The sequence below is a fragment of the Perognathus longimembris genome, chromosome 11 (genome assembly GCF_023159225.1).
Source record: "Perognathus longimembris pacificus isolate PPM17 chromosome 11, ASM2315922v1, whole genome shotgun sequence".
NCBI classification, from domain to species: Eukaryota; Metazoa; Chordata; class Mammalia; order Rodentia; family Heteromyidae; genus Perognathus; species Perognathus longimembris.
In genome coordinates, this window is record NC_063171.1 from 58593655 (window position 1) to 58656813 (window position 63159).

The 63159-nt window shown below is 42.9% G+C and overlaps 1 protein-coding gene, 1 long non-coding RNA gene, 2 other non-coding genes and 1 pseudogene across 8 annotated transcripts; 3 read left to right on the top strand and 2 right to left on the bottom strand.

Moving 5' to 3' along the window:
- Positions 1-19530: 19530 nt before the first annotated feature.
- Mdm4 (MDM4 regulator of p53) lies at positions 19531-50758 on the bottom strand. Of its 5 annotated transcripts, none has more exons than XM_048357141.1 (11): positions 50632-50758; positions 44135-44243; positions 41282-41356; positions 38763-38896; positions 36970-37025; positions 30867-30934; positions 30024-30123; positions 28427-28587; positions 25268-25408; positions 23402-23482; positions 19531-21289 (listed from the first exon to the last, which is right to left on the bottom strand). In XM_048357141.1, exons 2-11 carry the CDS (start codon positions 44210-44212, stop codon positions 20714-20716), a joined length of 1470 nt encoding a protein of 489 aa, XP_048213098.1. In that variant the 5' UTR covers positions 44213-44243; positions 50632-50758; the 3' UTR covers positions 19531-20713. The 5 variants fall into 5 exon arrangements, 4 of the variants coding, with proteins under 4 accessions (XP_048213098.1, XP_048213099.1, XP_048213100.1 ...); XM_048357142.1 differs by lacking the exon at positions 50632-50758 and adding an exon at positions 44663-44913; XM_048357143.1 differs by lacking the exon at positions 23402-23482.
- LOC125360293 lies at positions 24049-24191 on the top strand (annotated as a pseudogene).
- LOC125359414 lies at positions 32035-33409 on the top strand. The gene is made up of 3 exons (XR_007212550.1): positions 32035-32415; positions 32648-33059; positions 33283-33409. It is a non-coding gene; the product is annotated as an uncharacterized LOC125359414 (long non-coding RNA).
- A 4371-nt stretch (positions 50759-55129) lies between the features above and the next one.
- Positions 55130-55202, top strand: Trnak-uuu. Its single transcript has one exon. It is a non-coding gene; the product is annotated as a tRNA-Lys (tRNA).
- A 480-nt stretch (positions 55203-55682) lies between these two features.
- On the bottom strand, positions 55683-55755 carry Trnak-uuu. The gene has a single exon. It is a non-coding gene; the product is annotated as a tRNA-Lys (tRNA).
- Positions 55756-63159: the final 7404 nt, after the last annotated feature.

Genomic DNA, 63159 nt, shown 5'->3' on the forward strand with positions numbered 1-63159 from the left:
AGAAATGTACTCACTGCCTTACATATGAAACTGTAACCCCTCTGTACTTTACTTTGACAATAAAGAAAAAAATACAGCTGGAAGTGGCGCTGTGGCTCAAGTGGTAGAGTGCTAGCCTTAAGCACAAACAGGCTCAGACACAGCACCCAGGTCCTGAGTTCTAGCCCCAAGACTGGCAGGGAAATAGAAAGGGAGGGGGGATGGAGGGAGGGAAGAAGGGAGGGAGGGAGGGAGGGAGGGAGGGAGGGACAAATAGTGTATGCTTTCTTATATGTGGAAGTTAGATCTGAAATATAACTAGACCTGATAACCTATATAACTCTAGGCATTCACACACAGCCAGCCAGACTAAAGGAGGATACCCTTGGGGGTGGATCCAAAGGTGTAACTTCTCTGAACATTTAAAACATTATTTATCCAAATGAATTCCAGGAAATGGAGACATGGGAGGTTTTTGTTATTGTTGTTGGTAATGGTTATGGTGGTATTTGTTTTTGCTTTTGGGGTCTTTTAGGGAGGCACAGAAAGGGATGGAAGAAGGGCGAACAAATGCAATTTTGCTATTCAGAATACACTACATGGAAAATGACCCATGTAACTTGGGGGCAGGGACAGGAAGAGGAAACTGGGGGAAAGCAAAGAAAGGGGTGACACTATCCAGAAAATAAGTGTACTCATTACCTGACATATGAAATGGTAACCCCTCTGTGCAGCACCTTAATAATAATAAAATTTTATTTTTTAAGAAAATATCCTTTTCTGGGTCTGGAAGAGAGTAAGAGAAGGGATGACACTGTACGAATGCAAATGTACTCATTATCTGCCTTATGTAACCGTAATCCTTCTGTACATCACTTTTATACTAACAATAAAGTAAATTTTTAAAAATACCCTTTTGGGGCTGGGAATGTGGCCTAGTGGTAGCATGCTCGCCTAGCATGCATGAAGCCCTGGGTTCGATTCCTCAGCACCACATAGACAGAAAAAGCTGGAAGTGGCGCTGTGGCTCATGAGGTAGAGTGCTCTCCTTGAGCAAAAGGAAGCCAGGGACAGTGCTCAGGCTCTGAGTTCAAGGCCCAGGACTGCCCCCCCCCAAAAAAAATGTACCCCTTCCTTTATGAAACAGAGGTTTATTCAATGCAATAGTAATTGCTGTTTCCAAAATGTTCCTATTTAATGAAAGAAAAGCTATCAATCCTATGTAAGTCTCAATATTCAAAACCATATGTTTCTGTTATTGTTGCGTTTTACCGCTTTTAATTAGACAAGCATCTGGAAGCATTCTACCGCCAAATCTAAAATTTGGCGTTTAGGTAAATTGGTTGAGGTATAATTCCTGAGCGCATCGGGCTTTACATTCTCCGTGGAAGACTTAGCTAGCCCGGCACACACACGCTCAGGTGGAATATAGAAGGCAAAGGAAATTATGAGCTATAAATAGACTCTATAGACGGTGCCAGGGGAAAGGGAAGGTAGAGAAAAAAAACCAGAAAAATCACCCTCCCTGGGACTGGCCCGTACATTCACTCTCTATGTTGAACCGCATGGCCCAGCGTAGGGTCTGAACGATTGTGTGCCCTCGTTCACGCTGAACTCAACCCTCAGTGCGAGAGGATGAAGAGGTAGGCCCTTAGCCCATGAGGGTTCTACTCTTCTGAATATGATTAGTGTCTTTATAAAAGAAGCTTGAAAGGTAAGGCTGGAAGTGAGGCTCAAGTGACAGAGTGTCTACCGAGCAAGCATAAAGCCCAGAGTTCAAAGCCCAGTAATACCAAAAAGCAGGAGCCTCCCTCCTCCACCTCCTCAGGAAGGTTGAGGGAGGCTGCTTGCTTCCTCTGTCACATGAAGACACACAGGAGGAGACATCTATGAGGAACGGGCACTCGGCACGTGGCTTGTGGGTTTCCCAGCCTCTAGAACACAACGAATGATACAATCTGTTGGAAATTTTGTTCTAGCAGAAGAGATTTTACCTATATGGCCCACTCTGTGAGTTCTCTCTGGAAGAGAGAACTGTTTCTGAGGCTTAGTAAAACCTGCCCTACAGGGGCCGGAGGACTCAAGTGGTAGAACACCTTGCCTTACAAACATGAGGTCCTGTGTTCAAACCCCAGTACTGGCGGGGGGCGGGGGGGGGGGAGATGTTCTTTAATAATAAACTCACCCTCTGTATAACTAATGTACGCTGATAATAATAATAAATAAACTGACCTACCCTACAGTAGCCACCAGGCCAAGAAAGACAAGCAACAGGGACCATCTCCCTTCCTGGGAGCCCACCCCAGGCACAGGGATGTAAACAAATCCAGGAACAAGAGAGAAGAAGGATTGCAGGAGACAAGAAGGATTACAAGGCTTCAGAAAAGACCGATTTAGTATCTGGTGAAATGGAGCTGTGATTTCTTAGTGCGTTAGGTAATAGCATTTGTGGCCTGGCTTTTCAACTTCTTCACACAGCCGTGTGGTTGACAAAGCCCTCTTGTCTCCTACACATTTGACTACCCTGCTGATAAAAGTCAGACCTGGTCCAAGACGAAGGCACTGTTCTCAATGGCACAATACTGCCGGATTACAGAGTGAGAAGTCCAGTAGGCCCGTCCGTGAGAGATCAGGGAGAACGGGGCACTGGGATTCAGATTTCATTGTAAAGGTGTCCAGGATCCCGTTAGGACCCTGAAGGGGAAAGTGGATTGAGTCCAGTGGAGAGCTGGGCACCAGCCTAAGTACCACCATCTTGCAGTTCCTGCTTCCTGCTGGCCTAATAAGAGGGAAGGCAAACGAGAAGGGAAATGGTTCCTGGAGGTGTTTAAAGAAGAGTGTATTTAAACTTAACTCATAGGGTAGCTGAACAGCTGGGTTGGAAAACCGGTTGTTTAGCTCTGGGGTTTGGGGCAGGAACTCACTGGTGAGAAAGAATAAAAGCAGCTTTGGAACAGGGACTCGAGTGACTTGTGAGCTGAGGAAAAATTGCCAGGAGGCGGTTAGTGCTACAGCCCTCCACAGAGCTCTAGAGTTTCAGTTTTTCTGGTTCTGCCTTCAAGGACTTACAGTGCTGGACTTCCAGAATCTATGCTCCCGGGACTGGAGGACTGGTGCAGGAATCTCTGCCTCAGAAGAGCCAAAGACCTCAAGGAGCCCCCAGTAGTCCTTGGGCCTGTCTCCTTGCCATTGGCCAGCTTAGATCAGGATGCTGGTGTGCACTGTGTGGACAGCCCCAAAGGGAACAGGGGTGTGGCTCACAGGTGGAGTGTGTGCTCAGTATCACAAGACCCTGGGCTCAATCCCCAACATCTCCTATCAAAAGAAACCAAATCCGAGCCAAAATCTGGGGGCTACTCAGGAGTCCGAGATCTGAGGATTAAGGTTCAAAGCTGGCCAAGGGAGATAAATCCGAGAGACTCATCTCCAGTTAACCAACAAAATGCTGGACGTGGAGATATGGCTCAAATAGTAGAGCATTAGCCTTGGGTGAAAAAGGCAAGCAATACCAGGCACCAGTAGCTTACACTGGTGACCCTAGCTACTCAGGAGGCTGAGATCTGAAGATCACAGTTTGAAGCCAGCCAGGCAGAGCAGTTCATGAAACTCTTAGATCCAATTAACTACCAAAAGAGCTGGAAGTGGAGCTGGCTCAAGTTGTAGATAGTCTTGAGCAAAAAAAAAAAAAAAAAAAAAAGAGGAAATACAGTATAGAGACAGTGCCTAGGCCCTGAGTTCAAGGCCCAGCACTGGAGCCAAAGAAAAAGGAAAAAGAAGAAAAAAGGAAGAAGGGAGAAGAAGGAGGAGGGGGGTAATGGGGGGAGGGGAGGGGGAGGGGGAGGGGAGGGGAGGAGGGAGATGAGGAGGAGGAAGAGAAGGAAAGAAGAGGAAAGAAAAGAAAAAGGCAAGCAAGGGTACTATACAAGGCCCTGAGTTCAAGCCCCCATATAGGCATACACACAGGTACAGGTGTGGGCACACACACGTGCACGCACACACACTCACAAAGAGACGAAACAAAATCATGTCTTCCTGCTACCCACCAGTACAGTGGGCACACACTCTGCAGCATGTTACATGGGACTGGCCCTCAGATGACCTGATAGCTCACAGGCAACCCAAATCCACCTGCATTTTATATGTAAGAAATATAGGCTACAAAAACTCCACACTGCCACCTGAAACACCGGGCCGGAGACGATGGTCACTGGAGCCTTGATATGAACATTGCTCTCAAGCTCACCCTAATCCTCAACAGCCCTTCTGTCCCCAGCTCAGATGACTCCCCTGTCGATGAGATCCTTCTAGATTCACAGGTGTGAGTGAAGGAGATCACACCTAGTTCCAAGTGTCCACTAGCGACCATGAACCAGGCTCTGGAAGGCAAGAGCCATGCTTTCCCTCCAGGGATTTTCTTCTACTGTCCATTTTATGGCCTTCATTATAGGAAAATACACATTTGTACTCAGTTACTGTGCCCAGTCACCTAAATCAGTGGTCCCAGGGCTGGGGATATGGCCTAGTAGCAAAGAGTGCTTGCCTCATATACATGAAGCCCTGGGTTCAATTCCCCAGCACCACATATACAGAAAACAGCCAGGAGTGGCGCTGTGGCTCAAGTGGCAGAGTGCTAGCCTTGAGCAAAAAGAAGCCCAGGGACAGTGCTCAGGCCCTGAGTCCAAGGCCCAGGACTGGCAAAAAATTAATTAATTAATTAACTAAATCAGTGGTCCTGAACCAGTGGTATGATCACTTCGGCCCCACCTCTTGGGGCTATATTTGTTAGTTTTTATTGATTTGAAGCCAGTGGCTCACACCTGTAATCCTAGCTACTGAGATCTGAGGATCACAGTTCAAAGCCAGTCCAGGTAGGAAACTCCATGAGACTCTTATTTCTAACCACCAGAAAACCAGAAGTGGCTCTGTGGCGCAAGTGGTAAAGTGCTAGCCTTGAGCTGAAGAGCTCAGGGACAGCACCCACACCCTGAGTTCAAGCCCCACAAGTGACAAAAAAAAAAAAAAAATGCCTGACCTAAAGCGTTTATGTTGGCTCACAGTTTCAGGAGGTTCTATCCATGGTGTCTTCGTGTCTCACAGTGATTTCATCATAGTGGTGGGAGCTGTGGAGGAAGGAGCCATTCAGTGTAGGAGATGGCTATTCCTTTAAGACCTGGGGCGGCTGGCCGCTGGCCCGTCCCACTTCCTTCCGGGTTCTGCCGGATTAGATGCCAAACTAGCCCTGCCTCTCGTCTGCAAGCATATGTCTTGTAATGGCGCCGGAGACCCCAGAGACCCCGGTCCTTGGGGGGCTGTGGTCTCCGCCCATAGAGGAAGTTCCATGACATCACCGTGATGGACATGATCATTAGCCTATCGCTAGCACCAGGCCAGTCCCTCCCCTTCACTCGTCATCATTGCTATAAGTCTGTTAGCCCCTCCCTTGAATAAACAGAACGCTCTTTGAAGCTTCTCCGAGGTGCCCACTCACCCCTGTCTTCCTTGGCAAGTATAGGGAGGGGGCAGGGTATTCTCGCAACCATGCGCTGACCGAGGCTGCCCGTAGACCTCGCTTCTGCTGTAATTCCTACTGTCCAGAGGATATGCGTGAGAGCGATGGGGACCACACGGAAGGGGCAGATAGGCCCAGGATCTCTACACGGACGGAGGTGTAGAGCTTAGCCCAGCAATTCAGCTCATGGCAGACAGGAAGCAGAGGAGGAGGAAGGGACAGAGATCAGTTATCATCCTTAAGTTCACCCCCACACTCACCTGCTTCCTCCAACGACGCCCTTCCTCCCGTTTCCTCTACCAGTCTAATTAGCACCACTTCTGGGGACATATCGCTCAACACATGAGCCTGTGGGGGGATATTTCATATTCAAACTATAATATTCTGCCTGTCCCTCAAGGCTCACGGTCATCTCATAATACAGAATGCACTTAGTCCATCTCCGTGAATCCCAATGCCCCACTTATTCCAACACTCATCAAAAGTCCAAGTTCTTGCACTCTCACTTGGACCATTTGTTCTATTTTAGAATTGGTGTATATCATGAAGCCTTACCCGACTAAGTTCTGTGTGTTCATTCATATTTTAATGTTTAAATAAAAAGACTATAGCCAGGTACCAGTGGCTTCATGCCTGTAATCCTAGCTACTCTGGAGGCTGAGACCTGAGGGTTGTAGTTTGAAGCCAGCCTGGGCAGGAAAGCCAATTAACTGCCAAAACAAGCGTTGGAACTGGAGCTGCAGTTCAGGTGGTAGAGCACTAGCCTGGAGCAAAAATCCTCAGGGCAGTCCCTAGCCCCAGAGTTCAAGCCCCAGGACTGACACAAAAACAAACAAACCAAAGACTCTATACTTAATCCTTTAACTTTCTGGCTAGCATTTGGTAAGTAGTGACTAACTGAATAAAACTCATGAATTCTTGTAAATAATAAATATAAGCACACAATGAACTCTTTTATTTTTTATTATGTGTACAGAGTAGTTACAGTTACAGTAAGTCAGGTAAGGAGTATATTTCTCTTTGGACAAAGTCACCCCTTCCCTCGCTCTCTCCCAGTTTTTCTCTCCTGTTATCAACCACAAGTTGTATGCTTTACTTTCAACATAGTGTCTCCTGAATATACAATAAATTCTTTAAAAAAAAAAAAAAGGTCAAGTTCAAAGTCTCCCCTGAGACTCAAGGCATATATATTCTTAGCTATATGATCCCCTACAAAATAAAGAACAAGTTACCTATTCCCACGATACAGTGACATGGAATAATAAACATTTCCATTCTAAAAGGAAGAAAAGGCGAATAGAAAGGAAGGATGGGACCAGAATTCAGCAGGGAAAAACACTAAGTCCTGAGGCTGCTTATCTGGCACTGGGTAGCATGATGTGAGCCCTGACAGCGTACGCAGCCCTTCCTCTACAAACTTGCCCTCTGCGGCCCTTGTGGCCTCTCCCTTGGGGAGTTCCCAACTCATTGCCTGTAGCTTTTCCCAGCAGGAGTGTCTGGTCCATGTTGGAGGCACCTCCACTGTGCCCCGAGGTCTCCAGTCACCTTGGACTTCACTCTCCCTGCCTGATACATCACCTTCTCAAGGCTGCAGTCTTGTCAGACATCTGCCCTCTCAGGCTATTCTTTGAAATCCATGACCCTGGAACGTTTTTGCATTGCACATCCCTGGAAAACCACTGTCAAATGGACACGACCAAGATCTGCTACCAGCATGAGGAGTGGCTGGGCCTCCTGAGACCCCAGCTACAGTGGCAGCCCTGTACGAGCACAGGCACTCTCTTCTCTAGGGGACGTCTCTCAAATGTAGCGTGGAGCTTGTAAGAATTAGCCCGGCCAATTCTTGAGTCGCTTTCAAGGCTTTCAATTATTCCCATTGTCCCAAACTAAACCACTTGGCTTCTTTTTAATAGTACCAATCTCTTCAGAAACCATGCCTTCATTTCCCATTTTATGCTAGGTTTTCTTTTTCTTTTTCTTTTTTGTGCCATTATTTAGTAGTTGAAGTCAGGGCTTTGTACTTTCCCTTGGCCTTTTCTCTGCCCTTCAAGCCACACCTCCATTTCCTACATTGGGTTTTCTGACCAAACCACATTATCTTTCTAGCCTGTCTACTCCTTGGTTCTATCCTTTTCTTTGTTTCTTGGTCCAAGACTGGAACTCAAACCCAGTACCTGATGCTTTTGCTCATTGGCTAGTGCTCTACCAAAGGGGCCGTGCTCCGACCCCCTTGGTTCTGATTCTCACTGTAAACTTGGGTAAAGGCAACTCGCAATAACCATGCCACAGCCTGATTGTTGGTCCACCTTGAAATGTCCTACACATTAGTCTGTCACCTTAAACCTGGTCTCCCACGAAGTCTCAGGACACAGACAAAATGTAGACAAGTTCTTTGCCACATAACACAAATGGCCCCTAGTCCAATTCCCAAAAGAGTTTGTGTTCCCTTGGGCACAGCCCTTTGTGTCTACATTTCTATCTGCATTTTGGTGGGATGATCCCTTTCCAGGCTCACCCCTGGGCTTTCTCTAGTCCACCCCTCCAAACGCCTTCACAAACCACTTCTGAAGGCTTACGAACAATGTGATCCAGTTTCGATGTGATCCAGTTTAGCCACAGCACGATGCCACTTCTCGGGTATCTATTTTCTGCATTAGTTACTTTTGTGTCATTGTGACAAAATACCAAACATAACTTAAAAGGAGGAAACATTCATTTGGGTTCATGATTTCAAAGGGTTCTGTGCCTGGGCAGCACATCATGGTGGCGGGGGGCATGTATCTGCCCATGCACATGAATTCGAGTGCCACTAAAATAATTCTAGTTCTTCACCTCCTGGTGCACAGGAAACAGAAGAAACTAGAAAGTAACTTCAAAGATCCAGGAATAACCCTCAAAGGCACACCCCCAGGGATATTTTCTGCAGGTAGGTCCCAACTCCCAAAGATCCCACCACCTGCCAAAGAAGCGCCAACAGCTGGAGACTAAGTGTTTGACATATGAGCCCACTGTGAAGAACAGTTCACATATTCAACCACGACAACTATTTTAGAAAATTTTTGATGTTGGGGCTGGGGATATAGCCTAGTGGCAAGAGTGCCTGCCTCGGATACACGAGGCCCTAGGTTCGATTCCCCAGCACCACATATACAGAAAACGGCCAGAAGCGGCGCTGTGGCTCAAGTGGCAGAGTGCTAGCCTTGAGCGGGAAGAAGCCAGGGACAGTGCTCAGGCCCTGAGTCCAAGGCCCAGGACTGGCCAAAAAAAAAAAAAAAAAAGAAAATTTTTGATGTTGTCATCATGACTAGGAAACATTGGCTTGGGGTCCAGAGATGATAAATATCTTGATATGTAAGGGGCGGTGCCATTTTTTTTGACGTGTGGAATTAAATCCCCCCTCTGTAGGACTAATGTAAGCTAATAAAAACAAATAAGGAAAAGTGGGTCCGGGTGGCTCACGCCTGTCTCATCCTAGCTACTCAGGAGGCTGAGATCTGAGGATCGTGGCTCGAAGCCAGGCCAGGCAGGAAGGTCCGTGAGACTCTCCCCTCCCATTACCTGCTCAGAAAAGGCCAGAAGTGGTGCTGTGGCTCAAGTGGTAAGAGTGCTAGCCTTGAGCACAAAGAGGCCCAGAGATAGTGCCCAGACCCTGAATTCAAGTCCCAGGACCGGCAATAAATAAATACATAAAAAGTTAAGAAATAAATTTTAAACATATTTTTAAAACCCACCACACCAGAATAACCAGCAAGATAACAATAAAAAGCTGGGCTGAAGGTGTGGCCCAAATGTTAGCGTACCAACTGAGTAAGCAAAGCCAAGAGAGTAAAAGGCTCTGGATTCAAATCCTTGTACCAGAAAAAAAAAAAAAAGGCCTCATTTCCCCTGGAGGAGAAATGCTGATATAAATGAAATGCTGACTAATTTTATCCTGTATCATTTATTTAACTGCTCAATGCCTATGTAAAATGCGAATAATGTATTTTATTGACATAACACCACATTTCTTTCACAGAGCTGTGAGGATTATACTAAAGCAAGACAGTTGACATTTGCAAAGCACACAATAAATGTTAGCAGTGGTGATTAATGTAGAAAATAGAACTGTAAGACAAAAATATGCCTGCCTATGGATCTGAATTCTAATTCTGCTAAAATAATGCTTACTATCTGCTTGCTATCTATGTGTCCCTGGTCATGTTGTTTCTCTTCCTTAAACAATGAGGGTTGATACCAGATTTCTGGAGTCCCGCTCATGCCAAATAGTCTGCAGTTCTGTGTTCCCAAGAAGAGGCACCGCATACCCTTTAGATTCTTTCAAGCTTTTCAGCAGAATGCTGAAAGCTGACCTGGGATTGTATCTCCTTCCCCACGAGATTAAAGAAGAAAAATGGCTGCAGAACCCATCGTACATACAGGACAGATATGCTGTTACATATTCCCCCTGAATTCTGTTTTGAGGGAGGCTGTGGCAGTTGGTGCCCTTGAGTTCTCCTCGTGGTCCCCCTTCCTCAGATGGAAAAAGTCTCTGCCCAGGATACAAGTCGTCAGGGGTTGAGACTCCCTAACAAGGTCTGTGGCTCTAAGTTTAGAGCCCTGTTCTAGAACAGTGGTTCTCACCACAAAGGAATTCAGGAAACAGCCTCGGAGGCTTAGACATAGATCCTGGCCCCTGCTGCCTGCTGGAAAGTAGGTTGGCCCTGATTGGGCCATGGACATCAAAGGTGAGAAACAGCAGTGCAGTTCATTTGAATAAACCAGGAAGAAAGGAACTGCAATGGGTTATTACTGAGCGAATAGTCTGTAACTAGGTTGCAGACAGCCTTAAGGAGATAGAGAACATATAGTAAAAATGCACAAAATTAAAAATGGAGATAGAACTCTTGGTGGCTGGTGTGGAGTTAGAGGATACCCTTTTCACCGAATATCTCACTGATGGGTTTAAAGAAATCGTACAGATAATCTCTCAAAACATCAGGAGTAAGAATATTTGAAGACTTAGAACTAAGGGGTTATTTTAGAGTCATGTATACTGTTTTAAAGGCAGAGGGACCTTCTTCAGGTTTTATGGATTACTGGCGCCCTCTGGTGGAAAATATCAGCCATATCCACTAGTTAGATGCCAGTTATTTAGTAGTTATGTGTTTGAGGAATTTGTAACCTGCCCCCTTCCCCTAGCTCCAACGGTGATAGAACAACAACAGGAAGAGGAACTATGAAGTGCTAAACCCTTGCATGCAGTGCTCATTTGTTCGGCACAGTTGTTTTACAGACCAGGAAGACAAGACATCGTGACCTAAGACATGGTCACTGAGCAAGCAGCTAACGAGCAAGCCTAATGCCGTGCCCCAAAATTTCCAGGAATACTGATCAGTGTGTCAAACACAGGCACACATACACATTCTCATGAATGCTCACACACCCAAACACACATGAAAAGAGGGGAAGGAGGAGAAACATGGCCCCATAACAACTCCTTTACCCAATCTGAGCCGAGTACTTCCCTAGGGTTTCAAGATTTCCACTTTACAGCACTGGAAGTTTAAATTCTCTTTACCACAATTTGAACACATGGTTTTATTCCCACTAGTGATTCTCACCAAGGTTAATGATGAGGGAGAAAAGCCTCAGACTGGGAGGTGAGAATGCTCAGATCAACCAGGCAATTTTGCTGTAGCATTCTAGCCTTTTTAAAAAAGTGACCAAGCCATTGCTCTTAAGGCTATGTAAACCTAAAAGATAATTTTTATATGTCATGCCATAAACTTAAAATGAGTGCTCACTCTCCCTTTTTCCCTTCCTGGAAGGTTTCTCTGTATGTGGAAATCTGTGAGTCCCTCAGGCCCGGCAGAGTAGTTTAAGCTTATAATCCTAGCTACTCAGGAGGCAGAGATGAGTGAGTGAATAGAAGAGAGGGATTGTAGTTCTTTAAGGTCAACCCAGGCAAAAAAGTTAGGGAGACCTCATCTCAAAAACAACAAACAAAGCTGAGTATAGTGGCAAGTACCTGTCATCCTACCCACCTCAGAGGCCTAAAGCAGGAGCACAGTCCAGGCTGGCCTGGAGCAAGTAAAGCAAGGCCTCACCTAAACAATACTTAAAGCTGCTGGGCGCCCGCGGCTTGTGCCTATAATCCCAGCTACTTGGGAGGCTGCGATCTGAGGGTCACGGTTTAAAGTCAGCCGGGGCAGGAAGGTCCATGAGACGCTTATCTCCGATTAAACATCAAAAAAAAAGCCAGAGTGGAGCTGTAGCTACAAAAGCTGTAGTAGAAAGCTAGATTTGAGCCAAAGAAGCTCCAAGACAGTCCCTAGGCCCTGAGTCCAAGCCCCAAGACCAGCACAAAAATAAATAACAATAACTAAAGCAAAAATGTCTGGGGTGTGGCTAAAGTGCAAGCACGAACCCTCGGTACTACCCTGATTTCTCTCAAATCTATGCTGGATGTCTTTTAACACACTAGGTTAAATCACTGACTGCAACGCTTGGTCACCTTGAACAATTAAAACATCTCTTCCACTTAAAGCACCTAGTGGATTAACAGATTTCAAGTCAGTGTCTAGGAAGCAACCAGCAAGCATTCTTCCCAGGCCCACTGCCATTACCTTTGGAGTGTCATCATCTCCAGCGCAGATTGATGCAGCCCCTGCTTGTTCCTGCCTCTGGCTCTACAGTACTCCGGCTGGCTGAGTATCAATGCAGCCAGATCCATCCTTCATTAGTGAAATGAAATGTCACTCTCCTTTAAAACCTGCTCCTGGAAGGATGAGATTCACTACTTACTAGTTTGCTCTACCACGTCAGCCCACTGCCCACTTCCCACCCCAGCCCTTCCTCTAGTCACACCTCCACAAAGCTGGCTCCAGCCCCGTGCAGCAAGTTTCTCAAACAAGCTGTTCTCTCACCTTCAGTTCAGCTGCTGCTTCCTTGGCCATTGTGGAAACCACCGTCTGGACCCACACAGTGAATCTTTTTTCCCCCTTTGGTCATGGGACTTGAACTCAGGGGCCTGGACACTGTCCCTGAACTTTTCTACTCATGGCTAGAGCTCTACCACTGTCAGCCACAGGTCAACTTCCAGTTTTTCTAGTGGCTAGTTGGAGATAAGAGTCTAGCAGAGCCAGGTGCTGATGGCTCACACCTATAATCCCAGCTACTCAGGAGGCTGAGATGTGAGGATCGCGGTTCAAAGCCAGCCCAGGCAGAAAATTCACCATGAGATTCTTATCTCCGATAAACCACCAGAAAACTGGAAGTGGAGCAGTGGCTCAAAATAGTAGAGCACTGCCTTGAACAAGAGCTCAGGGACAGGAGTCAGGCCCTGAGTTCAAGCCCCATAAATCACAGAATCTCATTAACTTTCCTGCCCAGGCTAGCTTTGAACCATGATCCTCAGATCTCAACCTCCTGAGTAGCTAGGATTACAGATGTGAGCTACTTATGCCTGGCTTAGCCCAAACTTTTTAGGGAAAAAAAGGTATTGCCTTTGTAAAAGCATATGTAGGGGGGCTGAGAATATGGCCTAGTGGTAAAGTGCTCATCTCGTATACATGAAGCCCTGGGTTCGATTCCTCAGCACCACACATATAGAAAAAGCCAGAACTAGGGCTGGGAATATGGCCTAGTGGCAAGAGTGCTTGCCTCGTATGCATGAAGCCCTGGGTTCGATTCCTCAGCACCACATATATAGAAAACGGCCAGAAGTGGCACTGTGGCTCAAGTGGTAGAGTGCTAGCCTTGAGCAAAAAGAAGCCGGGGACAGTGCTCAGGCCCTGAGTCCAAGGCCCAGGACTGGCCAAAAGAAAAAAAAAAAAAAGAAAGAAAAAGCCAGAAGTGGCACTGTGGCTCAAGTGGTAGAGTGCTAGCCTTGAGCAAAAAGCCAGGGACAGTGCTTAGGCCCTGAGTTCAAGCCCCAGGGCTGGCAAAAAAAGCAAAACCAAACAAAGCATATGTAGGCTGAGAAGGTGGCTTAATGGTAGAGTGCTTGCCTATCATGCATGAAGCCCTGGGTTCAATTCCTCAGTACTACATACAGAAAAAGCCAGAAGTGGCACTGTGGCTCAAATAGTAGAGTGCTAGCCTTGAGCAAAAGCAGCTCAGGGACAGTGCTCAGGCCAAGTTCAAGCCCCAGGACTCGCAATCAATCAGTCAATAAAAGCTGATGTACTAGCATGCTCTTTGTAAACTATTCTTTGATATCACTCCAAAGAGCAGAACCTGAGGGCCATGGACCACTAACTTCAAGGAATCTCCTAAAACTTAATGTAAAATGTTATGCTGAAGTTTCATCAATTTTTTTAAATGTCTGTATTGTTATGTATGTGATGTACAGGGGTCATAGTTAGGTTTCAAGAACTGAACTCCCAGAGACCCTAGCACATGTCTGAAAAACCCTCCATACACCATACTAACCCTAATTTAAACACCCAGTAAACTCAGTTTTTAAAAATACTCAGAAAATGTGAGGACAAGGAACATGAAAACAAAGCAGTAAGTAATATGGCAGAAAGCTGCTGGTGTTTTGGGTTTTGCCAGTCCTGGGGTTTGAACTCAGGGCCTGAACACTGCCCCTGGCTTCCTTTTGCTCAAGGTTAGCACTCTACCTCTTGAGCCACAGCGCCACTTCCGGCTTTTTTCTGCTTATGTGGTGCTGAGGAATTGAACCCAGGGCTTCATGCATGCTAGGCAAGCACTCTACCATTAAGCCACATTCCCAGCCCCTGCTGTTGACTTTAAGTGCAATAAAATGAGACCAAAAATAGAGAAAATGAGATTTAGTATTTATGTATATAATATTACGTATATAATGGTAATTATGTAGTTCCCCAATAATGACAACATACAATAAAAATGAAAAACATTTAATGCACAAAAACAGTAAAATCAAAAGGCATCAGAAGCATTACATAGTGCAAACAGCAAAAGGATACAGAGCTATTAACTTACTGGTGCTTATAATAAAACTAGGCAAGATCTGTGAAAATGTCTCCCTCTGTCCTCATTTCCTAAGCTGGCCTCTACTCAATTTCTTAAATTGCCTTTTGTCCTCATTTGCTACTCCCATTGCCTGTGACTACCTGATTAGAAATATTTGGAAAATTGCATGTTTTCTGATTACTGGCAATGTATTTCAACACGATCTCTGGAAGTATACGTACACAAAGATCACAGCAAGGCAGTCTGCCATCCAAATCTACACACACTCCTCTGAGAACATCTGGAGACAGAGCTCTTTTAATCAAGTGCCTAAGGACAAGGAAAGGACTGGGGCTAGAAGTGTGGTAAAGGGCTACAGTAAGCAACACAGATGCTGCTAGGCAGGCATAGAGAGAGAATGAATGTAAGCTCAGCTTCCAAGACATGAGGGATTACGGACATATACCCCAGAGCTCGATCTACCAAGGTCAGAATAGCTTCTTATCGTCCTCAAGGCAACCCTAAGTTTTTAAAGGTTGTTCTCCATTCTTAATCCCATAACAAACTATGAGGTAGAAAGGGTGAGTACATATGCTCATTTTACAGATGAGAAAAACTGATCCTTAAGAACTACAAGGCTTGGGACTCAAGCAAATGGGATACTCTCTATCCAAGAGGCACTAATTAGTGCATAGCATAAACAAAACAGTCTGTTCAGACATGGGTTGCAACTTCTGTGTCAAGCGCTTGGGAGACCAGGGAACATTTCACTTCCTATTGGTTTAAAAGGGGGGCAGGGAGGAAAAAAGATCAGAAAAGACATCATGATCATTAAAAACAAAGTTAAAAATGAGTCCAAAACTACAGAGAAAACAAATACCCTTTGGATAAAAGGAAGGCTGACTTCAATTTTTAGTGCTTAGACAAAAGGAAAGCTCATCACCCTGTCAATCACACAAAGCCCTTGATTTAAGCTGAACGGCAGCTCTGACATTATAGCTTTCCTTCCACCACCTCACTCAAGCTGAAGCATAAACATTCCTCAGGAAGAGGGGTCTTACCTAAAAGCACTATAGTTACAACCATCCCTAGGGGCAACACATAAGGTCCCTGGTATAAAAACCGCATCAGAAATAGTAACTTTGAACTAAGTCATAAGAAGAAACAGTAAAGTGTAAATGTATGATGGCATCCAAGTACTTCTTGTGTGTGTGTGTGTATAAAACTTTAGATAAGAAATTAAATGCTCTGAACTCATCATGACTGTCCATTTTCAATAAAGCATTTATAAAATTATAGCAACCACACTGAGAAAGGGATTGCTCCAACAGCACTTCCTGGCCCTTTTATCTTTGGCCTCTCCGCCTTTAGGAAATGGGGAGTTCTACTAGTGGTGCTGTGCTCCCAGAGCACACGAGGACCCTCCATGAAGGGAGTCAACCTGCAAGGGACGCAGCATCATGGACTTCAGATATGCTACCAAGAAGCACCTGCCACGTCCTGCAGATGTACCTTTGTAACACTGCAGTCATTCAAATGGGTACCACAGGAGGCTCCAGAGAGTTTATTAGCATCATTTAACCCACTAGCCAATAGTGGTATTACTTGGGATTGCACGTTCATTACATAAAAAGAGCTTGGGCTTACAGGACATACTCCCACAGGAGAAAAATGGTTGGTGGCTTCCACAGAAGCAGCAGATAGCACTGGCAGACAAGTAAAGGAACACTCTAGTTAACAGAGAGAATATCTCAAAACCACACACACACACACAAAAAAAAAAAAAAAAAAAAAAAAAAAACCGCACCTCCCCAACGAGGTCTAGGAAGCCACTTGAACTACTTGCTATGTGAGCTACATTTCCAGCTTAGCCTCGAGGCCTAATCCCCTCCTGTGCGAACCTGCACCTCACCTAGTCACAAATCTGAGAAATTCCAACAAAGTAACCTCACTACTCTCTATGGCAGTGTGCAAAACTTCCAGACATCTGTAAACACCGTACATTTTACTTTTGGCACAGGGGAGGGCTTGCAATGCCTTTATCTTCGAAGCACAGGCTCTAAACACAGTAAGTTTCATCTTTTAGCAAAGGTAACCTCAGTCTTGACAGTGTGTGCGCACACGCACACTCATGAAAGAGAGGAACCATCAAACTCAATTCTTCTCTAGGATACAGGTCCGAATAATTTAAATATATAATGGGCTAAGTTGAAAACAGATTCACAGTATCTACAGCCATGTACTTTCACATAACTGGGGGGAAGCGAGAGATTAAATTGCTGGTTAGGAAGTTTCCTTTTAAAAGTAAACCAAGAAGGTAATCTTAATTACAATAGTACAGTAGAGCTCAAGAACAACAAATTTTCATTAATGATTTTCAAACCAGCCAATATTGCACTGAATTGACACAAATAATTAAGACCATAAATTTTTTCAAGTCACATAGTGTAACATACATCTAAACATACACAAATTGTAACTAAAACTCACTCTTGTTAAGCTTGGCAGTAAAGACTGGCAGTTTAGAGGCTGACCTAGCTAGAACCCTATCCACTGTTCCAGCCTACAATTGGAAACCTATGCTATCCCTAGATTGGACTGTGGAGATGACCAGACCAGTACAAAAGCTTGGTCTAAATTTAGAGTCTGATGTAAGTACATTTTAAATACAAAAGCATGTCAATTGCTGTTGAGTACACTGGAAAGGAAACGAGTTAACAATGAGACAGGAAGTATTTTTGCTGTGATCTAAAAATATTTTTCCTAAGGATTAATCATCTCTGCTCTGAATTTTTGTTTAAGAAATCATTTGTAAAAATATTAATCTCAATGACAACTAAAATAAGAAACTCAGTGCCAATATGGTAAGATTTCAGTCTATGGCACAGTGTGGCAGAAAACATTGAACTCCAATGACACCTGCTTGAAAAGATCCTCTCATCCAAGTTTTGTTGTTGGGTGTTTTTTTTTTAAAGCACAGCTTATTGATATTTAGGGTTTCCTTACAATGTTCAAATGAAAACATTTGAAAACTGAAATGAAGAGGAGACAAACCAAACAGCATGCTGAAAAGCAAGGTAAACTGACAGTCTCCAGAAAATCAGAGCTTATGTTTCTGTAATTAAAACAAACCAATGAATGGTGGTGGTGATCTTATACTAGTAAGCTCTGAAGACTTCACAAACTGTGCCTCATTTTAGGGACAGTAAAAGACAATCTGTACTCTGGAGGCAATAAAAAAAAAAAAATTTGAAATAAACCAGGTAAGCATGGGTTCAACTCAAAAACACATTCACAGCACTACAAAACAAAAACCAAAAACAAATCTTCTAGTCTTCTAGAAAAAGTACTTAGTGCTAAGGAGGGCAGTGAATGAGCCAGAAGAGGAGGAAGGCTGAGTAGCCCCTCAGGCTAAGGATGAACCAAAATTAGCATTTCGTATCTACAAAACATAAATAAAATGTTTAATTCTTAAGTTTTCTGGGGTTTTTTGTTTAAAAAAAAAAAGCTTATAAGGGATCAATGAACAGAATACAATTGCAGATTTCCAATCCAGTTTATAACTTAAAAAAAAAACCATTTGACTGGCAAAAGAAAAGAGAAAGCTATTAAAGTATTAAGATAAAGAGTGGTGGAGGAAATTAACTTTAGGAAGTTTCAGAGCACTCACCATATTCTAGCAACACATTTTCCTCCAGTGGCTAGTATTGCTTCCTGGGAAAACAGTGCATCCTTCGGGATGCTTTGCTCTCCAGAAAGCAGCAACAATGGGGAAAATGGTTTGGTTCCAATGTACACCTTACTTATTCTCACAAAGCAAGAGGTAATATGCGGATTGGCCAAGACTGGCAACACCGAACCCCCTCTTGAGATAAAGTGTTCAGTTTGTTTCCTCTGAAGTCTCTCATTTTGGCTGTAAATCCACTTATATGATTTTAGCCATTCCAAATTCCACATGCACCACCTTTAAAGTAGTTAACAAATTATGACAAGGCTAACAAGTATTTCTCGAAGATTAGCCAGCAGACTCCCTCTAATTTGAGGTCTACCACATGTCATTTCACTTCTTGTACAAAGGGACTGAATATGTGAGTGCATTATAGTTTTTTAAAAAATGAGTAATTTAAAGAAAACTTTGTTTCTGGAAAATAACTATGGTAATGGAAAGTATTCTGTTGCCTACTTTAGTACCTACAAAAACAGGAAAGAAAAAAAAATCTTTCCTTTTAGAACAAGGATTCTGAATGCGTACTCTATACAACACTTGAATAGGAACTTGTGTTCAGGGGATTGGAGCCCTTTGAACCAAAAACCTAGGTGATTCTTATGACCACCCTGCTAAATTCAAAAGCCCTAGGGCCTTGGTCTGCAAAATTATACATTCACATCCCTGATAACACTTGAACATTTTCCTCAGTATATCCCTGGGGCTGTGCCAAGATGTTCCCATGAGTTTAGCAGATCGGGATAGCTATAAAGAAATCCACGTTAAAAAAAAAAAAAAAGAAAAGAAGAAAAGAAATCCATCTGAGCTGGGAATACGGCTTAGCGGTAGAGTGCTTGCCTTGCATGCCTGAAGTCCTGGGTTCGACTCCTCAGCACCACATAAACAGAAAAGGCCAGAAGTGGCACTGTAGCTCAAGTGGTAGAGTGCTAGCCTTGAGCAAAAAGAAGCCAAGAACAGTGCCCAGGCCCTGAGTTCAAGCCCCAGGACTGGCAAAAAAAAAAAAGCTATGCCAGAGGGGTATTGCTGTTATTTATTCTTCATCTATTAAGCTGAACTAAAACAAGTAATGTTTTCTGACTTAAGTTTAGTCTGATTTGGCTGAACTGTTTGTAAATGAGAACAGGCTTTGCCAGCTTATACAACAGGACTTTTTCTAAAATCAGCTAAATCTACAGCCCCAAGGCTTTAATAAAATTTTTTTAAACTTCTGCAACATAAAATATATCGAATGGTTTATCCTTTGTAAGTACTTAAATTTTAAAAACTTAGATATCAAAGGCCAGGCACCATAGTTCATGCCTGTAATCCTAGCTACTCAGAAGGCTCTGAAGATCATGGTTCAAGGCCAGCCCAAGCAGGAAAAGTCTGTGAGACTATTATCTCCAATTAATGACTAAAAGTCCAGGAGTAGAGCTGTGGCTCAAGTGGTAGACCACTAGACTTGAGCTGGTGCCCTAGCCATGAGTTCAAACCCCAGGACCAGCCTCCTTCCCCCTCCCCAAAAAAATTAGATGTCAAATTAAAAATGTGCAAATGGAAAGCTAATCCAGGGTGAGAGCCAAGTTACGGTTGAAGGATGGCCTAAAAGGAATAAAGTGAACACTTTGGGTTGACAGAAACATTCTGTAACTTGTTTGGAGTGCTTAGTCCTCAAAGGAAACACTCCACCACATGTTAAGTCTATCTACAGTTTTTAAATGTGCAAAAGATTACAGACAATTGTCTCAAAAACATTTTATCAGTATGTTAGCAAAAATGTTTGTAAACTATTGTACTTAGGCATGTGAAGGAAATCCTTGTATTTCAAGACTTGTTTTTAGTAGATGGTTATCCATACCTGTAATCCCAGCTACTTGGGAGGCTGAAGCAAGAAAATCAAGAGTTTGAGGCCCATTTAAGAAACATAGTAAGGCTGTAACAATAAAAGGGTGTGACAATGGCAAAGCATGTGTTGGAGGCCTTGGGTTTGATCTCTAGCATAACAAAAACACACAAAGAAATAATAATAATAAAAATAAATAAATAAACCTGTGTTCCAGTTTTTCTGAACCAGGTGGTCTCATTTCAACAGTGATCAGGTAAGGAGGTTTTCTCTGTTAGCCTAGCATTTTTTAAATAACTGTCTTGGATCCTGACAACAGAAGAATGTAAAGTAGGATAGAGAACAATTAACTAAACAAAGGGTTAGTTTCAAACAACTTGGTAAGTGAATAAATGAATGCATTTTGGTTTCTACTGATATCTGTTTCCTTCCAAATCATTATCTCTGGAGGGACAATGAAATGCCTTACATATTATACCGTGTTCATATAGTCCCCAAATTGACCATCTAGTTATAAAATATTCTTAAATTTTGTGTAAGATTAGAAGCAAAAATGACCCAAAACAGAGATGTTTACATGAGCAAATGAACACATACAGTGGGCCACACTGAGTAGAGAGGCCCAATATTGATTGATTTACTTTTCTTTGGAGACAGTCTCACTGTCCTAGACCCTGTAATTCTCCTGCCTCTGCCTTGCAAGAATACTGATGTTTTGCTGAATGACTTAATCCTCTCTACTTTTCTACAACTGATTCAGCTATGCTATAAAAACCTTAATAACCAACTGTATCTCTTTCTTGCAAGTAGGGCACAAAGCCCCAGTCTTCTTTAGTCTTCTGGCACACTGAAAACAAGTGGTAAGATGGCTTGTCTTCCCATGGATAATGTTCCCATCTCGTGGTCTTTTCTCACATAGGCTACAAGGCTTCAAGATATTCTGGCAATCCTCCATGCTTTCTGTATCTGTTCTGTGCTCTGAAAGGTTATCTGATAGTTTTCCCAGGCTTGAAATAGTCTCTTGGCTTTCAGAACTGTGAGCCAAATCCAAGAATTCCACTGAGTTACAGGGGTTAAAAAGTTTGGAATTTTCTTCTTTTACATAGACATCTTTAGGTCTAACAACTGGAGCTGAAATGGTTCTTCGACAATCAGGGACATCAATTCCTTCATTTTCCTTCTTTTCAGGTATGGCAGAGATATCAGATGTGGAGAAAGAATGAGTTAATAACTTAGAACAGTCTGAATACCAATCCTTCCTCAAGGCCCAGCAACGAAAACAGTATCTCTTGCTTGGAGAGTTAAATTTCTTACACTCAGTACACTGCCACTCATCCTACAAAGAGGCAAATACAGCCAATTAATATCCATTTTATGGTAAGCTAACAAAGAGACGGTAGGCTATCACTTCACCAAGCTAGTGATGGCCTAGATATTTCAGGCGGGAAATGAACAAATCCTGCAGCCACGTGGAAGAAAGTCTTTAGGAGTTTCACACTTGCTTTCTTTTCTAAGCATAATTATTCCTTTGCCCAGAAACAGACAAAACAAATAAAAAACAGGTAGTATGCTCTCTCCTAATAATTAATACTTTAAAAACTTAGCAAAGAGGAAGCTAAAACTAAAATGAGACTTTAGAATTATTTAGTTTTACTCGTGCTTTCTCACTACTTCTGGGACCATGTGTAGCTAATTGCATGACTAAATCACACCCTCAAAAAGCCAATGTCTTTGTCTTTGAATGCCAAATCATTTCCCCCTACTTTTCTATAGTCAGTGAATTTCAAATCTGTGCTTGATTTTAAGGTAGCTAAGACTTAGATCACGTCATGCGTGCTTAATGTGCCTTTGGTTAGATCAATGATTTGACACATGCAGACTTGATTTCTTTCAGGATGAAGGCCAAACACTTCAAGTTTAGAAGTCAACTCAATTGCCTACACTGAAAGAAAGGCAGGGATATATGGTCATTTGTTAAACTATGTTTTCCAGTGAGCCACAAAACAAAAGTTAAAAGTATAACAGTACACAACTATTCAACTGGCATCAGTTTTTTCTTTTCTAACGAAACATAAAATAACAAAGCTTACTAACCTCCATAGCATCCTTATTTGATGAAATACAACCTATTGGCACAACAGCTGTTCTGTACCCAAATAGCCCTAGATGTCTGATTAAGATGGGAACGTGTATCTCAGCTATTTACATTATGGTTAAGAATACTTACTGGGGGGCTGGGGATATGGCCTAGTGGCAAGAGTGCTTGCCTTGTGTACATGAGGCCCTGGGTTCGATTCCCCAGCACCACATATACAGAAAACGGCCAGAAGTGGCGCTGTGGCTCAAGTGGCAGAGTGCTAGCCTTGAGCAAAAAGAAGCCAGGGACAGTGCTCAGCCCCTGAGTCCAAGGCCCAGGACTGGCAAAAAAAAAAAAAAAAAAAAAAAAAAGAATACTTACTGGACCAGTATGTTCCATTTTATTACTTAGCTATAAACAGGCAGGTAGGTCATTTGCAATAAATTATCAAAAAATAATTGGTCAACAGCAGTACAGAGTGGGGGGGAATTAACACCAGAGAAACAAAAAATGCCTCTCTACCAAACCAGCAAAATGAAAACTCCTTCCTACCTACTCCCTATCACTTTTCTCCCAGTTACCTAAATGAAAGTAAGCATAAAGAAAACTAGAAGGAAATAGCATAAGAATTTTGAAGGGCTGGGAATGTTGCTTACTGGCAGGGTGCTTGCCTAGCATGCATGAAGCCCTGGGTTCAATTCCTTAGTACCACATAAACAGAAAAGCTGGAAGTGCAATGTGGCTCAAGTGGTAGAGTGCTAGCCCTGAGCAAAAGAAGTTCAGGGACAGTGCCCAGGCCATAAGTTCAAGTCCCAGGACTGTCAAAAAAAAAAAAAAAAAGATTTTGAGCTAGACTTAAAATGCCAATGGTAACATATTCACACCCATTACCTGACAGCTTACTAACTAATCTCTAATAGTCCTCCATGAATATTAATCTGCGTGGAAACTAAACTTTTTGATTTGGTTCTTAAGAAAATATTGGAAGAAATCCTTTTTGTAACTGACAGAGTGTTTCAGACCCTAGTTCTATCTATCCCTGGGATACAGAGGTGCTTAGTGGGGAAAAGCAGGGTCACTTTGAGTAACTCTATCTCTACTGTGTTATGACCAAAAAGTTTGGTGGCAGGGACACAGGCATTTTTGGGTCATCCTTCTCCAAGTAAGGAAAGAACAGATCAAATTATCCCTTTGCCTTCCAAAATTCCAATAAAAACCTCTAACAAGATACGAATGATCCAACACCTCTTAGCAACTAGGAAAAGTGGATAGAAATGGGGAAGACACCATTCTTCAACACAAAGAGGCTGCTGGGACTACATCACCTAAACATGTGGCCAATACAAAAGAGTTTTAGCTGGATAGTCATACCTCAGAGGTAACTTCTATATCAGTATCACTACTTAAGGACTTGGAGTCCTCAAAGTCATCATTTTTTACCACTTCAATCACCTGTGAAGGCAAAGACATCTCATTAGTATGGTTTACCTGTTTTAGATGAAGGACAGAATAGCTTCAATTTAAAACTCAGAGGGGCACCAATGGCTCACAACTGTAATCCTAGCTACTCAGAAGGTTAACATCTGAGGATCACAGTTCGAAGCCAGCCCCGACAGGAAACTCCGTGAGACTCTCATCTCCAATTAACCACCAGAAATCCAGAAGTGGCACTGTGGCTCAAGTGGTAGAGCACTAGCCTTGAGATGAACAGCTCAGGGACAGTACCCAGGCCAGCACAAAAAAATTAAAACTCACTTCCTGCCTCCATTGCTAGCACTTAAAAAGAACAGGACAAGGCCTCTGGGTGCTTACCACAGGCTATGACTGTATAGAAAGAGGAGGCCGGGCTGGGAATGTTGCTTAGTGGTAGAGTGCTTGCCTAGCATGCATGAAGCCTTGGGTTTGATTCCTCAGTACCATATAAATAGAAAAGGCCAGAAATGGTGCTGTGGCCCAAGTGGTAGAGTGATAGCCTTGAGTAAAAGAAGCTCAGAGACAGTGCCTAAGCCCTGAGTTCAAGCCCTAGGAATAGCAAAAAAGAAAGAAAGAAAAAAAAGGAAAAGAAAAGATAAAACAAAGAGGAGGCAGGGTAAACCTGGCCCTTATTACACCTCAGCCCAGGCCCTGTCCCTGGTCTGAATTGTGAATAGGGGAGACATAAGCTGGGGAGAAAAAGAAAAAAAAAAGAGAGAGAGAGAGCACACAAATGGAAGACACATACTTGGCTGACATTTTAGTAGCACAAATGATTTGAAAGCACCCATGGTTACCGACATTCCACATTCACAAGAAAGAAGTGTCCCCTTTTTTTTTTTTGTTTTTGTGCCAGTACTGGAGGTTTGAACTCAAGGCCTTGTGTTATTGCTTGGCTTTGCTACTCAAAGCTGATATGGTACCACTTGAGCCACAAATCCACTTTTGGCTTTTTGGTAGTTAATTGGAAATAAGGTTTCCTGAACTTTCCTGCTGGGTTAGCTTTGAACCTCAATCCTCAGATCTCAGCCTTCTGAGTAGCTAGGATTCCAGGCATAAGCAACTAGCAACTGGTTGAAAAGTGTACAAATTTAAAACTTTAAATAGTGAATAATATCAAAACAGACTATGAGCTGTTAAACAGAAATGTTTTTATCATGGGAATCTAGATAGATGTGAATGATGAAAACTAGGCATTTATTTAGAGTTTTACTTTTCACATTCAAAAGAGAAAAATTAAGTTATACTCTGGTAGCCTTACAAAAAGCTGTCCACACATGAGAAAATTTAAATTTAAAAAAGGGAGTATGTTCTAAATATTTTTTGGGGGGTGGGGGCAGTCCTGGGGCTTGAACTCTGATCTGGACACTGTCCCTGAGCTCCTTTTGCTCAAGGTTAGCCACTTGTTGCTTTTTCTGAGTAGTTTACTGTTATCTCCAAGTAGATAAAATAAGAGATAAAACTCTCACAGACTTTCCTGCTCAGGTGGGCTTCGAACTTCAATCCTCAGATCTCAGCCTCTTGAGTAGCTAGGATTATAGGTGTGAGCCATTGGTGCCTGGCCTGATCTCCAATTAATCACCAAAAAGTCTCAAGTGGAGTTGTGCCTCAGTGGTAAAAGTGCCAGCCTTGAGTTCAAATCCCAAGACCAGCACACACACACAAAAAAGAGGAAAATTATGTGAGCAATTTATTGTTTAAAGAGATACAGAAACCTAAGAATATTATACCATAAACACATAAACAGAAGTTTTCTAAACATACCTTTTTGTCATTCACTTTCCCTACTTCTGGTTCCGAATCAGCAGCTCCAACTTTTATTCCAACACCTAATTGCTCTGATACAGACTCATTTAAAAACCACAAATCATCTGTAGTGTCTGAAACAATGGCAGTACCTATATCCTAACAGAGAAAAACAAACATGAGCTCCTATAGTTGATGGCTCCTCACCAATATTCAGCAAACACAACCAAACTCAAAATTTAAACTGCTGACACTCCATCTCCAAAGAACATCTCCTCTTTCCTCAACAGATACGTAAGTATTCATTCAGCAGGTCTTTTCTTGGCAAGTGCTATAGTTAATCCGGTATTTAATTAAGAGTACCTGGCAAAGAATTTCCAAAAGAAAATGAGGTATAATTTCCAAGACACATACTGATGAGTTTAAAAGGAAAGGACTCACAGTGGCTTAACTAGAATGCATCCTCATTATTCCTCTCCACAGGTAAGAATTTAGAAAATACTACATTATTCTCGCTTTAAATGATCAATGATTGTTTACTGAAGAAATATTGATGGTAAGGGAACCTTTCATCCTGACACATCTGAACAGTTTTGCTATGACATTCAGGTGGACCACAAATTCATAATCTTCCTCAACTTTCCACATATTTGCACCCACACATGAAACCACATTTGAACTGTTGAACAAATTTAAATGTATGGAAACTCACTTTTTTCATTCATCTATGGGTAAACACACAATAAATACATATAAAAAATATAATCATTAAGCCACCAGTGTCCAGCAAAATTGTTTTAAGGGGGAAGAATGAAGGAGATAAGACGGGGGATGTGTTTGGAGTTCACAGTATAAATACAGATGCTCTAACAACCCTTCTGCCTAAAAATAACTTTGAAAGTATAGAATGATGTACAAAATGACAAGTGAAATGAAGAATATAAATTAAGATAAAGAAGTAGGAGATTCAGGAGGATGCTACGTTAGTTAGGTTTTGCAGGGCCATTCCTTGTAGAAGTCCAGCTACAAATGTGAATGGACCTCACTGGAGCAATATAGCATGACATCCTGGTAGCTAAGGATAACCTCTCTAAAGAAACTGCATTTGAGTCAAGTCTGAAATCAGGAAGAGGAAATAAAAGGATTTGAGAAAACAAATTTGTTCTTTCCCAGAAAGTGAAAGAATAAATTTAAGTTGCCTGAGAGAGAAAAGAATTTTGGGTCACAAGTGTGGTGTCTGAAATGCAAGCATTAAATAACAAAGAATGATAGGAGGAGAGGCAAACCATGGCAAAAGGAGTCTAAATTTTATTCCACTCTTTTTTTTGTTTTGTTTTTGCCAGTCCTGGGGCTTGAACTCAGGGCCTGCGCACTGTCCCTGGCTTCTTTTTGCTCAAGGCTAACACTCTGCCATTTGAGCCACAGGGCCACTTCTGGCCTTTTCTATATATGTGGTGCTAAGGAATCAAACCAGGGATTCATGTATACAGGCAAGCACTTTTTGCCACTATGCCATATTCCCAGCCCTCCACTCGCTTTTTTAAAGTCACTGAAGAATTGTAAACATGCAGTGATATAATATCCATTTAAAAATTACTGATGGTAAAAAAAAATTTTTTTTTAAATAGAAATACTAGTGGTAACCCAAACCTTTTGCCTTGACTGTCCAAACATTTTTGCTTTTGCTTTTGAGTCATTTGCACTAAGTAGCTCAGGAAGGCCAGGAATAAAGAGCTCAGCTCTTTTATAACCTGATATGGTTTGTGACAAAGCAAGATCTCCATGATGTTTGACTAAAATACTGGGTAATTTATGAGAAAGAAAAAGCTAGGGATAGAATGTTTAGTAAAGCCAAGTTTTATTTTGTTTTGTTAAATCAAGACTTTATATTAAAGGGGTATGGCTCAAGTGGTAGAACACTCTCCAGGAAGTGCCAGGCTCTAAGTTCAAACCTCAGTACCTCCATAAGAAACACACACTCACTCACACACACACACACTCTCACACACACACACACTCAATGTCAGGAACTCCGGGCTGGGAATGTGGCTTAGTGGTAGAATGCTCTCCTTGCATGCACAAAGCCCTGGATTCAATTCCTCAGCACCACATAAACAGAAAAGGCCAGAAGTAGCACTATGGCTTAGGAGGTAGAGTGCTAGCCTTGAGCAAAAAGATAGTGCTCAGGCCCTGAGTTCAAGCCCCAGGACCGGCAAAAATAATAATGATAAAAAAATGTCAGGAACTCTAAAAAAGTAGATGTTAAGCAAGGAGTTCAATATGGAAGTTAGGCATCAAGGAGCAGAGACATAGACCTCGGTATCATATATACAGAGTAAGCCAAAACAGTCAATAAGAATTCTTAAGGGCTGGGGATATAGCCTAGTGGCAAGAGTGGCTGCCTTGGATACAGGAGGCCCTAGGTTCGATTCCCCAGCACCACATATGCAGAAAACGGCCAGAAGCGGCGCTGTGGCTCAAGTGGCAGAGTGCTAGCCTTGAGCAAAAAGAAGCCAGGGACAGTGCTCAGGCCCTGAGTCCAAGGCCCAGGACTGGCCAAAAAAAAAAAAAAAAGAATTCTTAAAGAATATAACATGATCAAGAATACAAAGAATTTTACTTTTTTTTTTGGCCAGTCGTGGGGCTAGAACTCAAGGCCTAAGCACTGTCCCTGGCTTCTTTTTGCTCAAGGCTAGCACTCTGCCACTTGGGCCAAAGTGCCACTTCTGGCCTTTTCTATATATGGTGCTGAGGAATTGAACCTAAGGCTTCAAGTATACCAGGCAAGCACTCTTGCCACTAGGCCATATTCCCAGCCCCAGAATTTTACTCTTCAAAACAAAGTGAGGGGCTGGGGATATGGCCTAGTGGTAGAGTGCTTGCCTCGTATACATGAGGCCCTGGGTTTAATTCCCCAGCACCACATATACAGAAAATGGCCAGAAGTGGCACTGTGGCTCAAGTGGCAGAGTGCTAGCCTTGAGCAAAAAGAAGCCAGGGACAGTGCTCAGGCCCTGAGTCCAAGGCCCAGGACTGGCAAAAAAAAAAAAAGAATGCCAGCTGAGTAAGTAAGTGAAGCAAATACAAGGCCCTGAGTTCAAATCACAATGCAGAGGGTTGAGGGAGAGAGGTAGAAGAGAATGGAGGATGTCGTTCCCATTCAAATGTGAAGTTTACCTGGTTTGTCTGTAAATCAGTTGATCCATTACTTCTAGGCGTACAGTTGTTTCTCAAATTTCCTAAAAACCACCAAGGCAGGCCAGCTACATCCCATTCCTCAAAATCAAGTTCCAGCCTAGATGTTTCATCTTGAGTTAAATTTCCTATCAAATCTTCATCTACAGAAGTCAAAGGAAAATAATAATATATGCTTAACACTTAAGACCCAATGCTTACTCTTATCCGGAGTTATGTAACTCTAACCAGTCTGTTCATCACCTTTATAATAGCAATATAATTTTTTTAATTGAACTCTGAGGGCTGGGAATATGGCATAGTGGTAGAATGCTTGCCTTTTATACGTGAAGCCCTGGATTCGATTCCTCAGTACCACATACACAGAAAAAGCCAGAAGTGGTGCTGTGGCGCAAGTGGTAGAGTGCTAGCCTTGAGCAAAAAGAAGCCAGGGACAGTGCTCAGGCCTTGAGTTCAAACTCCAGGACTGGCAAAAAAAAAAAACAAAACAAAAGAAGAACTCTAGGTCTGGGCACTGTCCCTGAGCTCTTCAGTTCAAGTCTACCACTTGAGCCACAGCTCCACTTCCCATTTTCTGGTGGTTAACTGGAGCTAACAGTCTCTTGGACTTTCCTGCCTGGGCTGGCTTTGAAACATGATCCTCAGATCTCAGCCTCCTGAGTAGCTAGAATTACAGGTATTAGCCACCAGTGCCCAGTTTGTTCGTATGCTTTTAAGCATCATATTGAGTAGAAAATAAAGACTTGCATTTTAATTTTAAAATTATACCTTTAATATTATATAGACTAAAAAGTTCTAAAGCACATAAGTAGTCCAAAATTCATTTTATGTTCAAATGCTTTTGTAAAAAACAATATACCATAATAAATTGATTCAAATTTAATTTAAACATTTAGAGGGCTGGGGATATGGCCTAGTGGCAAGAGCGCTTGCCTCATATACTTGAAGCCCTGGGTTCGATTCCCCAGTACCACATATACAGAAAATGGCCAGAAGTGGCGCTGTGACTCAAGTGGCAGAGTGCTAGCCTGGAGCAAAAACAAGCCAGGGACAGTGCTCAGGCCCTGAGTCCAAGGCCCAGGACTACCCAAAAAAAAAACAAAAAAAAAACATTTAGAACAACTTCAACAACTTAACCATACCTAACTAGCTGGCAAAGATCTGGTGACTACTGGGCTTTCTACTACTAGGCTTGACTACAAGTACATATATTTAATCATGTTTGCAAACTTCAAAATCTATAAAATTAGTCTTTACTTCAAAAGGTCAAGACAAAACATTCCAACCAGCCAGGTACTAGTTGCTCATTCCTATAATCTTAGCTTATTCAGGAGGCTGAGATCTGAGGATCTAATTCAAAGCATGAGCAACGAAGTCCATGGGACTCTTAATTCCAATTAGAACTAGTTTTGAGCAAAAAAGACAAAGCACCCAGGCCCTGAGTTCAAGACCTAGTACTAGCAAGAAAGAAAGCCTAATTAAATCAAATGTATACAGGGCAGAAGGGGGGGGAGAGACAGAGCACTTAAGAAAACGAGGATAAGAAAACAAAGTCTCCACAGCCTTAATCCAAAATTACCTCCTCTAGAATTTCTGCATTTATGCTGTGAGATAGGTATCGTGGAAATATCACCTTCTTCAGTTCGTTTCCTGGAACTGGGCTTTCCCTCTGCACTTTGCTGAAAGAAGGGAGAGAGGTGTCTATCAGTGCAGTAGAAATGACTGAGACCAGGGGATGTAGCAGTTCCATTCTGGCTCACCAGTTAGTGTGCAACACAATGGGTTATGCACTTGAGAGAGAACTCTGGATTTCACAACCAGTCATCAAGTAAAGCTAACATAACACGTCTTCTCAATCTCTATGAAGAGAACAAACTAAGAAAATCCCATACATGGGGAAAAATAGAATGCACAAAGGCCCAAATATACTTTTTTAAAACAGATTACCTATATAAAACCACTTGCCTACTACAAAATAGCACAATCCAGAAAACATGTGAAACTCTCACCACAGATTATTTTCCCATGTCCGTGAGGGAACTTTATAAAATTGCCTGACATAAACTTAACTACAACAGCCTAGTAAAATCTAATAAAGTAGTTTTCCTAGACATTTATGTAAATACACAATCTGAAATACACACACACACACATCCACACAGGCAAACACAAACCAAAGAAAGTGCAACTGGAAGAACTGAAGATCAGAAGTGCTACATCCCGAAGAAAGGTTCAGAGACTGGAACTCTGTTATGAGCAGAACAGAGAAGGTTCACTCTGTCCCTGGTCTGTGAACTCCCAAGAATCCTTTCTCGTTAAATTCTTACTGTACTGAGGGAAAGGCCTTGGGAGTTCAAGATCCATAGGTACAGAGAAGGGGCCACTCTGTACAACAAAAGAAGTCACCATGTGGTGATTTTACCTTCAGTTGGTCTTGACTTGGAATATCCATACTGTGATCCTGTGCGAGAGCCAGAGTCTGAGCAGCATCTGGATAGCAAGTAAAACAAAAGGAAAACCTTCCCTGGTAATAACCATTCTTTCCACACAAACAGGACCACAGCAAACAACCCTGAAGCCAGGTTTGGTCCCTGCAGACATACTTCTATATGTTAGCTAGAAAAGGCTCTCGTGTGCAAGAAGGTAAAAACCAAAACTAATTTAAAAAAAAAACAGAGACCAAGACAGGCCATGTTCAAAACAATTCCAAATTATAACCTGGAAAAAAAGTGCAATGACAAAAAAATGTTCTTCATAGCAAGCTTTCAATTTTTTAATGCAAAAAGCGACTCCAAGCAGAACCAAATTTACTCAACTTACAACAACAAAAAATATTGGGCCTTTTAAATTTAATTTGTATTTTTAAGTGTTAAGATTTAAGATATAAAAACCTGGAATTTTTCCCATTTGTTTCATGAACAGTAATAGTTCCTTAAGTAACCTGCATTCTATGTGTCCCACCATCTGAATGTAGATTGGAATTTTTTTTCACAAGCCTCATTTTTTCCACATACTATAAATACTTTTTAAGAAGGAAGAAGAACCAGATAAAGTTTTTCTCAAAGCCAATGAAAAGCACAGAAAAATATAACCTAGCTTACAGAAATTCTTAAGATATTATATTAGCTGAAAAGACAAATATTTTCAAGCACTTGGAAATTTTTCAGCAGAACAAAAGATAAAAACTCAGCTTCAGAAAAGAACGAGGCTGCAAAGAATTTAGGAACTTGAACAGTTCTTTGCATGAAGCTATGTGTAAAACACACTTCAATAAATCTGTTTTGGATCAGGTCCATCAGCTACTACCAGTTCCAGAGTTAAGACATTTAGAGGAAATACCATCACCATCTAAAATGGATTATCAGAAAAATAATACAGATTTTACACTGGTCTGACCATTCTAGACACCAGTGGCTCATGCCTGTAAATCCTAGCTATTCAAGATCTGAGTGGCTCAGGGTCGAGATCTGAGGTTTGAGATTTAAAGCCAGCATGGGCAGAAAAGTCCAAGACACTCATTTCCAATTAGCCAGACAAAAAGTGAAAAGTGAAGGTATGGCTCAAGTGATAGAACATCAGCCTTCAGTGAAAAAGCTAAGGTAGAGCAAGATCCAATATCAGCACAAATATACACACACAAAAATGAAACCAACAAAAAAAAACACCTGACAATTCAGCTGTTTAGCTCAAAGAAAACTTGTTTCAAAATTTTAATAAGGAATATTATTTTTAAAGTATTGTTATGGCTAAGTGAACATATTAATAAGTTCAGAGACAACATTTTCTGATCACAGTAATCATCATTTAACTAATATAAAAGGTTAGGTCAATGTTAGCAGTTCTTTAGTAAAGCAATTCTATTGTTGTCATCTATATTATCAAAGCCTTGCTGCCTCACTTTCCCTTTAAATAATGACATTTTTTTTCAATCATCAAAATAAAGTTCTAGCCTATATGCAAAGATGTAAAAGGTCCCTAGGCGAATTTTCTTGGGCGTAGGCCATGTGGCTACTGTATATGTTTTTGGTACACTGTGTATTGTATATATGTCTACCTGACCTAGGGAAGGGAAAGAAAAACAGGGTGTAAGATATCACAAGACATGTACACACTGCCCTACTATGTAACTGTACCCTTTTTGCACAACACCTTGTCAAAAAAATTTTGTTTAATTAATAAATTACAAAAAAAAAGATGTAAAAGGTCTAACCTATTTGCAAAGCATCATGAAAAGCACTTTTCTATGTTACTAAGATACACTTTGAACATTTAAATAATTATCTAGCTATTCAGAACTCTTATGTCTCCTACAAAAATTAAGTTTCTCAGCAGCATTGCAGTAGGCATAACTTTAGGTTTCTTAAAGGCTACCTGACATAAAAAACAATTGTATCTAAGCAGTCTTACAAGCCCATATTGCAGACAATGCTGGGAGTATGTCAGAGCAGGAGAGCCACAAAGGTTAGCTCTGCTGTGAGGATCAGACAAAAGACCAAAGCCAGGTCATTCTCTAAAACTGTGGCTAGATTTCTAACACAATATTAAAACATGGGATTAGAGAACAAAGAAAAGGAATGACTTTGAGACACAGAGAAGAGCTTAGGCAGAATTCAAGGTCTTGAGACTTGGGCTGGGAATATGGCCTAGTGGTAAAGTACTCATCTCATATATATGAAGCCCTGGGTTTGATTCCTCAGCACCACATATATATAGAAAAAGCTGGAAATGGCTCTGTGGCTCAAGTGGCAGAGTGCTAGCCTTGAGCAAAAAGAAGCCAGGGACAGTGCTCAGGCCCTGATTTCAAGCCCCAACTGGCAACAAAAACAAACAAAATCAAGGTCTTGAGACGGTAAGACTAAGGGTGTAATATTAATGTTGATAGAAATAATTGGCAACTCATACTAGATTTGTGGGTAGAAAAAGAAAAAGTTAAAATAAAATTTTAAAAAACACTTCTCAATTTCCAATGGCTAACCACAAGGACCAATACAAGGGTAAATTAGAGCAGGTAACCAACCAATCAGCGTCAGGTGGCACCGTTTCCTGGTGCTGAACTATGGCATGTCAGATGCTGCCATTTGGGAATCAAGGTAATCAGTAGACAGGAACTCTGTATAATCTTTTTTAAACTTTGTTATTATTTTTGTGCGTTTTTGTAGACAACATCTTGCTATGTAGCCCTGGCAGGCCTTGAACTCATCATCTTTCTGCCTTGGCCTCGAGAATGGTGAGATTCATCAGGTACATATGATCATTCTGGCCTTTTACCACTTAAGTCTGAAATTTTTCAAAATGAAAATTTAAATGAAGATATTCACAGGGAAAATATGTCCAAATAAATTGGGAAGGGGAGACTGTTACAAGCAAGGGTTAAGGAGACAATGTATGGCATAATGAGCAGAGCAAGGACTAGTCAGTCAGAAATCTCTGCTCTACCCAATTTACCAATGATATTGGGCAAATCATTCATTCTATTTGAAAATCCTGTTTCTGTATCTCCAAACTAAATACCTCACAGGCTAGTTGTGAAGATGGACTGAACTATTTGATACAGAACTGTGTGATGTAGCTCAATGGTAAATTACTTGTCTCCCTTGCTTCCCATGTACAAGGCCTTGGGTTCAATACCTGGCACCACTACCAAAAAAGAAAAAAGAAAAGTTCTATAAAATAAATGACATGTTACATTGTGCAGAGAAAGTACAAGAAAGAAAATGAGAGAAAAATGATAATTACATTCACTCCAGATATCCAGAGAACTACCCAGAAAACAAATTAATCTAGAAAAGTAGATCAACAATATAAAAATTATAAACTTCTTCATGTATTTTAAGCCATCCATGACTATCCTAAGAATGCATATTACTTCACAAATAACTAAATTTCAATAAAAATTTCTCCTTCAAGTAGAAATCCATGGCTACAAATGGCTCAATGAAAAAAAAAAAAGGCTTCAAAAATCAATGTAGGGGGGCTGCAAATGTGGCCTAATGTTAGAGTGCTTGTGTAGGATGCATGAAGCCCCAAGTTCCATTCCTCAGCATTACACATACAGAAAACGCTGGAAGTGGGGCTGTGGCTCAGGTGATAGAGTACGAGCCTTAAGCAGAAAGAAGCCAGGGACAGTGTTGAGGCCCTGAGTTCAAGCCCTAGGACTGGCAAAAAAAAAAGTCAATGGAGCCAAGTGTCAGTGGTTCACACCTGTAAGCCTTCCTACTCTGGAACCTGTGGTCTGAGGACTGCAGTTCAAAGCCAGCCTAGGTAGGAAGCCCATGAGACTCTTATCACCAACTAATTACCAATAAAAGCTGGAAGTCGAATTGTGGTTCAAGTGGTAGAGTGACAGTCTTCAGCACAAAAACTCAGGGACAGCACCCAGGCCGAGTTCCAAGCCCTGGGACTGGTATACACACACTTTAACAAAAATCAGTGGCTCCTGCCTACAACCCTAGCTAGCCTGCACAGAAAATTCTCAAAAGTCATCTCCAATTAACTAGCAAATATGCTGAAGTGGAGTTATGACTCAAGTGGTAGAGCCACCAGCCATGAGGACAAAAGCCAAGGTTGAGCTTGAGCTCAAGACCCTGAGTTCAAGCCTCAGTACAAACCAAAATACAATAAAAATAAAGCAATGTAAATTCCAAAATCATGCTTCAATGTGAGCCAAATTTCTTTTTCTGCTATGAGAAGATCAATCTTCAGTGGGAAAGGATTATTCCTAACATATTTATTCAGTAAACATAATCAATCTAAAGAGATCACATACTTGGACTTTCTTCCTAGGGCTATGTTACTTAAACTCTAATTTGAAGCTGACAAAAGGACTTCATGGGGGCTGGGAATGTGGCTTAGCAATAGAATGCTTGTCTTGCATGCATGAAGCCCTGGGTTCAATTCCTCAGCACCACAAAAACAGAAAAGGCCGGAAGTGGAGCTGTGGCTCAAGTGGTAGAGTGCTAGCCTTGCAAAAAGAAGCCAGGGACAGTGCTCAGGCCCTGAGTCCAAGCCCCAGGACTGGCCAAAAAAAAAAAAGCACTTCATGTAGGAATCGAGAGACAAAATTTCACTACTTGGACATAAATGAGAAATGGGTTAGAATCTAGTTCAAACTATTTTATTCACCTATCTCTACCACACCACCATTTTGAAACTATTAGAGTCCAAAGCAGCAATTTACTGCAGTTAGTAAACTAAATTCAAAGGACAGTATTTAAAAGGTCTGGAATAAAAAGGATAGACAAACTGACATTTAAAAAACAGATTACTAAAATCATTAGGTGAAGGCTGGAATTGTGGCTCAGCAGTACAGCCTGCCTATCAAGTGTAAGGCCCTGAGTTCAAATTCCAGTACCATAAAATGTGTATGTGTGTATACATAGATGCATCATATATACATATATATACACACCATTATGGGCAAGGGTCTTAGAGAACCTTTATAATAGATGGATCAGACTGACACTACTAGAGCTCACAGAATCTTAACACAACTGAAAGAAAGGAGGACAAACAGACCTTACATGACTGATGTGATGAAATGGAAGTACTAAGAACCATCTATGAAGATCTCTTGGCAAAGAAATGTAAACTTGAATCTATTCAAGCATTACTAGTTTACCAAAACTAGGGAGGACAAAGAAACAAGTTAAACAATCACAAGGATACAATGCGTGAAATTCTACCAGATAAATGATCCATCATTTCTCAAGTGGTAAGTGACAATGAAAACAAAAGGAGTCTCCACATGACAACTGGGTTACTATAGTTAACCTACTGTGTATTCAAATGGCTACAAGTGAGGACTTTTAATACTTCTGACACACACAAAAAATATCTGAGGTGACAGATAGGACTAATTCAATTATTGCACATACATTCTATACATGTGAAATAGGTGGTATTCCATGAATATGTGTAACTATTGTATGTCATTTTTTAAAGACAAAGTTTTATTATTTAATAAAAATGTTAAGTAAACCCAAATCAAAAAAACACACAAAAAGAAGATAGTTAAGTTTTGTAGACTGAAGACAATTATGACATATTATCAGCCAAATATGATATGTGGACTTTGGCTCCTGACTAGAACAATCCAAAAATAAAAGGTATTTTTGAGGTAACTGGGGAAGACTTATTAAATAGAATTATGGAATATTTATTGTGTTATTACTGAATGCAATAATGATGTAGTTTTGTTTGAAGGAAGAGTTCTGATTTGTGAGATGTTTTTAATGTCAATATAAACAAGTATGATCAAATGTTTATAATTACTAAGTCTTAGGAGGTAAGCATCTCTAGTCTCAGTATCCAATGTTTATCGTTATTAAGTCTATAAGGTAGGCATCTCTATTCTCAATATGCTTTCACAGTGAAAGATTTAACATAACATTCTGTATGACAAATTATAACCCTCCTAGTCACACAGAAGATAGCATTCCATTTTCATTTCAATCCCCCTTGCTTTCCCATCATTTGCCCCTTAAACTCAAAGCTGTGATAATCAACTGAAGAAATATGTGACATACCTGTGGTAGAGGTGGGTAACGTGACAAGATTCTTTCTTAGCATATCATAGAGAGGGCTGTTAAAGAAATTAGAAAAGAAAATTAACAACCCCAAATGCCATTCTAAAGACAGTAGTGAAGCTGTAAAGCTGGGTGCTGGTGGCTCACGCCTATAATCCTAGCTACTCAGAAGGCGGAGATCTGAGGATCATGGTTCAAAGCCAGCCCAGACAGGAAAGGCCATGAGACTCTTATCTACAATTAACCACCAGAAAATCGGAAGTATTACTGTGTCCAAGTAGTAGAGCATTTTAGCCTTGTGCTGAAGAGCTCAGGGACAGTGCCCAGGCCCAGAGTTCAAGCCACACAACCACCTGGAAAAAAAAAATGGATCAAGGAAGTAGAGATGTGGCTCAAGTGGTAAAGCATCAGCTGTCAGAAAAGAAAAAAAAAGATCAATTTACATTTTATTTCACTAACAGTAACTCAATGGAGAGATTTCCTTTGAAAGCTTTTCCTTCCTTCTAAGAGTCAAATTTTACATTTACATTGGGAAATAAGAGTGGAGGAGATGAGTAAGGGGATGATGAGTAAGAGACAAAAAGTCCAAAAGAAAGAAGTTATGAATCCGGACACAGATAGTTCATGCCAATAATCCTAGCTACTCAGAAGGCTGAGATCTGGGGATTAAAGGTTGAGTCCAGCCCAGGCAGGAAAGTCAGTAAGACTTATCTAAGATTTAATCCCAATTAACCACTAAAAAGGTTAGAAGTGGAGCTCTGGTTCAAGAGGTAGAACGCTAACCTTGAATGCACAAGCTCAAGGACAAGTGTCCAGGCCCTAAATTCACACCTCAGTACTGGCATGTGTGTGTGCATACTCACACAAACACACGTGTACGTATGCTCACACACACAAAGAAAGCAGTGGTGAGTAGGCTAGAGAGAGAACACTGGCTTCTCAATTACTAGTTGAACTGGACAAAAAAAATGACTATATGTCCCATAAAACTGGAGGTATTGGGCAGACTTGGCTCCACTACAATTGTTATTGAACTCATCATCAGCCTCAAACTGCCCAGCTACATCATTTAAAAACAACATCCTTCTCATCAGCTCATTCTTCCCCTCTCTACTACTAGGTCTGGACCTAGCTACATCAATCAAGCTCCTACCCAGGACAGGACACATCATCTTCAATCTGAATCTGTCCTTCAACTAATCCTTTGTGACCAACTGCGTTTCTTCAACTCAGTTCAAATTTTACTCCCTCAGGAACCCCCTTAGCACTCTAAATCCTACAAAGCTCCTGCTTTATGTTCCTCTTTTTTTGTTTTTGCTTTTTTGCCAGTCCTGGGGCTTGAACTCAGGGTCTGAGCACTGTCCCTGGTTTCCTTTTTCCTCAAGTCTAGCACTCTTACCACTTGAGCTACTGCACCACTTCTGGCTTTTTCTATTTATGTGGTGCTGAGGAATCAAACCCAGGGCTTCATGCATGCAAGGCAAGCACTTTACCACCAAGCCACATTCCCAGCCATCCTCTTTTTTTATAGCACTACCACAGTGAAATTCTGCCAAGCATGAGTGTGATTATTTGAATGAGTGTGGTGGAAGAGTATCTCACTACTCTCTAAACTCCATCTAGTCAGAATTCTAGTCTTGCTCACTACTGTACTGCCAGGGCCTCACTGGCTACATAATGTATGTAGGCCATTAAAACACTCGACTCAAGAAATAACCACTAATAACTTATGGAGATCTACAATTAGGAATAAGCACTCAAAAACAAAACACGCAATCCTTCACTCTTTTTACCTTGGATCTTTCACAGAAAAGCTCTCACGTCCTAGTAGTTCTCCCAAAAGATCTCCACCACAATATACCATATGCTGCTCTTGTTGATCATAAAGCTGCTTTACCATTATATACTGGCCTAGATAGTGCATTACCTGCATGGGAAAAAAAACAAACACCATGAAATTATCTGTGCAATTGCTCCTAATTCAATAAATTATGAGTAAGTAAAGCAGTTTCTAGAGAAAAGGAAAACTGCCCAAGCCTGTAAACTGACAGTGTCCAAGGGTCTACAACAAGATAGTCACTACCAACTACTAGATTCATCCACTCATTATCTGTCCACTCATTATCTTTCCGGTCATTTACAAGATACACACATTTTATTAACAAAACATCTGATAAGGAAACAAGGTAATGATTTACTTAGTGTCTCTTTAAGAGTTTTCTTACCAGTCTAAATGAAAGGAGTATGTTTTAAACCATGGTTCTTGCATGTAATCCTAGCTACTCAGAAGGCTAAGATCTGAGGATCAAGGTTCAAAGCCAGCCTAGGCAGGAAAGTCCGTGAGACTCTTATCTCCAACTAACCACCAGAAAACTGGAGTGGAGCAATGGTTCAAGTTGTAGAGTGGTAGCCTTAAGATGAACAGCTCAGGGACAGTGCCCAGGCCAAGTTCAAGTCCTACAATGGACAAAAAAATAAAATAAAATAAATGAAGGATCTGGGGATGTCCCTCAGTAGTGGAAAGTATATGAAAGGCCTTGGGTTTGAGTTCCAGCACAGCAAAAACAAAATAAAAACAAGGGAGAAAATATGAGAATGGTAATAGAAGGTGAAATGCCTCCAGATTGTTTGAGAGGCATAATGGATTGAGAGAGCAATAATACTAATAGGTGTGGATCTTCTAAGTGCCTTAAAAAAAAAAAAAAGCAAAGCCAGCCAGGAATTAGTGGCTCACGCCTATAATCCTAGCTACTCAGGAGGTTGAGATCTGAGGATCATGGTTCAAAGCCAGCCCAGACAGGAAAGTCTGTGAGACTCTTTGTTTTTTGTGGGTTTTTATTTTGCCAGTCCTGGGGCTTGAACTCAGGGCCTGAGCACTGTCTCTGGCTTCTTTTTGCTCAAAGCTAGCACTCTACCACTTGAGCCACAGCGCTACTGCTTTTTCTATATATGTGGTGCTGAGGAATCAAACCCAGGGCTTCATGTACAAGAGGCAAGCACTTTACCACTAGGCCATATTCCCAGCCCTCTGTGAGACTCTTATCTCCAATTAACCACCAGAAAATTGGAAGCTGCATTCAAGTGGTAGAGTGCTAGCCTTGAGCTAAAGAGCTCAGGGATAGCACCCCAGGCCCAGAATTCAAGCCCCACCACTGACAAAAAAAAGAAAAGAAAAAGCCAGAAGTGGTGCTGTGGCTCAAATGGTAGAACACTAGGCTTGAGCAAAGGAAGCTCAGGGACAGCAACTAGGCCTTGAGTTCAAGCCCCAGTACCAGCACCAAAAAAAAGAAAAAAGAAATGAAAGAAATCTGGGTGCCAGTGGCTCATGCCTATAATCCTAGCTACTCAGGAGGCTGAGACCTGAAGAACATAGTTCAATGCCAACCCAGGCAAAAATGTCTGTGAGATAATTCTCTCCAATTAACCGCCCCCCCCAAAAAAAACCAGAAGTAGAACTGTAGCTCAAGCAGTAGAGTACTATCCCTTAAGAAAACCCCTTAAGAAAAATAAATAAATAAATCACCTCGGGCTGGGAATATGGCCTAGTGGCAAGAGTGCCTTGTATACAAGAAGCCCTGGGTTCAATTCCCCAGCACCACATCTATAGAAAACAACCAGAAGTGGCACTGTGGCTCAAGTGGCAGAGTGCTAGCCTTGAGCAAAAAGAAGCCAGGGACAGTGCTCAGGCCCTGACTCCAAGGCCCAGGCCTAGCAAAAAAAGAAAGAAAGAAAAAAAAATCTCAGGGACAACACCTAGGCCCTGAGTTTAAGCCCCAGGATGGACACACACACACTTGAAAATCTTATTCATTCTATTTAGAAAGGATTAGGTTTCTATTCTACATTTTCATCCTAAGTCTTGTCCACTTAAGAAATTCAATTTGCCTTTATAAAAAAATTTTAAATGCTAAATGTTATCTAAATGCAAAAGTGTTTAAATTAACTCATAGTGCTCAAAGATTATCTGACATAGTTGGGCTGGGAATATGTCCTAGTGGTAAAGCACTCATCTCATGAAAAACTACATCAAATTCCTGCCTAGCAGCATAACTTGTAATAACTAATGTCATCTCTTAATCTGTATATCTTACGTTTTAACTCTCAGATCAAAGAATTTGAGGTTAATCCTTATCACTTCAAAAGGAACCATAAGAAAGGGATTAACATGAAGTGACAATCTTTAAGAAAACAAAAGTTGTTTCTCCAATACCTCAGAAGTAGAAACTCCTCTCTCAGCACTGATTTCAGCTTTGTGTTTGCTGGCTTCTATATCTCAAATGCTCTTAAAACACTATTTTCTTTGATGGCTTACCTCTTTTACAGTGAACATTTCACCTTGTGCGCCTGCTGCTTGGAGTATCTTCAAAAGTGGCGGTTTTGGTCGTACCTGATGCACACATAAAATAAATCTGCTATTTACCTTTCAATTAAGATTTGTAGCTGAGTGCACTTGGCTCACACCTGTAATCCTAGCTACTCAGGAGGAGTTCGCAGCCAGTGAGGAGACAAATCCCCCAGAGTCTTATCTTCAATCAGGAAAAAAAAAAAGCCCTGAGTTGAAGCCCCAAGACCAGCATAAAAAAAAAATTGTTTTTAAATCTCCTAGCCAGGTGCCAGGGCTCATGCCTATTATCCTAGCTACTCAGAAGTATGAGATCTGAGGATCATGGTTCAAAGCCAGCCCAGGCAGCAAAGTCCATGAGATTTTTTTTTTTTTTTTTTTTTGGCCAGTCCTGGGCTTGGACTCAGGGCCTGAGCACTGTCCCTGGCTTCTTTTTGCTCAAGGCTAGCACTCTGCCACTTGAGCCACAGTGCCACTTCTGGCTGTTTTCTGTATATGTGGTGCTGGGGAATTGAACCCAGGGCCTCACGTATACGAGGCAAGCACTCTTGCCACTAGGCCATATCCCCAGCCCCGTCCGTCCATGAGATTCTTATCTCCCCTTAACTAGCAAATATTAAAAAATGGAGCTGTGGCTCAAGTGGTAAAGCACAAGCCTTGAGGGGAAAACAAAGCTCAAGGGACAGCGTTCAGGTTCTAAGTTCAAGCTCTAAGACTAGCACACAAAAGTGTTCATGCGCATGTGTGCGCTCACGCGCGCACACACACACACACACAAACATAAAGGTATCTTTTACTTTCTTTTGAAGATTAAACAAAAAAAGCAGACAAAAGTAAACTATCCAGGTATCAAAGTGTGCATGAAATGCCATTCCAGAGGCTGGGAATATGGCCTAGTGGCAAGAGTACTTGCCTCATATACATGAAACCCTGGGTTTGATTCCCCAGCACCACATGTATAGAAAACGGCCAGAAGTGCTGCTGTGGCTCAAGTGGCAGTGTGCTAGCCTTGAGCAAAAAGAAGCCAGGGACAGTGCTCAGGTCCTGAGTCCAAGGCCCAGTACTGGCAACAAAGAAAGAAAAAAGAAATGCCATTCCAAGCTAGCTATCAGGAGAGTTGAGTAAGGCAAAAAACTGGAAGCTTCAACAATAAACTAGTAGTGACAACCAACAAGGAGGCAGCTATTACTATTTAGTAACACGTACATACTTCACACCTCTGAACATATCCTGAGTATAACCCTACATATAACTCTAATTAAATTATCAGTAGATAAGAAAGCTCTAGAGCTTTCTAAGTGGTGGCTCACATCTTAGCTACTCAGGAGGCTAAGTGAGATCTGAAGATCAAGGTTCAAAGCCAGCCAGAAAAGTCTGTAAGACTCTCATCTCCAATAAACTACAAAAAAAAAAAAACCTAGAAGACCTCAGAATCACATAAACAGAAAAAGCCAGAAGTGGCGCTGTGATTCAAGTGGCTGAGCACTAGCTTTCAGCAAAAGAAACTCAAGGACAATGTCCATGCCATGAATTCAAGCCCCAGGACTGGCAAAAAAAGTTCTTCTAACTGGGAAGGTTTTAGTGTCTAAAAAGAAAACATATAGAATGGAATCAGCCACATCAGCCATACATGAAAAATAAAGCAGGCTGGTGGGTCTCAGATACAATCTTGTGTCAATAAAATAAGCATCAGGATGACCCATGTGACAAACTTAAAGAATCTGACTCAACTATGCCTAAAGTAAAAATTATCAGCATATGTGTACTACCTTTCAGTTTTGGAGACCTTTCAAGATCTCTCTCATCTGTTATAGCTGAGGAAGTTTGCCTTCTATGTCAGTATTCATATAGGTGAACTTACGTTCTGATAATCACACATGGCTTATTTCATGCTATGCAATCTCAGCTGGCAATCTCCTAATTCCATCATGTCTTTTGGAGGCAGTAAGGAGGAGAGGAAAGAGGAGAGGAGAAGAGCACTCAAGCAAGCACTGCTACTGAATTCATAGTCAGTTTTCACAAAAACACTGGTATATGCCACATTTCTTCCTCACCAATTTCAAATCCTACCTTCTTCATATATTGAGGTACCATACATTAACACAGTATGTTATAGAAAAAGATCTAACAGGACACACCAAATCTCAGGGAAAGATTTTTTTTTTTTGTAATGGGGCTTGAACTCAAAGCCTGGGCACTGTCCCTGAACTTTTTCGCTCAAAGCTAGCACTCTACCACTTTGAGCCAAAGCACCCACTTCCAGTTTCCTGGTGGTTAACTGGACATAAGGAATCTCAAGGACTTTCCTGCCCGAGCTGGCTTCACATCATGATCCTCAGATCTCAGCTACCAGAATAGCTAAGATTACAGGAATAAGCCACTAGCGCCCACCTTCAGGCAAAGATTTTATAAGAGGAAGAATGTGGAAGGTCAAGAGATCTTACTATAAATACCTAAAGATAGATAAAGTTTGGATTGCTTTGTTAGAATACTCTAGCTAAATTTAAATTTATTTTTTTAAAGAAAAACTAATTACAATAAAGGGATAGACCGAAAACAAATTTACATAACCTGATTCCAAATTCTCTACTAGCCACCCCTAAACTAAGAGCATACCATGCTTTCAAAATGTATTCTGAGTTATCTGTGGCCTTCAAATATTTACTCAATAATAAATTAAAATTGGTGAACATTGCTACTGTTTACCCACATCCCTAACATTTTAAAATACAAGCATTTCTACTCTGTGCAACAGTAGTCAGTTACATGACCCAATTTAATTTCTTAAAAATAAACAAAACAGAAACACCAAAAGTTACTTACCTGACTGATTTGTTCAGGAGAGATTCTGCAAGGACTGTCAGATGTTGAACACTGGGCAGAAGTGGAATGTGATGTCATTGTGGCAGCTAATATTGCAATCTGCTGATAACTAAAAAAAAAAAACAAAAACATATTTACACACCATAATCTAAACTTGAAAAATCCTCCTTTAATCCAGGCCTCTGTGGCTCACACATGTAAGCCTGGCTACTTAGGAGACTGAGATCTGAGGATCCATGTTTTAAAGCCAGCCAGGGCCAGAAAGTTCATGAGACGCTCTATTTTTCAATTAACCAGCAAAAGGCCAGAAATAAACATGTGGCTCAAGTGGTAGAGCGCCAACTTTGAGTGAAAAAAGTTAAGGAATCACATCTAGGAGCTGAGTTCCAGACCCAGTACCAGTAAAAAGAAAAAAAAACTGTCTTTAGCATTTTAAAAAGCAGTCAACATGTCACCAAGTATTAAAGATATGCATAATTCAGAGAACTTTATACAAATGCAACATGCTCATGCTGAGGTTTCCCATACCTATTTTGGTCGCCTTCTAGACGGATCCAGCAAGAAGAAATTTCAAATCAAAAATTAAAGTTTAGATATATATTCCTTAAGCACTTAAAACCACAAGCCATCTATGCAGCATGAAATGGAAACAAGTTTGGGCTTGTTCCACCCTCCATGCTGATGTTAATGAGTAAATGGTTCAGCTGAAAGTCGGTTACAATCTTTCCTTACTGGCTACCAGGTGGTACATTATCTCCTCCAGTAGGCGGTGCCCTGGAAAAGACAGCCCAGGGGGGGGGGGGGGGGGAGAATTACCAAGATTCCAAAGCACTTCAAGGAAAACCTAGGCAACATGTTGTAACAAGTCTTGACAAGGGGCCACAGAAAAGTGACTCATTTTCAGCCCCAGTTACAACAGCTTTTAAGTGTGCCAAACCTAAAAAGAACTTGGCAACTACATACCTGCAATATGGACACTTATAGGAAGGAGGGAGGAGAGGAACACCAAGTGAAGCATATAAGGTTTAAATTTCTCCACTGTGTATTTTTAAATAAGCCTGTTTGAGTTTGCCTTCAGGCTTTTTTTCTAGTAAATAGATGACAATTGGTGAAAGGTGTGACTTTTAACAAGCCACATAAAAGAGCGAAAACAGCCTACAGATGTGCTTAGCAGAAGCTAACAAAATCTCCCACTCTTTGGCATGTAAAATCTACCGCTTCTTACTACACTCTACCTGCTTCAGCTACCTTCCCATTGAATTCATCTCCTAAGAAAACACTTAAGCCCACTCTACTCAGAGATTCATTAGGTAGATTTTTTTACCCAAGTGCAATCAGAAAATAACCAAGAAAAAACATGCCAAGTGAAATGAACTCCATGTTACGGAAACAAGAATTATACCACTGTTTTAATTATTCTCAACATGCCATGTGAACTCGTACTACTTTTTTTTTCCTTGTTTGACTGAGTGGTTTATCTAGTTTTGTTTCTCTTGTAGTCCCTTCCTGTGGCTGTACCCTTACTACCACTGTATTACATCCGAGTACCCTGAATATTGTCTATATGGGTAAAAAACATATTTTTAATCCCCAGGTCATATATCACATCTCAGCTGATGTGGAATGCTCAGTCACCCCACATGATGACCAGTTGTGCTAACCAGATTTGCTGTTTCCCTAACCTTAATTTTGCAAGAACACCTCTCAAAAAGAAAATGGAAGCCAGGTGTCAGTGGCTCAAGCCTGTATCCCCACTGTTAGGTTAAGTAGGTAGCCGATAAAGGAGAACGCCAGGCAGTATTCAGGCAGAAGAGAAAAGTTTATTACCAAACTGCTGGCCTGTGGCCCAGGTGATGCGTGGGCATGGCCAGAGAGAAGGGGTGACCCCCACCTGACCTGCCTTATCTAGGGCAGGGGGGGTGTGGCCAGGTGGATTAGGCTGTGACCTCGGGAAAGGAGGAGGTAATTGCCTCCCTGTCTGCTGGTTACCCAGGTAATTGGGTGGAGACTTAACCAGGTAGGAGAATCTGCTTGGGGCTAGCTGTTCAGAAGGTTGAGAATCATAGTTCAAAGCCAGCAAGGACAGGGTAGGAAAGTCCATGAGACTCTTACCTCCAGTGAACCAGCAAAAAGCTGAAGTGGAACTGTGGCTCAAGTGGTAGAACAGCAGCCTTGAGTAAAGAAGCTCAGGCATAGCAGCACCCAGACCCAGAGTTCAAACCCCAGTACAAACACAAAAAAAGCAGGAAGTGGGGGGGGAGTGGGAAATCGTGACCCAAGATCAAGGGATAAAGTCCATGCGCTCAATTGAAGTGGCAAAGTGAAGTTTATATTCACTGAAAAACTGCATGCCTTTACTGTAAGTTGGGTGAGTAAGATAGGTGCTGTTATTTCTAAAGCTTAAGATGTGAGCTAGGCCCATCTAAAACACAGCAATGCATCTGCCAACTAGGGGAAGTTTACAATTTGTCTCAGAGGACAAGGCAGATTCACATACCAACTTTAAGTCTCCTAGTCCTACTCTATTTTGGGTGTTTTTTTTGTGTGTTTGTTTTCATATTATTTCCTGGTTCTAATGTCAAACTCCGACCCTTTCAATATTCATTCATTTTAATTTCCCAATCTATCCTGTCTCATACTCCTATCAATATAGAAACCTTCTATGAACTTTGGTAACAGAATTGTGGTGATTTATCCCCACCAGCAACCAATTTTACTGTAGACACTACAGTGTCCATAGGTGTTCTACCTGGAGATAACATAGATCCAACACGTTTAGGGCTCAGTCTCCGTTAAGAACTTTAGCAAGATAGCACCTAATTTCAAAATGTGGGATGTGTCTTTTTTTAAGGCAATAAACAAGACCACAGAACTTGATCATCTTTATCTCATGTGTGTCTTGTAGGCAGTAATCACTGAGTTCAGGACACATGACCCCTAAATATACTAAAATGGCTGTTAGGAGACAAGAATGTGCCAGTGTAAAAGATGTCTTTGGCAATTTTTTAAATTTTATTTGTATTTATTTATGATCTAGATGGCCCAGGATAGCCTTGAACTCTTGAGCTCCAGTAATTGTCCTGCCTTAGCCTCTTCAGTAGCTAGGAAGGTGTGAACACTCTGAACTGTTCTGGAAATTTTTGAGCTGGTTATCCTGAAAAACTGTAGCTATTTTTTTTCTTTCTTTCTGTTTTTTGTTTGGTCAGTCATAGGGCTTGAACTCTGGGCCTGGGCACTGTCCCAGAGCTCTTAAGCTCGAAGCTAGTGCTCTATCTACCACTTGAGCCACAGCACGACTTCTGGTTTTCTGGTGGTTAATCAGAGATAAGTCTCTCACAGACTTTCCTGCCCAGGCTGGCTTTGAACTATAATTCTCAGATCTCAGCCTCACGAGAACCTAGGATTACAGGTGTGAGACACCAGTGCCTGGCTGTGGCTATCTTTAAACAAACAAATCATCAGAAAAGAAATCTGCAACAGTAAAGTATCTGTACTAGAAAGAGGCCTAGTGAGATAATTTTTATTTTCTGAGATTTTATCTGCATAACCTTTATTCACCATGAAACCACTCCCCTCACAGTCCTATAACTTGCATCACCATGCCACGAAGCTCCAATCCCCAATGTTGTTTCCTACAGGAGGTTCAATCATAAGAACTTCGGAGTTCTATTTTGTGAGCATCTGTGCATATGTACATAATTGAGTTTGCTCCCTGTTCATATCTTATGCCAATTTAACTTGTAGCACAGCCAATGTGTTCAAAAATGTAGAGACTCCGGTTTTCATCCCGTTACAGTAGACACCTCCATTTCTGGACACTTAGTAGGTATGGTGTATAGGCTTTTGTGATCTGTCTCCAACTTGCTGCTCATTTCATGTTGGTGTTCTCCAAGTCTCCATTCTACCACTCAACATCCCCCAAGCCCAATGATGAATTTAATTTCTTGAACCTGTCTGGCTCCTCTACTACTTCCCTTTCAGCATTTTTTAGGACTATTTTCAAGCTGCAATTTGTGCCCCAACTGGCCTGTACTCCTCCCTAAATAAGTGGAAAAGAAAGCAAAATAGTGCATAATAAAGTCAACTTTTATACTGTGGAGCCTGTTTCCATTATACAAGAATAGCCAACGGGGGCTGAGAATATGGCTTAGCGGTAGAGTGCTTACCTAGCATGCATGAAGCCCTAGATTCGATTCGTCAGTACCACATAAGCATAAAAAGCTGGAAGTGGCACTGTGGCTCAAGGGGTAGAGTGCTAGTCTTGAGCAACAGAAGCTCAGGGACAGTGCCCAAGCTCTGAGTTCAGGCCCCAGGATTGGAAAAAAAAAAAAAAGAAAAGAATAGCCAACACTTATAATTAAGCATCTTTGTGTCAGGCACTCTCTAAATTACATTACACACAATACTCAATGTGATCTTCAGACAGATCCAAACTTGTTTTGAGAACAAGGAACTGGAGAAGATAACTTACACCAAATCAAACTTCAGCACTCTGGCAACAGAAGCCAAAAATCTTTTTTCCTTTTTTTTAGGTTCCAGTCCTGGGGGCTTGACCTCAGAACTGGGTGCTGTTTCTGAGTTTTTTTGCTTAAGGCTAGCACTCTACCACTTAGGCCACAGTTCCACTTCCAGCTTTTCGGTGCTTAATTGGTGCTAAAAGTCTCATGGACTTTTTCTACCTGGGCTGGCTTTGAACCACAAGCCTCAGATCTCAACCTGTGGAGTAGATAGGATTATAGGACTGAGCCATTGGTGCCCCGCTATAAAGCATAAAGCCTTGACCACCACCCATCCTGTATGAAACAGGTCACACTAATAAAATAAAAATTGTTATGTAACTGATCATAATGCAAAAGTTTTTTTTCCACTAGAGGTCATGATTAAAATTTGAGGGGGAGAACAGAATGAGGAAGAGTAGTGTGGGGGATGAATTATAAAGGGTGCATTGCGTATATGTGTGGAAATGCCGCAATGAATCCTCTGTACAATCAGTGTATATTAATAAAAATCTTGTTTTTATTTTTTGTGCTGCTACTGAGGCTTGAACTTAAGAGCCTGGGCACTGTCCCATTCTAGGCTGGAGCTCTACTACTTGAGCCACACTTCCACTTACAGCTTTTGGGTGGTTAATTAGAAAAATGTCTCGCTGACTTTACTGTCCAGGCTGGCTTCAAACAGCAATACTCAGATCTCAGCTTCCTGAATAGTTAAGATTACAGGTGTGAGCCACTAATGCCTGGTTTACTGTACTTTTTTAAAAAAACAACGTTATCCTGACTAGTACAGTGAAACAGACAGAATATTGAATTATAAGTACATTTAACTTAAGATACCTTCTATCAGCAAAACATGAGGGCAGGGACTAACCTTAAAATGAGACTTAGCAGTAACAAGATTCCAAATGTCTTTGGCAGATACTTCTTCCACAGGCCTACATCCAAAAAGTTTGGAGGAGGGGCTGGGAATATGGCCTAATGGTAAAGTGCTCCTATACATGAAACCCTGGGTTCAATTCCTCAGCACCACATATATAGATAAAAGCCAGAAGGGGCGCTGTGGCTCAAGTGGCAGAGTGCTAGCCTTGAGCAGAAAGAAGCAAGGGACAGTGCTCAGGCCCTGAGTCCAAGCCCAAGACTGGCAACAAAAACAAAACAAATAAACAAAAAGTTTGGAGGCGCTACCTCACCAGGAAAGGTCTTTTCCTGAACACGCTAAAGAATAGCAATTAATTTCTCTCGGTGTCGCTTTAAAATAGTAGCTTGCAAATTTCAGGGTGTCCAAGAATCACTGGAAAGTGTGCTGATTAAAATACATGGGGGAGGAGAGTCAAAAAATACATTCTACTAGGGGCTGGGTGGCTCGCACCTGTAGTCCTAGCTACTCGAGAGGCTGGGACGTGAGGGTCGCAGTTCAAACCCAGTCGGGGCAGGAAAAGTCCCGAAGACTCATCTCCAGTGAAGCACCAAAAAGACCAAGTGGATCTGTGGCTCAAGTGGTAGAGCACCAGCCTTCATTCAGCAAAAGGCTGAGACAGAGCCCAAGTCCAGAGTAGTAACACGGGGGGGGGGGGGGGGTGGGAGGGGAGGAAGAAGGGGAAGCAAACTCAAAAGAGACTCAGTTTCGGGAGGCGCGAGCATAACCCCAAAGGAGCAAGAAAAGCAAGGTCACTCCCGTCTTCCCGCTTCCCGCAGAGCATGCCCAGGCCTACGGCCCGTGCCCCGCGCCCCATCCCCGAACTCGGGGTCCGGCCTCCCGTAACCCCACCTCCCTCCGCGCCGCCCGCCGCCTCCCCTCCCCCACCGGCCTCCCGCCCGCCCCGCGGACGCCGCCACCCACGCCGCAAGCCCCGCCCGCCCGCCCGCCCGCCGTCCGCTCCGAGGCCCGCCAGCCTCCCGGTCGGCCAGCTCCTCCGGGACCCTGCCCGCGCCCCCCCCCCAACCCCACTCCCCCCGGCCAGCTTCCGGGGCACCCCGCGGACCAACCCCACAGCCCCACACCTTACGGCCTCTCCATGGGTCGCGCCCCCTCCGAGCCCCCGGGGGGTGGAGGGAAAGAGTGTCAGTCGCGCGGCCTAAGGCCTCAGCAGCATTTTGGAACGGCGAGTATTGAGGACGCAACTTCCGGCCTCCCACCGCCCCCGCACGCTCTGACGCCGAGGGCCTTCCGGTGAGGCTTCCGGGGGGGAACCATAGAGAGGGCCCAGCTGGAGGACTGGAGGGCTAGAAGGGCTCGGAGCTCGAGGCGGGCGCCACCCCCGCCTTGCCTAGCGTGCTCCCGGGCAGCATCGCTTCCTTTGGCTCCCCCCGGGGCTGGCTGCGGAGCGCACGCGGGCCGCTTTCTGAAGAGGAGACCTCAGTGTTCCGCGGGCAATCAGGAGATGGGTGGTAAAAAGCGAACAAGTCGCAAACGACCGAGAGACAGAGGTCACTTGGATCTCCCAGCCAGGTCTTCTGATCTGATTGCATTTCTATAAATGCTCCTTGGGGCGTCTTCCACGTGCTGGGGGTACCTAACGGGACTGCCCCCACCCCCACACCCACCCCCACACCCAAGTATTTCATTTATTGCAGGGTAATTCTGAGTGTGAAGCTTACCTGAGCTGAAATGGTTTGCCTTGTAGACTGGTTTAAGTCTGGACTTGGGGAGAACAGAGCATCGTTAAATGTCATTCTGTTACTTGAAGACAAGCACCATCCCCTTTCCCTCCCCAACCCTCTCTTTCTCTGCAGGCCAGAGCCCCTTAAGTATTTAAAGTGTGTGTGAGAAAGAGTCCACTTACCACCCTGGTTACTATCTTCTAGACAGTGACTGTTTTATTTAGAAATGTGTTTCCCGGACATAGATTCATAACCACAGTAAGGAAAATCGAGCAATATCTACCTTCACTTGCACCACTGCACCTTGTTCTGCGTCTGGCAGAATCTCTCACTATACCTTCAGAGTTCTATAAAAGGAATACAGAAATCGGTCTTGGCTGGGTGCTGACGGCTCAGGCCTTGTGATTTTAGCTACTCAAGAGGCCGAGATCTCGGAAGCCAGCGGGGGCTGACAAATCTGGAGACTCTTAATCTCCAGTTAACAACCGGGAAGTGGAGCCTGTGGTTCAAGTGATAACAGCACGATCCTTGAGGGGAAAAAGCTAGACAGATGTACAAGACCCTGAGTTCAATCCCTATTACTGGCACATACAAAAACCTTCCTTTTGTGTTGCTCACAGCTAGTTTACCATCCACAACCACTAAAAACAATGGACAGAGAGAGCTTTTTCAAGTAAATAATTATTACCTGTTTTCTTTCCTTAATTCTCAAGCAGGAACTTGTATCTTTTTTTATTGTATTTGCTAACTTATGTACCTACTGTCACCTAGAGTCTTGTATTATGATACTCTCATGTAATTCAGTTTGTTTAGGGTTTACAAGTATTTGCACAACACCTGCATGCCAAGCACCAAGCTAGAGGCTTCCAAAACAAGCCCTGGAACCTGGTTAGTGGAGAAGTCAGACTGACTAGGTCAAAGGAATGTTGAAGGTAACTCTCTTAGCTTCCACTGGAGGGTCAGGACAATATCCCCTTCATTTGTGCATTTTATTATTTTTGTTGTTGTTGTTGTTGCCAGTCCTGGGCCTTGGACTCAGGGCCTGAGCACTGTCCCTGGCTTCTTTCTGCTCAAGGCTAGCACTCTGCCACTTGAGCCACAGCATCACTTCTGGCCGTTTTCTATATATGTGGTGCTGGGGAATTGAACCCAGGGCTTCATGTATACAAGGCAAGCACTCTTGCCCCTGGGCCATATTCCCAGCCCCATTTGTGCATTTTAAAACAGATCAACTATTGGGTACTGGTGGCTCATGTTTATAATCCTAGCTACTCAGGAAGCTGAGATCTGAGGATCATGGCCAACCTGGGCAGGAAAGTCCCATGAGAGACTCATCTTGAATTGATCTCCAAAAGCTGGAAGTCATAGAGCACCAGCCTTGAGCAAGAAAGCTCAGGAATAGTGTCCAGGTCCTTAGCTATTTCTCTCAAAGCTGGTGCTTTACCACTTGAGCCACAGTTCTAATTCTGGACTTTTCATGGTTCACTGGAGATAAGAATCTCACAGCCTTTCCTTCCCAGGCTGGGTTTGAACGTCAGTCCTCTGATCACAGCCTCTTAAGTAGCTTGGGATTACAGGCATGAGCCAACGGGCATCCTGCTTTTAATATATTTTACTAAAAGATTCTTCTCTGTCTTTAGGTTATAAGGACATGCTCATGTCTTCTAAAAGCTCCAAAGATTTGCTTTTCACATTTAGACCATTTATCTGTTTATAATTGACTTTTGTGCATGTTGTGACATAGCAATCAATTTTATTGTTTCAATTTCAACAATGTTATGGCCCTATCACTGAATCTATGGGGGGGCAGTGGGGACAGTGCAGTCATGAGTCATGGGGCTTGAACTCAAGGCCTAAGCGCTGACTGTCCCTATACTTTTTCACTCAAGGCTAGCACCGTACCACTTTGAGCCACAGCGCCATTTCCAGTTTTCTGGTGGTTAACTGGAGATAAGAATCTCATGGGAACTTTTCTGCCTCAGCTGGCTTTGAACAGCAATCCTCAGATCTCACCCTCTTGAGAAACTAGGATTACAGGCATGAGCCACTAGTGCCTGGCTTTGGTCTACGACTCTTGGATTAATCTTTTTAACATAGTCATTAAAGGTTTTGTAAAATGAATAGCTGGGGCTGGGAATGTGGCTTAGTGGTAGAATGTTTGCCTAGCACGTATGAAGCCCTGGGTTCGAGTCATCAGTACCACATACACAGAAAAAGCCAGAAGTGGTACTGTGGCTCAAGTGGTAGAGTGCTGGCCTTGAGCAAACGAAGCTCAGGGACAGTGCCCAGACCCTGAGTTCAAGCCCTAGGACTGGCAAAAAAGTATAATTGTAGTGAAAAAATTAATAGGATTTCAAGACGCTGGATGGGAGAAGGGGAGTGAAAGAAAGAATGGCATGGCGTAAGTCGGGGAGAAGAATGATACGGAGTTACAAGAAAGTCAAGATTTCACACTGAAGCATTGGTTGCTGTGTGCCAACTAACATAGGACTAGGACAGGATGTTGAACCACATTAGTATAATAGCTATCCTATGTGGCTTGAAATGTGGTTTGTCCAAACTGACATGTGCTCTGAGTACAAAATACACATCAGATTTCAAAGACTTTGTAGGCTGAAAAGAATGTGAAACATCTCATAACATTTTATATTGGTTGCTGGATAAAAGATTTTTAGAAATACCAGGTTGAATAAAATTATTATTAAAATTAATTTCAGTTGTTCCTTTTTTTCTTTCTGAAATGTGATTACTAGAAAATGTCTAATTATATACGTGGCTTGGATTCTATTTCTGTTGGATGGTGCTAGCTAGTGTGGAATGCTAGCCAGACAAGGCTGGAGCACGGTTTTGGAGGATTCTGAATGTGCATATATTCAAAGCTCATTTTTAAAAGCTTCTATAAAAAACCTTCCAAGTGTTACTCAATACATAGCAGGGAAGAATCAAAGGGTTCTGAGCAAAGAAACGGCCATCAAATAACATTCTTTATTTCTCAGCATCCCGCCTACACAGAGCCAGTTTTAGAAACCATTCTACATTATCCCTGGATAGAATTTCTCTGGGTGTAATTCTTATACAGAATGCTTACTTGTGGTAATCCTTACTGTTGTTTTTAATGGAACAAATGTGATGTGTGCTTCTTTGGGAAGTTGGAATATTAATGTGTGTCAAATGTTTAATAGGGAGGAAGGATCTTCTCTTGCCTGAAATGAACCTTTTTTTTTTTTTGCCAGTCCTGGGGCTTGGACTCAGGGCCTGAGCACTGTCCTTGGCTTCTTTTTGCTCAAGGCTAGCACTCTGCCACTTGAGCCACAGCGCCGCTTCTGGCCATTTTCTATATATGTGGTGCTGGGGAATGGAACCCAGAGCTTCATGTATAGGAGGCAAGCACTCTTGCCACTAGGCCATACTCCCAGCCCTGAACCTAATTTTATCAGCTTTCATAATTCTCTGTATCTCTCCATGTGAATCAATTACATCAAGTCTTTGTTGAAATGTTGGGTAGCCTCCAGTCCTTGCCATAATGTCTTCTCAGGACTCACAAACGCTTATTCTGTATCAGACACAGCTCTGAATGGCATTCAGAGGGAGGGGGGAGGGGGGAGGGGGGAGGGAGGGAGGGAGGGAGGGAGGGAGGGAGGGAGGGAGGGAGGGAGGGAGGGAGGGAGGTCGGTCTCCGCTGCAAGCCCAGAGCCGTTCGTATTACAAACCCCAGAGGCCTCGCCCGGGCTGCGGCAGGTCCCCGCGCGCGCGCTCTCTCCGCGGCTTGGAGCGAGCTGGGAGGAGCTCGGAAAAGGCGCGGATTCTGCGCAGGACGAACCCGCCGTGCGGGGCGGGGCCAGTTGCGCAAGGTGTGCTCCTCCATAAAAGGCGCTAGAGCAAAGCGCTTGCCGCAGGAGCCCGGATAGCTCAGTCGGTAGAGCATCAGACTTTTAATCTGAGGGTCCAGGGTTCAAGTCCCTGTTCGGGCGTCTAGTTTTTTCTTGTCTTTTCAACAACCAATTAATTCCTTGACGCATTTCTGATCACCAAGCTCTGCTGTCCTTCTTAATGCTCACCACAAACAAATCAACGTACGCTCTTCTTCCCTCGCAATACGTTTATTCCGGGGTTTGGGGGTGTGTGTGTGGGGGGGGGGGGGTGAGATGAGGATGCGGAGCCCTCGCGCCAGATTTTTGGTTGAGAAAACTCAGCAACCCGAAGAAACCCATTCCTCCTCGTCGAGTGTGCCGTGCGTACCCAAAACCACGGTGCTCGCCCAGACCCAAGTCGTTTCCCACCATCACCTCTCCTCCCCCTGTAAGAAGGCTCGTGGCCTCCCCAAGACAGTTAGTTACGGGTGTACCACAAATCAGGTTTTGCAGGTAATCCGGTAACCGCTGGAATCCTGAACCCCCCCCCCTGTGGGCGGATCAACAGAATCCGAAAAGATAAAGCGAAAAGAACGCGCACGCCCGAACAGGGACTTGAACCCTGGACCCTCAGATTAAAAGTCTGATGCTCTACCGACTGAGCTATCCGGGCGCTCTGGTGAGCGGCTTCGCTTTTGTTTACTTGATATAATTATTGACTGGTTGCTTCTGCTAAATTCTGCTTTGGGACTCCTCCCCCGCCCCCGCCCCCCCCTCCCGGATTTCAAGTCTTGTTTTCATGACATAAAGCAATATTTCCTTAACTTAAAAAAAAAAAATTCCGCCCACTTAGTGCATGTGTTTATAGCTTCATTTTCCTTGTTTGATAAGTTACCAGGATCTACTAAATTCTCTGAAGTGAAATTAATAAGATGCAAACGACAGGAAAATAATGGGCAGCCTGCTTCAAAAGCAGGCTGGAAGCATCCTTTGGTCACGCTTGTTTTTCTCCTCTCTCTTCCCAGGAAAGGATCTCTCAAGTGAGCCCCGCGAAAGCATTGTTTCCACCACCAACCATCCATCCCTTCAAGGAAAATCACCCTTTCAAAAACTTTCCTTCACCAGATGAAGAAGGAAAGGCAGGTGATTCCTGGACAGGGGGGCTCACATGGCAGGTAAAACAGGAGTGGTTGTGGAAAGGCGGGTCCGAATTTAAGCTGTAGGAATTTCCACTTTGTGATTTGTGTCTTTTCCTCCTTCTTTCAGGAAAGCACAAGTAAGTTACCATTTTTTTTTTTTAACACATGCTCACCAGAGGAATCCTTTGGACTGTAATACCAATCACGCCCACCGGGGGGTGGAACAGAGTGGTTAAGGAAAGTCTGCTGGATCAGCCTACTTTGTCTAGAACCAGTTCATCAACCCTGACTCACAGGGTGTGCAACAATACTGAATGATGAAATTTCAAAGACTGATAAGGGAATTCGTTTTTGCTTGTGAGAACTCCTGAACACAATGAACAACAAAATAACTCAGCCTTATGGGAGGGATTTTCTTTTCCTACAATTGTCTGGTTCTTTTAGAATAACGTCCACCAAACTGAATGATGCTGAAGAGGCCTGGGTTTCCACGTATAAAATGAGGGAAACTGCCAAGCACCAGTGGCTCAGTCTGTAATCTTAGCCACTCAAGAGAGGCTAGGATCTGAGGATTTTGATTAGAAGCTCGCCTTCCCAGGCAGAGAAGTTTATAAGACTGTTATCTCCAGTTAATCACCAAAAAAACCAAAAGTAGAGCTGTGGTTCAAGTGGTAGAGTACTGATCTTGAGCAAAGAAGCTAATGGACAGCACCACACCCAGCCTTAGGTTCAAGCCCCAGGAGCAACACAGACACGCACACACACACGCACACACACACACAGACACAGACACGCACACACAGAGAGATGGCACATGGCTTCTAAGAAAACTTCTATGCTTTTCCCCATAAGATAAAATAATTCTTAACCTGATCTAAGCTACAATTTGGCCCTTTCTCTACCTCCATGCACTCCAGCCAGGCTACATTATGCAACATCTTCTAAATATACCAGGCCTCCCTATGGTCTCAAATTCACTACTTTCTACCCTGACTGTGTGCCTACCTCTCTGCTGTGGAAGTACCGGGTGCTCAATAAACAATGTATTTTTGCTGTTCCTGAATTGCTTTCTGAAACTTGTCCTTTGACAGACTGTTGAACTCAATCTGGCCACTAGAGAGCAGGCTAAACTCCCAGATTGTATAGTTGAGCTGCTCACTAAGCTTACTAATTCTTTTAACACAGGTATGTGTGAACAGGTGTGTATATCACCTAAGATCTACACTCTTTTTTTGGGGGGGGGGAGGGTGCCATGGGCTTGAACTGGGCAATATCTCTGAGCTCTTTTGTTCAGGGCGGATGTTCTACCACTTAGAGACACAGCCTTACTACCGGTTTTTGAGTGGCTCACTGGAGCTAAGAATCTCATAGGGACTTTCTGGCCGGGGCTGGCTTTGAAGTGTGATCCTCAGCTCTCAGCCTCCTGAGTAGCTAGGATTACAGGCGTGAGCCACCAGCACCCAGCTTCTACACTCATAAAATGTAATGCGGACTGGCAATGTGGCTTAGTGATAGTGTTGTAGAGTTGACTCCATCTTGATTAGGGGAACATGGTAGGAAATGTTGGAGGGAATAGAGCTGACTCCATCTTGATTATTAGTTCAACCTGACCTCCAAACTCTGCTTCTCTAAATGGCTTGCTTAACTTGTTATTTGCTATACCCCTTGTGTCAACTTCCTACATCTGTGCCACACTTGCTTTGTTGCGTGCTCTACCTCCTGCATCAACCTCCTACATCTGTGAACTTATTGCGTGCTCTACAACAGTAGAGCGCTCCTTGCTTTGCATGAAGCCCTAGGTTTGATTCCTCAGCACCACATAAACAGAAAAAGCTGGAAGAGGCGCTGTGGCTCAAGTGGCAGAGTGCTAGCCTTGAGCAAAGAGAAGCCAGGGACAGTGCTCAGGCCCTGTGTCTAAGCCCCAGGACTGGCAAAAACAACAACAAAAACAAACTATGTGGCTGGGGATATAGCCTAGTGGCAAGAGTGCCTGCCTCGGATACACGAGGCCCTAGGTTCGCTTCCCCAGCACCACATATACAGAAAACGGCCAGAAGCGGCGCTGTGGCTCAAGTGGCAGAGTGATAGCCTTGAGTGGGAAGAAGCCAGGGACAGTGCTCAGGCCCTGAGTCCAAGGCCCAGGACTGGCCAAAAAAAAAAAACCAAAACAAACTATGTACCCTTTGAACAGCACCTCTCATTTCCTCACCAACTGCCGGGCTGGCAATGATAATTCTGCTCTCTGCTTCTGTGAATTCCACATAAGGGAGACCATATAGTATTTGTCTTTTTGCATTTGATTTCTTTCACTCCAGGTTAATGATGAAGTTGCAAATGGCAAAGTCTCCTTTATTTTCTTTTTAATTTTTGGCAGTCCTGGGGCTTGAACTTGGCCTGGGTGCTGTCCCTAAGCAATTTTGCTCAAGGCTTCTGTTTTTTTGTTGGCTAATTGGAGATAAGAGTCTCATGGGGACTGGGAATATAGCCTAGTGGTAAAAGTGCTCGTCTTGTATACATGAAGCCCTAGGTTCGATTCCTCAGTACCACATATATAGAAAAAGGCAGAGGTGGCGCTGTGGCTCAAGTGGCAAGAGTGCTAGCCTTGAGCAGAAAGAAGCCAGGGACAGTGCTCAGGCCCTGAGTTCAAGCCCCATTACTGGCAAAAAAAAAAAAAGTCTCATGAGACTGCCCTGCTTGGGCTGGCTTTGAACTGTGATCATCACATCTCAGACTCTTGAGTAGCTAGGATTAGAGGTATGAGCCACTGGTACCTGGTGGTTCCTTTAGTGTTAAGGCTGAATAGTATTCCACCACTTATGTGCCGCATTTCCTTTATCCATTCATCAGTTGGTGGGCACTTATCTCTTTCTACTTGTTGGCTATTGTGCCTGGCATTGTAATAAAGATGAGGTACAGATGTGAGTGACTCTCTAATATATTAATTCCATTTCCTCTGTGTGTGTGTGTGTGTGTGTGTGTGTGTGTGTGCGCGCACGCGCGCACATGCTGGTACTGAAGCTTCAACTCAGGGTGTGGGCACTGTCCCTTGGCTTTTTTTTTGCTCCAAGATGAGCACTCTATTACTTGAGCCACAGCACTACTGTTGGTTAATTGGAAATGAAAATCTCATGGGCTTTCCTGCCCAGTCTGGCTTCAAACCTTGATCCTCAGATCTCTGCCTCTTCAATAGCTACAATTATAGGCATGAGCATGAACTCAGGGCCTGAGCACTGTCCCTGGCTTCTTTTTGCTCAAGGCTAGCACTCTGACACTTGAGCCACAGCGCCACTTTTGGCCATTTTCTATATATGTGGTGCTGGGGAATCGAACCCAGGGCTTCATGTATACGAGGCAAACACTCTTGCCACTAGGCCATAACTAGGCCATATTCCCAGCCCGAGATCTTAACTTTTTAAGCTCTTCATCCCCACAGTGTGACAATCACTCTCCCCCTATAAGCTAGATCCGAGTCTTTATCTTTTCTCTCAGTATTTATTGAGCATCGGCTTTAAATCAGGCAATTAAGTTGAAAAGTCAACACTAGGTATTTTTCTTGCTTATAAGGTGGATCTTCCCTTCCCATCCATCTTCCCTTCTCTCTGTCCCCTTCCAAGTAAAGAAATTGCTCACAACCCGTTATAACACCCCACAACTAGGGTCATAGTCCAGGCAGCTATGTGTAGACTCTCTTAGGCACCCCCTGTAGGACGTTTCCTGGAGACCTAGCTCTGGGTTTATTATGACAGTTGTAACAAATCACCCCAAATTTAGTGCATTGAAGACAACACAAGTATGTTATCTTCAGTCCCTTCAGTCTCTTCAGTGAGAAGTCCACTGTGGGGTCAGCCAGCTGAAATCCAAGTGTCATCAGGGCTATTTCTTCTGGAAGCTCCAAGGAACAGGAGATGTTATTCAAAAGGTACAGACTTTAATCTATGAATGTTGGAGATCTAATTATTGTGAGGTGACTAGATTATTACATTGCATTTTTTTTTTTTGGTAGGTCCTGGGGTTTGAAATCTGGGTCTGGGCACTGTCCCTGAGCTCTTCAGCTCAAGACTAGCACTCTGCCACTTGAACCACAGCACCACTTCTGGCCATTTTCTATATATGTGGTGCTGGGGAATTGAACCCAGGGCTTCATGTATACGAGTCTAACACTCTTGCCACTAGGCCATATTCCCAGCCCTGCTTCCAATTTTCTGGTGGTTAATTAGAGATAAGAGTCTCACAGACTTTCCTGTCTGAGCTGGTTTTGAACCGCAATCCTCAGATCTCAGTCTCCTGAGTAGCTAGGATTACAGTGTGAGCCACCTGTGCCCAGGTACATTGCATTTATTGCATGTAAGATCTATACATGAGTATACATAGGGTGAAATCTCTTGTTTTTTCCATCGTTGAGAGGATGGTCACATTCCTTGACTCAGAACTTCCACCCAACAACTCGAAATTGAGAAATACTACATTTTGTTTGTCATTCTTTCAACATACCTCTCTCTGCCTTATAGTAAAGATTATCGTGTGTGTGTTGGAACTAGGGCTTGACGTAAGGGTCTGGGCATTCTCTCAGCATTTTTGCTTAAGGATGGTGCTCTACCACTTGAACTACACCTCTATGTCTGGCTTTTGGTGGTTAATTGGAGATAAGCATCTCCTGGATGCTTTCTTCTCCAGGCTGGCTTTGAACTAGGATTCTCAGGTTTCAGCCTCCTGAGTTGTTAAGGTTACAGGTTTCAGGCAAGAGTGTCCATTTTAAGGACTGTTGTGATTAGATGGGATCCATCTGGATAATCCAGGATAATCTCCAGATCTTTAACTAATCACATTTGCAGAACCCTTTCACCTTGTAACAGAACACATCCTCAGATGGCAGAAACTAGTAAGTGGCCATCTCCTCCTTCAGGAGGTTGTTCTTCCTTCCAGGGATGAGGAATCGTTTTTGTTTTTTCCCTGCCAAGTACCACTTAGATGCTTATGACATCCTCAGTGACTTGGGTCAAACAAGATTATCAATATAGGCAGACAGCCGTGGAGAGCCATATGAGAAGCACGTGTGTCTGTTCTCTCAGGTACCTTAAGCGGCCTGCCAGCCAGCTGTTACCACCCAAGCCAGTGATGCAAAGTGAAAAGAACAGAGGTAAGGATGGGGAGACCTGGGTGGGAAAGACCCATTCCTGCACAAGGGTCGGGGGCGGGGGGGGGGAGCTTGAGGCCCCTGGATCTGCAGAGAGCTCAATAATACCAAAATGTAGCCATTTATTCTCTTAAATATTCAAGTGTATTGGTCTAGGGAGACAAAGATGAACAAGATCAAGTCCTTGTTATCTGAAGCTAGAAGGAAAAGCAAGGGCCAGTTGTGACAGGACTTGTTTCAGAAGTTTGAACTGTGTGTATGCGTGCGTGCGTGCGTGCGTGCATGAGTGCCAGTCCTGGGATTTGAACTCAGGGCTTGGGCACTGTCCCTGAGTTCCTTTTGCTTAAGGTTTTGTTGTTTTCAGCCAGTCAAGGTCTGGGCACTGTCCCAGAGCTTCTTTTGCTTAAGGCTAGCACTCTACCACGTGAGCTTCAGTGCCACTTCTGGCTTTTTCTGTGTATGTGGTACTTTGGAATCGCGAAACCAGGGCTTCATGCGTACTAGGCAAACACTCTACCACTAAGCCACATTCCCAGGCCTCCCCGCCCTCAGTTGTTTTCTGTGGCCATTTTAACCGTAAGCCTTTTTTTTTTTCAACCTCCTCTAAGGCCTTCTCTCTTAACACATTGCCTACAGACAAGTAGCAGGCAGTCCTCTAAGTCTAACCTCTAGATTTTCCAGTTTGCAAGTGCATCTGCTTGTGTATCTCTCCTCTTGAAGATAATCTGGCCAACTCTATCCCAGGATGTCCCATCTCTGTCCATCTTCCCTGCCTGGGACAGAGTTCAGAGCTCACTTGTCCTCTTGCTTTTGTGGTTTTCCCTCTCAAACTAGGAATAAGTTTAACTTTTTTTCTCATCTTAAAAAGCTCTCCTCTAGGTGTTGGTGGCTCATGCCTGTAATCCTAGTTACTTAGGAGGCCAAGATCTGAGGATCGAATGTAGCTGGACCAGAAAGTCCATGAAAAAAAAAAATCCCTGCCTTCTTGAATTCCTCATTCCCCTCTCTCTTCCTTCTCTTTAGTCGACAAGCTAGATCGTGTCTTTTACTCTTAAAGCCACTCAAACCTGGTTTAAGTGTGACTGCTCTCACCTCTTGGGCACCAGAGCACCAGAGACTTCCTGGCCATTCCAAACCTCTCCCTCCTGGATGTCCCCTTTGCCCTTGTGCTGTTTTTCACCCTTTCCTGACAAGCTCTCTCCATACCCCTTAGATACCCTGGGCCCCAACCTCTCTGGCTACTTCCGGATTTCTTTTGCAGGCCTCTTCCTTCCTCTGATCATACAGTTACTACCTGTAACTTACAGTCTCAGGGACAACTGAACCCATCATGTTCAAATTTAAACCCTTAATGGCTCCCCCACACCAAGGTCCAGACTTATGAATAGTTCTTAACATTATCTCTAGTCTTGACTATCTCTGCCACCAGTTCCTAAGGCATCCACAGGGGTGCAGCTCAGGATTCTTCCTCTCACCAACTCTCTACAGTCAATACCTTGTTATGTTGTGCCAAGTCGGGAAACGACCACCAAGAAGGCCACCGAGACTCAGACGTTCCGAAATGCAAAAGCAAGGCAAGGCTTTATTCAGGCGAGCTGCAACTCGGGCCTCGTCCTACCCACCGACACAGCGGAGGTTAGGAGGGAGCCCTGAGCTGCGATTACACAGGGCTTATAAAGGCAAAAAACAAAGTTACAGCCATCAGGTGTTCAAGCAAGACAAAAGAACAAAGTTACAGCAATCAGGTGTTCAATCAAGCAAGCCCAGGACACGAGTACAAATCTGATTGGCTCAGGGTTCGAGG

Excerpts from the sequence above, each read along its gene's own strand:
- Mdm4 (XM_048357141.1), bottom strand. The coding sequence starts at position 44,212 with ATGACATCACATTCCACTTCTGCCCAGTGTTCAACATCTGACAGTCCT. Across the intron at positions 37,026-38,762 it reads TTTTCTGTGAAAGATCCAAG|CCCTCTCTATGATATGCTAA; the intron begins GTAAAAAGAGTG and ends TTTCTTTAACAG. Across the intron at positions 23,483-25,267 it reads GGAAAGTGAATGACAAAAAG|GTGATTGAAGTGGTAAAAAA; the intron begins GTATGTTTAGAA and ends TTGCCTTCACAG.